This window comes from Mizuhopecten yessoensis, unplaced genomic scaffold (assembly GCF_002113885.1).
Source record: "Mizuhopecten yessoensis strain PY_sf001 unplaced genomic scaffold, ASM211388v2 scaffold716207, whole genome shotgun sequence".
Classification (NCBI taxonomy): domain Eukaryota; kingdom Metazoa; phylum Mollusca; class Bivalvia; order Pectinida; family Pectinidae; genus Mizuhopecten; species Mizuhopecten yessoensis.
The window spans coordinates 172,538-244,626 of NW_018480001.1; the positions used below are offsets into that span (position 1 = coordinate 172,538).

The window sequence follows — 72,089 nt, forward strand, 5'->3', positions numbered from 1 at the left end:
TCTTGTGAGCAAGTATTGATTGTTACGTCATTGGCGTGTGTGAGAAAAGAACGTCGTATTCTCAAAAATTGATGACGTTACTCTCACAAAACAATGACGTAACAATCAATACCTGCTCACAAGAGAAGATAACTCTGCAATACGCAAAGACGGAATAAAGTTATGAAAGTATGGTTCCTTTAACGACGTGCAATTAGATGCATCAGACAAACTGTTTTTGTGTATGGTGAACCTACAACTACAGCTTAGATTGGCATTTAAACAATGCTATACATGTACTAGACTGACTACATACCATGTGACAGTATATCTTAATGGTTCTTGCAATTACATATCTTATTTACCAGTTTCTGGGAGCACGTGGATTTGTGTCATGGTGGCTGCGTTCCCACTGATATTCCAACTTTTATCTTTCAATCTTGTATGTTGACGTCTTGGTAAATATTCCTCCATCTTTACATGTATATTTTACAATACGTGATTTGCTTTACTCCTAAACTATACACTTCGTTAAAAATATATTATCTGATAACGTCACTACATTACCGCTAGACATGCGAAGTAAGGTAAGTTCTATTTAGAAATTTAGTACGTCAGTGCATTGTTTCAAACAGAGTACGCATTTTATTCTATCAAATCGTCAGTTGTCATGCATTTTTAATTTTAAGGAAAATTGATATAAGATGTCTTTTAATGCTTTATATATATAAAACACTTCATAACGTCGCAAGGTTACAATGTTTACTTGAACAGAAAACTTAAAACGTTTTGAAAAAAGTGTAAAATAATTGCAAAACAGGGAAGCTGCTAATCCAACAGCAGGTAGAGTCATATACTCATACATGTATTAACCAGATAACTACTTTTGTCAGTCTTATCGACTATGCATATATTACATTTTTGTATGTAATACATGTATGAACTATGCCATACATATAGGATCTTACATGAGTTTCCATTTCATATGAGATTTTGGAACGAGTCCGAATTTTCCAATTTAGCGAGCCTCTGGCGAGCTTAAAAGATTTATTTGTGGCGAGTATCATAAATTACATATGAAATGAAAACAAATCACTATCAACAAATCGATAATAATAGTCTTTATTTCAACTTGATGACATATTGAGTCAAAGACTCGTCTTACATATGGTCAAGTATGATAACATGTCAACTATTTACAACAAAATTTAAATACAGATTAAGCAGCCACTTAGATAAGGACTAGTATGTAGATGCTGAAGGCCAAACACAGTATATGTTTTAGCTCACCATAAAGCAAATTCTTCCAAATCCGATTGCTTAGTGATTCTAAAGGTCGAAAGAATTTAAAACTCCATACCTAAAGTTTCACGGACAATAACATAAGGGTAAAATGCGCAATAAGCTTATTAGAACTACCCATACGATGATTGTTTGTTACCCTGTATCAGCCGTAAAGATACATGCGGTCAGAGACAGAATCATTGTTGTGTGTTCCAAAATCTCAAACTGCGACCTATGGACCCCGGTCCATTGGAAGGCTTTTGACCGCGTTGTTGAATAGCATACCATCTGCTTTTAGAAAGTCAAAGACCCTGGCCAAATTCAAGAAGGATTTAAAGGCCTAACTCTTCACGTCTGCATTTTAGGCTCTTTGCAGCCGTTATGTACATACCACCCTTTATTTATTCATGTATGTGCACATTCAGATGATTATCTTATCTTCTTGCTTAACCTATAATGGTGATGGTAAGCGATTTTTTTCAACAATTATAACTAATACTATTATCCATATGATGTAAAGCGCTTTAGAATAATTTTATAAAGTATATAGGGCGTTATATGAATGTTGTATATTATTATTATTATTTTCCAATATATGGATACTTTGCGGTGCTAATGTCGTATCCACTTTATAAAATATCTCAAACCCACAGATCAGTCACTTTCTAGAAGTTAACGACTCATGAAGCACGGTAAATAAAACGTCGTAAAAAATATATGTAAATACTTTGATATATTTAAGTTAATTCACACCTTCGGATCAAATAACAAAACTGAAAAATATTCTCATATAAAGAATTTGAAATAAATCAACTACATGTATATTATATGAGGTTAGCTCTATCGATCCGTCACAACATAGTTACCTCTGTCACGGTGGGATATAAGCTACCGATCAATTATCTTAGCTTACCAATCAGTTAACGTAAATTTAAGAATATGAATTTCACAACATTTCCGTAAATTAACACAAATCTTGTAAATGTGTCGTTTTGAAACCATCTGAATCCTAAATACATGAAGTTGCAATTATGAATTTGATATTTACTAGAAATCAAATTAAAAAAAACCCCACTTTAGCCTTGTGTAAACTTACCTTTCTTTGAAAAATTGTGGTCTGAAATTGGTATTTCTGATCAATGTTTATTACGTACTAACATATAGGAACGATAAACCAATCCTTTTTTATGTGACCGACATGTGTAGATGTCACTACGCTTTAGATTTAATTACAAAAAATGTCAGCTTGATCAATCATTTATTGAAATTTGTGTATTTAAATTATTTTAAATTAAAAGTGTGTTATTAAGTTATTTTGTACCCTGAGTTAGTAAGCTATGACTATCGATGGTAGGTAGGATGGAGCACTACGGCGTACAGCAATTTGTCTCACTCATCATCCGTCACTCAAACACTCACGACAAGTAAACTTGTCGTAAGAACATCTCTCATCATACTGTTGATCAGATTAAACAGATTACAATGTGACATGTTAGGACTATATGGCCTTTGACGTATGATGTATACATAATGTATACTAAAACAAAAAATAATCATGAGAGATTCGAGGAAGGAAGCTGCTTTATAAAATTCAGTTGGAGAAATCCAAACAAAGTAACCATTTGCTTGCACCACATGACCATATAGCTACGCTTTGTGTTACTTAAAGTCAAACGGATAATTTCTAAAAAATATTTTGATATTTTGAAATAAAGAGTATGGAGATATGTATTAGTTTCTGTAGATTGAAATTGTGACAATATTGAAGTTGTAAGCACGATGACATATCACACATGCCTTCGAAAGCTACAGCGATGATATTGCAATTTCGGGTATACAAACTGAAAGCATTCAATAGTGTGACTTGCTTGTCCTCGCTCAGTCATACTAAAGAAATGACCCTTTCTTTCTTTGTTGTGATTAGTGATTAGCTTCACGAAAAGACAGTAGGTACGGTGATGAAATGAGTCGATGCAAATCACAATATAAGCGTACACGAATTAACATAACTGCACGTACAAAACACATTAAATAAACACCCTATTAACATAATTATACAAACTTCATCGTATACCTATGCTCATAAATGCTTTTATTTTGCAAACGTTATTAGAACTGACGGATCCGATATTCTAAGCAAGAGAGAGAGAGAGAGAGAGAGAGAGAGAGAGAGAGAGATTTGAAAATCACATCAAGGACAGGATATCACCAAATAATGAGGACTTCTTGTCATTTTAAGAAAACGGAGTGACCAGACTAATGAAGATACAGAAACCAACATACATATTGAGGCAATGACCGTGTACAACACGGAACAGGTCGTCCAAGGAGAAACAACTTATTTGAAGGACTTTGTCCTGTATTATGCTTTCTGTTTATACCTAGTTTGAAAGCAAGTAGAAAAGTGTGAAAGGAGGCTTACAATCTTCAAAATGTACCCATAGGCTGATATCAAACCTAAGGTTTAAAAGTAGTTTTTTAAGAGTGTTATCTATTTTCTTGATCAAAAAAGATAAATGTTCAGTATTCCCACGACAAAACTGAGAGAATGAGTGCATTCCTGGTTGACAATATAGTTATTAACATCGGTGGCAATATTAACGAGAAAACTTTTGTCATTCCTGAAGCAAAAAAACTGTGCTCCTCTTCCTGCCGTCATTTTGTTTTCGTATGAGACTGACATTCTTTAAGAACTTATCAGGACTGGTAACACAGGCCTGGCCAAGTGTATTAATTTAACATTATGATATATCATCATGTAGTCTGTTTCAATAACAAGAACTTAACTTACCACGCCGATAGTATATATTCTCCTCTACTTGAATTCAAGAATACTACAATGCTTTTTACTTGAGACGCTTTCCTCGATCCTTTCTTACAACATGACCAACAGGGACAGCTTTCTACTAAACCGTACGTGAATGCTTTCATCCTTCATAGTAAGATCCCTGTCTACCAAACCTAAATGTTTAAGTGACACTGCTGGACTGGTATAACGAGCTTGCTCTGAATATCACGTTTTTGTGATATGTGTTGACAGACGAATACATTTACGATAATTAAAGTTATGTGTTGTCGACAAGCTCTGTGGTATCTACCATGATTACACTGGAAATATGTTATTTATTTGTATGATGACATAGTTTTGTTTTATGGAGTTTAACGACCTCGCCAAAGCAAAGGTCATATGAAGACGGGCGCCTATTGAGACACCAGCCGAAAAGACACGATTGAGAAGAAAGAATAGGTATGGTTTGGTTTGTTTGTGTTTTACGTCCTGTTAACAGCCATGATCATTTAAGGACGTGCCAGGTTTTGATGGTGGATGAAAGCCGGAGTTCCCAGAGAAATACCACCGACCTACAGCCAGTACCTGGCGACTGCCCCACGTAGACTTCGGACCCGCGACCCAGTGGTGGACAGCTATTGGTAGCTTAATGTCAAACGCCTTAACCGCGGCCCTAGTAGGAATAGAAGATAGATATACCCTTAGTAGTATTGGAATGGTGGTAGCAGTTCAGTTATGGTCTCCGCCATCTGGTATAAGCAGTCGATAGCTCTCGACTCAGTAGGAAGCCCGATATTAGTAACAGGCAGTGGGATACAACAGGCCTAGTATCTCCCTGAGCCTTCAGGGTGATTGTGTGATATGTCGAGGTTTATGACAATCCTCATTCGTGTCTCTTTATGTATTATTGCTTATACAGGGGTTCTCGCTATGAGCACATGCTATTGGTTTTTACGATAACATACGGACGGATACAGCAGGCCTATTCTTCCCCCGAACTTTCAGGTGGATTGTATGATATGAAGGTCGATTGTATGATATGAAGGTCGATTGTATGATATGAAGGTGGATTGTATGATATGAAGGTCGATTGTATGATATGAAGGTCGATTGTATGATATGAAGGTCGATTGTATGATATGAAGGTCGATTGTATGATATGAAGGTCGATTGTATGATATGAAGGTCGATTGTATGATATGAAGGTCGATTGTATGATATGAAGGTCGATTGTATGATATGAAGGTCGATTGTATGATATGAAGGTCGATTGTATGATATGAAGGTCGATTGTATGATATGAAGGTCGATTGTATGATATGAAGGTCGATTGTATGATATGAAGGTCGATTGTATGATATGAAGGTCGATTGTATGATATGAAGGTCGATTGTATGATATGAAGGTCGATTGTATGATATGAAGGTCGATTGTATGATATGAAGGTCGATTGTATGATATGAAGGTCGATTGTATGATATGAAGGTCGATTGTATGATATGAAGGTCGATTGTATGATATGAAGGTCGATTGTATGATATGAAGGTCGATTGTATGATATGAAGGTCGATTGTATGATATGAAGGTCGATTGTATGATATGAAGGTCGATTGTATGATATGAAGGTCGATTGTATGATATGAAGGTCGATTGTATGATATGAAGGTCGATTGTATGATATGAAGGTCGATTGTATGATATGAAGGTCGATTGTATGATATGAAGGTCGATTGTATGATATGAAGGTCGATTGTATGATATGAAGGTCGATTGTATGATATGAAGGTCGATTGTATGATATGAAGGTCGATTGTATGATATGAAGGTCGATTGTATGATATGAAGGTCGATTGTATGATATGAAGGTCGATTGTATGATATGAAGGTCGATTGTATGATATGAAGGTCGATTGTATGATATGAAGGTCGATTGTATGATATGAAGGTGGATTGTATGATATGAAGGTCGATGTTTATTATTAAGCTCATTAGTCTCTCTTTGTGTATTGCTGATACCCGGGGTCTGGATAGGGGCCCATGTCATTGGGGGGATTTAAAATGAGGATTTGTCGACAAAGCAAAATGAGGACCCTTCCTCAGCACATAACGCTATCCTCCTTGTATTTTTGTATAGAGTCTCCATGCAAGTCATCACTTTGTACATGTTTTGCCCTAGTCTTATTGATTTTGAGATGGATTGTCTCTTTTGATTACACTTCGGTCTTCTGTTGTTGTGTATTAACCTCTCTCCTTTATAATCTTTATACAGAGAATTCCCCAACGTCGGGACGTAGTGTATTTCCATTGTGTATATTACTCTTAATTTAGTATTAATTAGTATGACTTTTTTGCTTTGACAAAGGAAACAGTCGTTTTCGAAAGCTTTCAATTACTGTTTACGTTTAAAACGACCTTAGAATTTAGCATGAGTTTGTTACTTAAACAAAAAATCGAACACCATATGTAAATTCACATAAACTGATCATGTTTGGGAAGTATTTATATCGCCATAATACATAACACTGTATCATTATATATAACGTATTTAACGGAATCATTCAAATTTAATTTGAATAATCACTCAGGTGTGTCAGTTAACTGTGATATTTACTCAGCCATATCGCCTACCTGCTTTGTAATCGACTGATATGTCACATCGGATTCTTCACAAGTCATGACGTAAATTAGATTTAAAATGGGAACAATATGATTAAACTACTCGAAAATCATATTTCTACTGATACATCAACCATACTGTCACTTTAAAACAAAATATAGCCAGAGAATCACGTCACATTGGATGGTTAACCGTAAGCTTGAAACGCGCCCTGATACGTGTTCCTATCAAATACCAAAACTGATAATGTTAGCTTGCGGAAAGATTAAAAGCTTTACCATAGGTTCTCCTGTTAATCAATATTTTTTTCAGAACTTGTATCGATATTTATATCGATAAAAATATACCATATCATAATTAATACTCATAGATTTTTGTCTCTGTTAATCGTTTACAAATTATTCACTCTAAATATCAGAACATTTTTCTTTCCAATATTATCAAAAATTGGGCTGTTTCTAGATTGGATAGAGATATATTATATCGATATTATAACGAAATGTTTATTCAACTTTTCTATTTTTGTTTATCGTTTACAAATTATTCTGATCAAATACCAGAATATTTTTTTATTCAGAAAATATTCAAAGAGGGGAAATTTATATTCTCCATAAAATGTAGCATCAAGTTAATCGAAGTGTTTTTGTTTGTTTGTTTGTTTTTTTAACAGTCATTAAGGACGTGCCATGATTTAGTGGTGGGGAAAGCCGGAGTTCCCGGAGAAAAACCACCGCGAGCTCCGGGCGACTGCCCAAGGTAGGCCTCGAACCTGCGACCAGGTGGTGGGGGACAAGTGGTAGCACTTCGCCACCGAGGCCCCCTAAACGCAGTGACAACAAATCGTGATTAAAAACTCAAAATTGATATAGCTTAAGCAACACAAAGATTATATTTTCTACGAAGCCGCTTGTAAATGTATATGGAGAATGAAACCTGGTGCTCCAGGATTGCTTTAATAAATAATATTTCTCAAAACCCTTGTTTTTTTTCAGTAAAATCGTTGTATACAATTGTATTCTCCAGATTAACATTGGACACCGCTAGGCCGCCGCTCCTAAACAGTATACAGTTGTTTCATGCCTTATCAGTCTACAGTCAAAACTATTTTCCCGAGGAGTTGGGACCCACCAGATGAACTGTTTCCCGAGGCCGCAGACCGAGGGAAACAGTTCATTTGGTGGGTCCCAACTCCGAGGGAAAATGGTTTTGACTGTTGACTGATAAGGCATGAAACAACTGTTTTGTTACTTGACCAATGAAAAACCAAAAAGTTCTATGTCGAATGTGATGTTTAGATCTACCGACAGACAACCGTCAACAATCCAGTACCAAAAACGCTTGGTCATCGGGGTGCTTGTAATTATAGGTGCGTTCGATTACCTAACATGTGACCAGTCAACAGTTGCACGTGACCAGTCAACAGTTTCACGTGACCAGTCAACAGTTTCACGTGACCAGTCAACAGTTTTACGGTAGCACACATTAGCTATAGTTCGTTTGGTGAATTATCTGGGAAACAGTCGAAATTGATTAATGTGCATTTATATAGCGAGTCAGGTAACAATCAGAACTGTCTTCCGTGTGTCACGTACTGACATACTAACGTGCTATGCTCACAGAAAAAAAGGGGCCAACAAAATCGTAATTGCAACTCTGAGTCGATAAAACTAGGGCAAACAGTGAACACAGATTTATTAACACGGCGACCCTTGTAAAAGTACAAGGATAATACGACCAGGTATGTTGGAAGGACCCTGACATGAAAAGCTAGAGCAAATCCAAGTACATTTATCATCATTGTCTCTAGCAATCAGGCAGTGGACTGGTTATAACCACTTTTTTGTTAACTGTGTTTGTTTTGGAATTATCATTTAAAATATCTTTCAGCTAGAATACAGATATAACAAAGGAAATTTTAAAAGTCTATTCGACTGAGGACCTTAAAAACTGGAAGCAAAGTGAAATAGGATAAAAATATGATGACCTTGTGCTTAGCATCCAGTAGCTATGGTTTTTAATCGCAGAACATGCCTTTTGTTTTCAAATTCAATTATTTGTCCATGCGTATTTTTTCACGTTACTTTGCAAACATGACAGCCTGTTATATATTCTCAGAGTGGAGCGTTTTATCTAGCAGCCAGTTAACGTTATTGTAAATAACAGAAAAGGGGGGGGNAAATGGACATCATGTCTGACATTTATCAGATATAAATTAATAATTAACCACATGTGTTGATAAGGTATCCGGAAGTCAAGCTGTGAATATTAATCGTTTTACTGTTCTATTGGAAATCAGTGTGTGACCACAAACCATACTCAACACACCACACTCCTAGAACATCAAACGTTATCTATAAATAGTGTATAGGTAGTCAGTGCTGTGAAGGAAGTAATCATATTTTCAAAACTCTGTTTTACATTATCTTAAGTAACTAGACATTTGTGACAAACATTGATGTGATTGCTGTAAACTATTTTGATTGTAATAATATGTTTATACTTATGTTATATTCATAATACATTACCTGTGATGGCCTTACTGGTCAGTTGATACGTAGACCTCTGCACTTTACAGGTAAGGTAATAGGGTTTGCTGTCGGACATTGGAGGACAGACAGTCAGTGAGAGGGAGAGCAAGGTTTGTTTGTTTGTTAGAGGTTTAACGTCCTTGCAACGCCAAGTCAGCAATGGGGACTGTTGTCTAGGAGACACCGCCTGAAATATCTAGTATATAGATAGAAAGAAGACAGGAATTATAGGAAAGGAAAAAAGGTTTCAAGATCCCAAATGGATGCAGTAGATCTATTTTGTCTCTTCTCTGTCCCCTTCGTTAAAGACGCAGACGAACACCCCCGAGTCTGCAGAGGGGCCATATTTGTCGCCTTTTACGATAACATGCAGTTGGATAGAGCACATTAAGAGTTAATTTTAATTTTAAAAAATTTAAATTTAACAGAAATTTAAAATTCAAGCTGTTTTCTATTGTTCAGCCAAATATTATTTTATTTAATTTAACCACTGCATCAGTTTTAATCGCGAAACACAGTTCTACTCAAAGTGTGTTTGACTTCTCTCATCTATAAATGAAAATAAACGCCGTAACAAATGGGGTATACTAAGTGGGCGATCGTTTTGATGTTGTCCTAATTATTATGCAACGTTATTCCCGTTACGTCACTTAGGTGGGATATTTTACGGAAATTGTAAAGTGTAATGTGATTTTTTTCATTATGGATACCAACACAGAAGTGAAAAGAGTTTCATTCTATTCAGTAAAGACACATGCTTATACGAATTTTTAATTTTGACTGTTTTACAAGAAAACGTTCTTTCAGATTGGTAATTTTCTGTATATGATCATTTCGACAAAGACACATTACAAATATAATTTTATATTTCTCAAATATGTGATAATAGCCTGCTGTCAACATGATAGATTCATACGCAGTTTTGTGTCACCAACATCGCGCGTAACGTCATAACAACCCTTATCCATACACAACATAAATACAATGTTATTCAAACCTGAGTGTAATTTGAGACCCAGGGCCATCATAATGACCTAAACATAGCATTCCAACCAATCACTTTATTTTGGCAAGCAGATTACATTTGAACAGAGCAGCATCGAACAACAATATAACACACGCAAGAGAATACAACATAACCATTCCCATGTGATGCAATGATTGCAGGCGTTCAATGGTAGTCGTCACCTAGGTAACCAAAATAATGTGATAAGAGAACACTGATCGTGCTATTTAAAGTCTCCGAATTTGTGCTGCACTTGCACCATGGGGGCAACCAACCAACGAACGTAAGTGTTCTCTGCGTTGTAAGGTACGTGGAGTTATTCCCCTTGTCATATCAAATTAATATATAGTCGGAATGATCAAAAACAAATAGGATTTAACCATTCGTGATAATTTATGTTTCGCAAAAGTAAAGCATAGTTTATCTTAATTTTCACAAAAGAAAACAATGTCTAAAACTGATATTCATTTCAAAAGTAGCAAACCATCACTGTCTCACACTTACCATAGCACTGGCTTGTCTATCAAACCGACATATATGTCCTGCTAGCTCAAGTACTGACATGGCCAGTGGGGTTATTCCCCTTGTTTGTACTTCGATAGTGTGGCCTTACTAACAAAGCAATTAGGTTTCCGTTACATTTTCTGTGAGGTTACTTGTCTTCAAGCAATACAAATAACGTTATCATTTGTAACTTATAAACAGTATGGACAAGCTTATTTGGTCTTAGTACTGAATAGAACTTATTTCTATGCATTATGAGCATTACATGATGTTCCTGTTTTTTTTCGATATGAAATGACTCCTTTTCTGGGTAAAATTAATCAACCCGACAAGTGATTAAAAAGACAATACGTTGTTTTAAAGATTAGGTACGAGGTACATATTATTTATTTTTAATTTTCTTATCAGCACATATGTTGTTTTTAGAAATTAACAAATGTTGCTGCAAACACATATATGGCCAATTTTGCTGTTATATTTTTAATAGCCGTATCTAGATAACAAAAGCCACTCTAAAGCGCTTTACAGTAACATATCTAGAATGCTACAGCACAGATACCGCAACATCCACCCCATAATTTATACTCCACCTGGACTGTTGGAGTTGTGTGGGCAGGAGAAAAACACTTTCTCTTAATATCCATGCGTACGGCGACTTTGGGGATCGAGCCCCGACCGCCTGCGTGGAAGGCCGGAGTGTTAATCACTCGACCAATCCGCCCATAATATATCTTAACCAGTAACATACCAACATATTTTTCTAGGTAAGAAGACAGGTATTTATCTAGGTAAGAAGACAGGTGGTTTTGAAATTATGAAAAGGTTCTAAAGCAAACTCAAAATGTGTGTTAAAAGACTGTGCACAATATGGACAACACAATATCCTTTTGGCTTCCTTTTGTAATCCAACATATTCATTATTTCACCATATGATGCTTTGGCGTAAGCTTGTTTTTTTATATTGTTAGTTTTCCAGCGTTTTCATCAATTCAATAGTCCATATTTCATCATTTCAAGATTTTCCGTAAATTTATACTTATTTGAAACATGCTAGATTGAATTTAAAAAAAAAAAAATCTCAAAATATTAATCTCTTTGAATTGGTTGACGAAAAAACAAAATCTACGATCTAGAAAATGACGTCAGTTGTTCCAATCGTCAAATCTGGAAATGGATTCCAACAACCTGAACGTTTCCACATGGCATTGCTAATTAACCTGCAGAATGTGAAGTTAAAAGCCGCCCACTTGCTCATTTACATTCAAATAGCTCAATAACATACCACGCCATGTGTATCCGATGTTTGATACACTCAATCAATCATTCATAGATATTAAATCTGACCACGTGTCCGTCATCCGTTCCCCCGCACGTCTTATATGTCAGAGTTTGAAGTGAGAAGGCGTTATGTCAATTAACCCCTGTTTTACCTTAACACGTAAGTAAGTCATTTTGTAGATTAATACAGATAATATACTATAATGATATACAACATTTATATAGCGCCCTATATAATTTGTAAAATTACTCTATAGCGCTTTACAACATATGGATAATAGTATTAGTTATAATTGTTAACCAAAAAGGCTTACAATCAACATTATACATTAAGCAAGAAGATAATCATCTCAATGTGCACATAAATGAATATATAAGGGGTGGTATGTACATGCCGTCTGTGCAAAGAGTATACAATGCAGACGTGAAGAGGTGATTTTGATGTCCCTTTTGAATTTGGCCACGGTATTTGACTTTTTAATAGCAGATGTTGTTTTTTTATCTTGATTATATTTTCCGGAAAGTCATTGTAAGTTAAATTATGATTGCCATTACTTTTATTCACTTATTTTTTTTAATACTTAGGTAATTTCACCATAATATTCCTAGGGTATATGTTTTCTACTGTATGTATTTGTTAATGAATATGTAATATTTAGATTATACCAAAACCTTCCGGATTACATATTCCGGTACCAACCCTAATATCTATAGAATAGAGACAAGTCACTTGAGTTTCCTATTTTAAAGAATAAATGACAGTATAGTACAGGTACAATCACCTGTGTGTGTTTCGTTTTTCCTTAGAATAGTTTTTGTTTTTGCACATTTTGAACAGTTAACATAAATTGACAAACACAGATTGATTTATATACTAATTGTTTGTCAAATCTCCCTACACATCCATTAATATTTATCCGTCCAGAACGTTACTCTGTATGTATGTCTGTAAGTAAGAAAAGTATAACAAGGGAGGTAACACTGACAGTTGCATAACCGTACTACAGTGATGGTTTTTATTTTGTTTAATGTCCTATTAACAGCTAAGGTTATGTAGGACGTACCTACATGTGTGTTGTGTATGTGTACATGCGCGTGTGTCTGCTGGAGGCAGGGTGTGTTGGCGTACTTGACTCTTTGTGATAGCACGGACATCTGATGACGACTTTAAAGTGCTATCTCGCTGAAATATCATGCCGAAAGCACCTAGCAAAGCATTCCGCTTGGTCACATTATACTGACAACGGATGAACCATTTGTTGCCATTACCTTAAGTGCTGAACGTTAAGCAGGGAATAACAACTACCATTTTTAAGGAATTTGGTATGTCCCGACCTGGGAACCCATTGCCTTCCTCACCTTGGCGAATGTTCGACATTGAATGCAGACCCCAATACAGTAATAACACACAAGGGTTTATCGAAGCTTTCAAGACAACATAAACAAATGAGACATTGAAAAGTAGCCAGGAAATTGTGATCACCACAGTAACCAGGGGAACAGCATATCTTCATCAAAGGACTATCTGTAAGATTTCTACTTTTGTCTGCTTCAAACCAAGGACAATAGTGAATGGCAAACGAGCCCCGATACGTTCAAGAAATAGTTATTCTCCCACTTTTTACCTGTCTATGGAAAGACGGCTCCTACACGTTATCATTCTGAAAACGTCAGCATCGTGTCATCAGTTTAAGCAGCATATCCAGTCATCAAGTGTTTTGTCAAACAATGCACGTGTCTTTGAAAGTGGCGCTGCAAAACGTTCACATTATAACTTATTTTAACGGTTGGAAAATGTGATGGAAAATAATCAATAATTCAGATTAAAACAGATAATCCTAAGGACACGCATTTTGAAGTTTAGCACTCGGCGAAACCTTGGGTTGAGATCCCTCTGTCTGCATCAGGCATGAGTATCATAGAGTATTCAAGATGGCAGAAACTGGAATTCTATATTTAGACAAATAAAAGCAACAACTTTTCCCTCAGGGTAGATTGAACCTAGCGTAGTACAGTTTGGTCAACTATTTCCAGTAGATCATTATTCTTAGAACAGACCATTAATTTAGCAATATGTTAAATCAAACTGTATACAATACACAAAGATGTTCTATCGTTCTAAGAAGATTGTATAGCCAGATGATCATTTTTGGTATACTGTGTACAGTAGGAACATGACATGTCTTGAGTAACAATGATCGTGAAACAGATGTCGTCATATGTGTAAGACAGGGTCTTCAATACATTACGCTTACCTTAAATAAAGCTCAGTGGTCATAACATTTGGTTTGGTTTTATTTTGTTTAACGTCCTATTAACAGCTAAGGTCAATTAAGGACGTGTCTCCGTGTGTGTTGTGTATGCGTGCTTTATCTGTATGTGTGCTAGAGACAGGGTATGTTGGTGTACTTGCCTACTTGTGATAGAGCGGATCTGATGCCGATTTAAGAGTGCCATCTCACTGAAATCATTCCAATTAAAATCTATCTCTGGTAAATGGTGCAAACAACACATATCTGCGTGACGAATTATTTATAATGATTGCCAGTAACTATGATCGAAATTTGTATTTTGATAGATTATCTTACTTTTTAGTAACAGGCTTTACGGTAATTCAAATTTTGAATCTACAAAAAGGTACGATTTATTAAGGTAAATATGACGATGATTTGTAGTTTTCATCTATCAATATATAGATTTTTTTCTTTTTATTTATGAGGTCAACGTATATATATAACTATTATCAGCGTAATATGAACATCATCAAAGACACAATATTTGAAGTGGATGTATGGACATGGCTTTCTGAGCATGCCTAGTTCGGCTATAACCTAAGAGTACTAGTATTTGACACACCTGAACATAAACGTTAAGACATATGATGCAATTCGATAATTGATTATCCAATAGGTTTGATAAATATAATGAACATGTTTAAATAATTAAATGACATAAATAAATACGCAACGTATAACACTTTGATAAGATCATTCATGTTCTTCAGTTTCAAAAATCACGATAAAAAATAACAAATGTGGGCCGAATTTTTGTTAAACGAATAACTAATAACTATTGCAACCTCAAAGTTTTCCGGTTAATAGGCATGTACGATATTTCTGTCGGATGATAAGATAAATGCGATATATTTCATTCGTTGAAACATTTATGTCATAAATGAATAAGATTGCAATAATTATGTAAATTTGAAATCATGACGTCATATTCAACCCTATATAACAAATTATGTAAAACAATGGTAGCTACACATGGATTCTTTACCACGGGTATTTGTGGTCGAGTAGTTATCTGGTCCAGGTTGATAACTATAGAAAATAATGATATGTTGATGTATATATACATGATAATGAAGATATTGACATATATAGTAAATCATTACTCGTAATTGGAGATGGCATAGTCATCATAAGACATTTACCACTGTAGAAACATTTTGTTGAAAGATAATGATTTAATGTATTTCCTCCGTTTCAATTATAGAGCTTCACTTCTGTAACACTCGATTACCCTGGCATACACGTCAATGTTAAAGTCAATCAGATACAATTACCAGTTTATTGCTTCTGTGACATTGTAATATCAAATTATAAAATAAACTAAAACGTTAATTTCGATGACTGGTATATAAAAACATAACAAATCAGAAGCTATTGGGGAAAAAAGTTGCTCTTTTTGAAATAATTTATTCGGTTTTTAGCCCACCATCATGAGTTGGTGGGCAAATCAAATTGCCCTTCGTTCATTGTCCATCCGAACGTCCTTAAACAATTTTTGTTATCGCTAGTTCTGAAAAAAACCCGGTTTTGAATGTACTTTATCAAATTTCATACACACGTTTCCCATGATCCGCACGTGTAAATACAATAAACAACACATAAGAAAATAGTTTGAAAATGTTGCTCTTTGTGAAATCATTGGTTTGGTGTTTTTTTGCCTTTAGAGTCCTTCTGTTTCGTTTATGGCATTTTCCGTTGCACTTGTCAATGGTAATGTGTAATGACCCTGTCGTATAGGTTCTATCATATTTGATCATTAATGACAATCCTACCCGATTTATATGAAGTCCTAGTATAGACCATTGGAGAAGGAAGTGACACTATATTGTATTTCAGCACAATTCCCTTGGTATCGCTAGTAAGTAAAAAGGATTAGCTGCCATATTTTTAATAGTTAAGTTTCGTTTTACTATTCATGTCATGGGTTACAAAAGTAAATGATCAACATGAAAATATGCCTTCTTTATTGACAAAATTGTATTTACATTCTAAGCTTATGTTTCTTTAGAAAATACCACACCCAACTCTCTTCCATCAAGTTATCCCACATTCCTCAGAATTAATCATATATCATTGAACTTCGGTCTCAAGAGTGAGTGCAATAATTGGATACGTTCTGTAAACGGCTGGCCGTCTATCTTTCTATGAATATATATCAAAACAGCACAGATACCGGATTACGACCTCACAATTAAATGAACTAATTCACAGCATCCAACGACACCAATTCCGATTTTAATTTGAAGATAGGAGATATATTCTGTTAAAATCAAATGCGTAATTGTGCCCTTTCCAACAACTGCTACGCCTCGCCTGTTATATCATAATGGTCCTAGTCCTTGAGTGTAACTTACTATATACCTAACGTACCGCCTCACACTCACACGACACTACTGAAACCGTCATACTTAGAGTGGCTTTACCATTTAATATATTCCTACAATTACATAGCATTGTACCTGAACGGTGAAAACCACATTATTAATCACTTGCAGATTTTAGGATTTATATTTTTTACTTACACAACGATCTGCATACATGAAAAGTTGCAATGCCTGTTCCTCCCACGCGACGGGACAATGAACGATCCTATTCTACATATAGCTCTGCACAGAAATATGTATAGACATTTAGATTCAAGCTAGGCCTTTCATCAGAGACCGACTTGTCCTCACCTTTTTGTCTCATCCATATTTGACAACAGGAAGTTTGTTGAAAACTAATATTAGTTCAATAGAGTTCCCTGTAGGTGCATTGCTGTTAGACGTTTAGTTTTATATACTGAATTATCAAATAGTCTAGCGTTAAATTCAATAGAGAAATACATTAAATATGTAATTTATTATATCGCGTGATATTCTATGAACCAATTAGAATAAAATTTTCATAATCATAAGCCAATTTCTGCTTTGCAGATAGAGATATAAAAACCTAAATAGAATAAGTTTTAGAATTTCCACTTTGTTTTTCATTTCCAAAATAAAGTGCTATTAATCAGAGCGTCGTCAATCCAGAAGAATACAATAAAGTAAGTAATTTACCCCCATAACAGTTAGTAATACTTTTTAAAAGTTTTATGCAGAATGATAAATCTTATTTATAAAAATAAATATGTGAAAATTATCCATCTCTCAGTTAATGAATATTGGAGATATCATATGGGAGGGTCTTTAGTGTAATTTGGAAAAAGATGTTATTTTTAAAGTGAAAATATATTGATGCTTTGTCAAGGTAGTTAACATCTGTGATATTCCATTAACATCTGTGATATAAAGAGATCTTACTGATTGTACATATTCCATTAACATAATAGTGTGTTTTACAGAGTAATGAGTTACCTTATATAGAAACAGATAATATATCAGCAATAAGTCATATGTTTTCACACTTATATCACTTATCTTCACAGATCTGTCGATATGGCTTGATTAACATAGTTTTCTCTGAAAGGAGGTCAAGCTATTTTTGATATGAAACATCACGGCGATAGATGATTTTACCATTTCTGTTTGACACTTTTGTACTCCTCCTTTGATGTCTATATATATGTGATAAATATGTTGATTGCACATTATGCCTGATCACCACGTGTGCTCGTGTAATATTGTTCGTGGTAGGTTTATATATTAAACAATACTTTCCTTTCTGAAATATATGACATTAGTATCAATTTAGATTGGAAAAGATACGTTTTAAAGATAGCAAATACATTAAAATCTATGCAGTATTTAATTAGGGTTGTGGTTTCTATGTAACCATTCTTAGTGCAGTATACTGACAAGCAAACCATGTTATAGATATAAAATATCGGTTAAATAGAACTTGCGTGTAAGGTGATTAATGTCTTTCGTTTTCAATGAGTTGACGTCATCAATCAACGGTTGAGACTCCAGTAGCTATGTATGGAAAATCGATAAAATTTTACAGTTTCCGTTTTCACAATTTTTCATTTTTGTTTTTCTATTTTGCTTGGCGATAAATACCATGTGGACGATTAAATCACGTAGATCGTCAGCATACATTTTATGTTTTGCTTTTGAGAGACTGACCAATTAATATATACAATTATCTAAGCATTAACATCCAACACTAACCTTTATAGAAAATCTATTTTCACTAATTGATGTAAAAAGTCTCAAAGTAATGACAAGAGTTAAAATATTACCCTTTAACTACAAGTCGCCAACAAATGACATTTAATCATATAAATAATAACAATATTCACAACTTGTTAGTATTCTATCAATTTGTACAAAGCTATCTCTCAGTCTTTTACATTAAACAAAATATCTATTTTTGTTTTAGATAAAAGTGTAAGAATTCTAATTTATTTCCATTCCTTAATCTGTACAAATGTTATAGTTTCAAATCCGCCTATGTTAGTGCAGTTTTTGTATATCAATTGAATTGGCATTTAAAATAATTTGTTGATTTAAGTATAAGCATTATGTCATTTGATGCTTTTGCAATCTAAATTATGTTCATTGATCATTTTACATATATAATCTTTTATTGGCAATTAAACAATCCAACCAAATAGTTACCTTTTTTGAATCGATTAAATTAACCAAGAATGAATAAACTAGCAACAAAAAAGAAATCGACCTGTCATACACTATGAACGACCCTGATTGGCAAAGCCTTAATGAAGTTATGTAAGGACCCCCGAGTCCCAGAATTCCATGGCGCGTTGAGTTCGAATAATAGTCGTTCAGTAATATTAGTAATGTTATTATATAGTACCACGATAGATTCATAACAGAGTTTTTAATGGCTCTTTTGAACGTTAGGTGATATCAGGTTTATTGTGATTAAATATCACACTTAGGTCTAAAATTCAGAAGTGATAGTATAAGAAAATCATTCCATGTGGTTTGTTTGTTTCTGTTAGTTAAGTTGGTTTAGCGTCCCAATAACAGCTAAGAAAAACTGTAGGTGTTTCTATGTATGTAATGTTTGTGAAACATTATAATGCTTCCATATTGAAATACCAATCCGATCCTATTTTTTTTTAAATGATCTGTATTAAGAGATAAGTTGTCAAAATATTAGTCGCAACTAAATAAATAACATAATACATCAGTACAGGAATTCGAGGAGCCAGCGTTTCTAGGTAATAGGTTATAAATCAGTTTGAAGATATTTGAAAGATTTTTTTTTGCAGTAAATCTAATAGAGAACATCCATTTTCGAAAAAAAGATAACAAAAATAAAAAAATAATAATACGAACAAAAAATCGATGACACGTTGGAAAATGTAAACATAACAAATTGTCATAAAATAGCGTTTTGTACAGATAGGCGGCGCTGTTTTTAGGAGGAGTGGTACATTTGATCCTAGGGCGAACAAGATCGGGTCATTATCTAACTAATTAAGTGTGTTTCAGTGTCAATGTCATTTAAATCACATCACACACCACAGTCAGAAGATTCTATTGCTTTTAAATCTGACAGTTAGGAACGTATTACATATGCAAATTAGGCAATTACAAGAGAGATGTTGTCAGCAGATCAACAATCTTGATTGTATCAGTTAGACAGATTGACATGTCACGTGGTCTGTGCGCCGAGGGAGGATCACCGGACTGTCGCCTGGTAGTGTGTTTCCGTGTTTCGTGTGGAGCAAAACACAATAGTGAGAGCACTGCGGGAAATATATCGGTTAAGGATCACTGTCCAACTACATTGTGTTTTCTAAACACAGTAAAGTCCTCTTAACTTCCGCTTGGATATAACTGTAGCACAGTTGGATCGGGAAACTTCGTCGAACGCATGTCTCTATCGGTTAGAGTGATAGTTTAGCAGTCTGCAGTTCAGGGTTCGAATCCAAGTCTAGCACCGTGATGTCCTTTTATACACTCAGAACAGTGTTGTTAGCTATGTTTTATTTTATTTATCTTTAAGTTTTTCATACAAGTCCCGCGAAGTTTTTATTTTATTTTTAGAAACGACTTATCAAACCTTTATTAATATCTTTGGTGCGTGGATTCGTAAGTGAAATAATTTTTACAGGAACACCTTAATAATGTTCCTAAACTATATTCTGTGAAGGTGACTATATTATTACAGAAACATATACATTCCTCGATTGTGTACTTTTAAGCTATCAGATGTTAGAATCAACCCTACAGATCAGGGATTGAGTAAATTATAATATACTTGCTGTTTACCAGGTCGGGATATACCAAAGTCCTTAAGATGGTAGTTGTTATTCCCTGTATAATGTATAGCATTTAGGGTAATGGTAACAACTGGGACATCCGTTGTCAGTATAATGTGACCAGGCGGACTAGTATGCTTGTAGCTTTTGGCATGGTATTTCAGTGAGGTTGCTCTGCAAAATCGGCACCAAATCCAAGGAGGCAAATACATCAACATACCGTCCCCAGCAAACATACACTACACACATGGATACACGTATATAAATGACCTTAGCTGTTAATAGGACGTTAAACTAAATAAAAACGAACAAAACATGTGTATGCGGCAACAGGTATAAGGGATCTGCAATATCAATCAAATCTACCCTGAAATGTCAATGACTAGCCGCTGCATAATTATACTAGTATCTAAGTCGTCACAGGCTTATTTGCATCTGTCGAAGCCGGTCTATGTTTTAAACTCATTTTGACCGTAAGTCAACAATGACTTATTTTCCAGTCAATTTTATATCAAATAGCAAATATTATGTTCTGTGGGTTTTGAAATTTAGATAAAATCTTTTGTTAACAATTTCCTGTTACAATAAACTATGTGATATGTCCGTTTCTATATATCCTGTTAAATATGCAATTTAGTTTGTAATTTGTTTAACGTCCTATCAACAGCAAAGGTCATTTAAGGATGTGCCTCCATGTGTGTTTTGTATCCGTGTATGTGTTCTGGAGACAGGGTATGCTGGTGTATTTGTCTCCTTGTGATAGAGCGGATCTGATGCCGTCTTTATGTTGTCTTGGAGTGTAATTGTTAAAAAACACCAAATAAAATAAAACAAAAAACAACATACTTTAAATGTGTGTATTTGAAACAAACAACGAGACATATATACAAGAAAAGATGCAAAATAAATATTCTACTCAAAACTGTGGATTTCGTTATTTTTGTATGAACCCCTACTTGTGATGCGAGACAAGTGACAAATCATGCATTCTATACATATACCCGTACGTGGCTTGAATGACAACATTAAACCACTGTTATATAGCTACCGTACCGAGACTTCCCAGAAAGGCGTTTCCCTTGTGATAGCCATTTGCCTATTAAGATGCATTTTTCTATTGTTAACACGAAACTTACTTAGCAGACAGCATTATGATGTTATAGTTAGAAAACACCATTAGAAAAATGCTGAGTTATTGTTATAAAAATAGAAACACCTAGTCACTCTCATAAATCACCAAACTCCACCTGACTATGATCAAACCAACTTTTACCTTAAGTGTTATCCCTTGGACAGTCGTTTCAGAAGTCTTTTACCGTAGCACTTGAACTTTGTAAAAAAATATCATGGAATCAAAATAAATCCCATCATACTGAATATATTAAAATGCCACTGCAAATTACATCGTATAGAAATATCACTAACGTTATGCCACGGTTGGATAATATCTGATTCCATCTCTAAAAGGAAATCACCATACTGAATATTAGACATTCCACTACAAATCCATAATAAATTTCATAGAATTAATAATCTTGTCCATTTTTTACTCATGTTCTGAAAACCCCCCACCAGTGAGTCATTCCATCTAAAATGAATACAAACAACCGAATGAGTCTATGAAAAAATGTGACGATTTGACGCATGACTCACAGTTAATTAGAGTATTGATTTAACCTAGACAGGGTTGTGAAGAGTGGTGTTTGTTGATGTGTATATAATTTTTATTCAAAAAATTATTCCCTTCACGAAACCAGCATAAAAACAACGAAGGGCAACCTATGTAACGAGATGAGCGGGCCTTCCTGCTTAACACTGTTACACATACCTACTGATACACATACCTACTTGCTTTGGAGGATAAGTGTGCCTTACAATGTTACAGAAACGAAAGCTGATTGCCTGTTGTTCTATCTATAGAAAAATAATGACGTAGGTTTAGGTAACGTCTGCAAAGCAAAGTTTATCAATCTGCCTAATGTAGAAATCTATAGCTAAAAGCTTGTCTGAAACCTACAATCAAAGGTTCCTTAACTCTTGATCTGCTAGAACTACAAAAACACGCTTTTTTTGTCTGTCCTACCATTATGTAGAAACCGTAAAAAAAAGCTTCCTCGTCTAACATTCTCCAAACAAAAAAACCGACAAACGTTAAAGTAATTATCCTCTATATATTGTGACAGACAATTCCGTATAACGTGGGCAGTCTGTATTAGTATATTTGATAGAACTTCTAACGGAACGGTATTTCTTTAGCACAAATCTACAAGCATTTTGGCTTTCCCTATCAAACTGGTCTTAGCGGATTTAAACGACCATTTGGTACATCAACTAGCATTTTTAGACCGGAAAGAGATATATCGATCGGGTATCTCATTTGACTTACACTATATACATTATTTGCTACATTATTAGTTAAAATAGATGGCTGTTCAGTAGTCACTGTTTTACCCTGTTCGGTAGTCACTGTTTTACCCTGTCCAGTAGTCACTGTTTTACCCTGTTTGGTAGTCACTGTTTTACCCTTTCCGGTAGTCACTGTTTTACCCTGTCCGGTGGTCACTGTTTTACCCTGTTCGGTGGTCACTGTTTTACCCTGTCCGGTAGCAGTAGGCGCTTGCTGATTTTGTACAGCATTGCTCAACACCTCTAACATGTTTATTGTACCTGGCATCCTATTCACAACATCTTTTGTTCCCAATGGTTTTGATGTTATCACTGTTTTGGTATTCACGATAGTTTTGGACAATAGTGTCGTTACGTCTTTAGGTGTAGAAGCGGCATGTTCTATTCTTGATTTAGACACTGGCGAGGAATAGAATGCGGATAACACGACCGGTTGCGTTGTTGCCCGTTCTGGAGATGGTAGATCTAATCCAAAGGGATTGTTAAAATTGGACTGAACGATACTGGATTGTGCTTGATTCATGTCCCCACCAACAACGCCATAAGTATACGTATGTGGTTGCCCAAGTTGCGCTACGTTGGAGATGTGAGATTGTCCCGCGTTCACTGTGTTATTTCGGCCTCCTGACGTCATTACCGACACTGGTTCCGCGGAAGCGGCTAAATTCGTCAACTGCCCTTGATTGTTATTGTTCAAGGACTTTACAGGATTTAGACTATTTGAAATGAGTTTTTGAAGAAGATTATTTGAATTTGTTTGCCCCTTTTGTTGACTGAAGGACAGAAATTCCAGACCAGCGGGAACTTCAGGTACGACAGGGTCATTATGAGGTTGTAATTGCACAGCATAAGGCGACGCCGTTGTACCAACAATACCGGCCGCTAGAGCAGCAAACTCCCATGCCAGATAGCTGGGATCCTTCTTCCTATCAACCGGCCCACCGATCGAATTACTCGGTAGTTGGTTTTGAGTTGGACGTGCGGTATCGACTGGTGTTCCGGCTGTGCTAAGTTGATGTACAGTGACTCTTTGAGGTTTATGTTTACCTTCCATCACCTTAGCCTGTGTGCTACGAATTCGTGATCCACTACCTCCACTGTCAATGTTGGATTGCAATGCGTAAATCTCTCCTGCGTTGATAGTTTGATAAGACGTTCCACTAGGTTGAGATGGCGGTGAGTTGAACGTACTAGCCCCGTTGCCTCCCGATGATAATCCACGAGCTGACGTACCGATGAGTGGTGTTGCCCGTGTCACTGTAGTTGACGCTGGACCCGACGCACTTGCTATCGACGGCAAAGCCGTAGTAATTAATTTAAAAGTTCTGCCTGTTTTATCAGCATTTAACTGACGGTCGTGTAGTTGATCGTTTAAAGTTGTTTTTAGGTAAGAAGATATCGGATCAGCCGTTAACACAGTTGGCGCGATAACTGCTGCTTTGTTGAATATTGTTTGTTTGGTTGCTTCTACTGAGCTGAACACCATTGATGGTTGATTAGCTGATGCCAATCCAGCTTCTTTTTGTCCAAAGTTTTGTTGTTTAGATGTTACTCCTGAATTTGTACTGGACACGACGGAATGAGCAACGTTGTTTTGATGAGCTGATTTTGCTTTATTTACTTGGTTCGCTGAAATTGTTTGAGACGGCGCCTCCGTTGGTTGAAATAGAGCTACCTGGTTTGTAACTGTTTGTGTAGATGTATTGGAAACTGTTACCACTTCTTGAGGCGGAGCTGTATGCTTAAGCAGAGCTGGTTGTGCCGAAGCGCCGTTCTTTGACACAGTTGGTTGTTGATGCGGTGTTGCCTGTATTGTTTTAATTGATTTAGATTGAGATATCTGGTCAGCAATCGTTGATTGAGGCGGTGTTGTTTGACTGGATAAAGCACCTTGTTGATGTAGATTTACACGATTTCCAACGGTATGCTCAACTGGTGTAGCCATAGTTCCTGTAGATTGTCGGGGTTTAGCTGTGCGATCTACGACAGCTGGTTTTGGTGAAGTTGTCTGAGTGGCTGCAGCTTGTCGAGGTTGAGTTGCACCATGTCCTATAGTTGGCTGAGGGGATGTAGCCTGGTTGAGTCTAACTTGCTCAGGAGGTTGAACTGCGGGATGTCGTTGAATTACTTGAGGAGGTGTTGTTACGCTTGTCATTTCAGCTTGTTGAGATTGAACTGCCTGGGTCACTGCCTGGGTCACACTATTAGGTTGTGTCGGTACTGCCTGGGTAATTGGTGGAGATGTAACTGCCTGGTAAGCTTCAGCTGGTTTATGCGGAGCTTCCTGATAAACTACAGATATAGATGGTTTAGCCGTAATATGTTGAGGTTGTACTACTTGGCTTGCTAATACTTGTGAATACTTGGATGTCTGACTTGCAATAGTTGGCCGAGATTCGGCTGTCTGATTACCAGTGAGTTCTACCTGAGTCTCCGCCACAGAATGCCTAAGAGCATCTGTAAGGCTTTTTGTAAGTGTTCGCGATATCGATGATCGATCGGTTAAATTTGATTTTGATGATGATGTCTGACTAAACGTTCCTGCCATCCTCAACAATGAAGCAAGTATTTGAGATGCAATTTTGTCGACCGAATCAGGATGAACCATCTTTACAGGATTTGGAGAATTTTGTGTCATTTTGTTTTGTGGATTACTTTGACCGACCGCCGATGCCGTCACTGTGTTTGTCGGTAATGAAGCATTGTTAGTCGTCACTCTCGCAGAGACTGATTGTCTAGCTGTTATTTCATGTGGCGTTTCAGTGGCATTCGCGATAGTTCTTGTACCTATATGAAATGCTGTACCAGATGTTGGTTGAACAGGATCGGCATGCATTTGATATAAAACAGCATTCGTGGATGACACATTTGCACTCGTTGAACTGACATTTTGAACTGGATCACTCGTTTGAGAAGGTTCTTTATTTGTTGTAATCAATGATGGATTACTTCTTGATGGAGCCGCAACCACTGCAATTCGCGTATTAGCCGAAGCTGATGCCGTTGCATAACTTTTACTAGCTTGCAACATTGTCACTGCTAATGTTTTGCTAACAGGAGCCGACATTATTCCTTGAATTTTTATTGCTGGATCTGAAGCTGATGATGTAATACTACTTGTAGAAGCAGCAGTTGAAGGTGGTTCGCCACTTACCGAAACTGTAGATACAAATGGATTTGGACTTTTCAGAACTTTTGCCACTGCTGAAATTGTGCTCCCCTGAGCGTTGACAACTGTCGGAATATCACTTGCTCGAGCTTGAGCCACTGCTGCAATCGTGCTTACTTGAGCATCAAAAACAGCAGGACTAGACCTTGCCGGTTTTATACTAGTTAGAGCCTTTTTCAACAATGCATTTGCATTTGGTGGCGCTGAAGGTACTGCTAGATTTGTAATTGCCGGTGCTGAAGCCATCACAGGGCTTGAATGTATCTTTGCTGTAGCACGTTCTGGACTTATGCCTGTCAACCCTGAAGATACTGCTGGATTTGTACTTTTCTGAGATGAAGCGAACGCCAAGTTAGAAATTGCTGCAGCCGTAGCCCCTGCTATGGTTTTATCTGCCGGAGCTGAGCTAGCTGTTGGCTTCGTACTTGCCGGAGCTGAAGATTTAGCCGTATTTACATTTGCCGGAACGGTATACACTGGTTGAGTTACGCTTGAAGAAGCCGTTCCCACTGATGGAAATGTATTTAAAGGTATTTGAAGGAATGCAGAATTATTACTTGCTGGAACCGATACCATTGATGGACTTGTACTTGCTTGGGCCAAGGATTGAATACTGGTGGGGTCGGAAGGCGCGTTCGATTTACTACCCGCCGGAACTAAAGCTACTGATGGATTTGTTTTTCTCTGAGTCTTAGTCACTGCTGATATATTGCTTAATGCAGCTTTTGAAACTCCTGGAATAGTACTTGCTGGAGATTGCGCCACCACTACAATTGTGCTTATTGGAGCATTGAAGGCAGCTGGAATGACACTTGTTGTTTTCTGAGCTTTTGTTTGATTAGTACTTGCCGATGCCATTACCAATGAAAAGATTGTATTTGGTGGGGGTGAAGGTATCGTAGGGTTAGAATTTGCCTTAGCCATAGCCGCTGGTAGACGTCTGCCTGTCAAACCGGAAGTAGGCTCTGTTATGGTTTTATCTGCCGGAGCCGAGATTGATGTTGGCTTCGTACTTGCCTGAGGTGATGATTTAGTCGGATTTGAATTTGCCGGAGCCGTATACACTGTTTTAGTTATGCTAGACATAGCCATTCCCACTGATGGATTTCGCGTTCCAATTGTATTTACCACTGAATTTGTTCTCATGGAAGCGTTAAGGAATGTAGAATTATTGCTTGCTAGCACCGATAACGCTGAGGGATTGGTACTTGCTGAAGCCACTGATGAAATGCTTGTGGGATTGGAAGGCACGCTCGATTTACTACCTGCCGGTACTGAAGCTACTGATGAATTTAATTTTCCCGGAGCCTTAGTCACCGCTGATATATTGCTTGATGCAGCGTTTGCAACTGCTGGAATAGTACTTGCTGGAGATTTCGCCACTTCTGCAGTTGTGCTAATTGGAGCATTAAAGACAGCTGGAATGGCACTTGTCGATCCTTGAGATTTTGTTTGATTAGTACTTGCCGATGCTATTACCACTGCTGAATTTGGTGGGGGTGATGGTACTGCTGGAATTGTACTTGCCGATGCTGAAGTCACCAAAAGGTTTGAATTTGCCTTAGTCATAGCATCTGGTCGACTTGTGCCTGTGAAACCTGAAGCTGCTACTGGATTTGTTTTTGTCTGTGTTGAAGACACAGCAGGGTTAGAGCTTGCCGAAGCCGTTACGCCTGCCAAAGCTGAGCGTACTCTCTGATTTGCACTTGCCAGGAGTTTGCCTACTGCTTGAATCTTTCTTCCCAGACCCGGTGCCAACGCTGGATTTTTACCTAGCGGCACCATAGACATAGTAGGTTTACTACTTGTTGGGGCCATAACCGGCACTGGTTTTGTAGCCGTAGCTGAAGCTGGTTGTGGGTTTGGACTTGCCTGTACGGAAGATACTGCAGGCATTTCTTGATGTATACTTGAAGGGGCCTTTCCCACTGCTGGATTTGCACTTGCTGGGTTCTTAGCCATTGCTGGAGCATTAAATGATATCGCATTAGTACTTGCTGAACTTGCCGAAGCCGATTCCACTTGTGGATTTGTATTACCCGGAGCTGGTAACACTACGCGATGTGTACGTATGTTAGTCGAAGCCACCGATTGATTTGTACTTGACGGCACTGAGGGCACAGCTGGAGAAGATTTTACTGCAGTTGTAGCAAATGTTCGGTTTGTACTTGCAGAGGCTTTAACCACTAACGAAATTGTCTTTGACGGGGATGAGGCTACTGTTTGATTCGTACCAGACGGTGCCGTTGTCACTGCCGGATTTTGACTTGCCGAAGCTGAGGATATCACTGGATTAGTAATTCCTGCTGCTGTATCAACTGCTGGTTTTGCAGTTGCTTGAGCTGTGGCCGCTACTTTAGTTTTTCTTGCCGGAGATTTTGTTAAAACTGAAGCTACCGAAATTTTGCTAGCTATGGTGTTTAACACTCCTGGAATAGTTTCCGTTGTAGCTCTAGTCACTTCTGCATTAGTATTAACCGGGTGGTTAAAAAGTAATGAAGTAGTGGGTGTTGTTTGATTGATAGGTCCTTGTTCTTTTGAACTTCTTTGTGAAAAACTATTTGGTGCTTGATTGGCTGTAGTCGAAGCTTTCATTGTCGAAACATACTTCTGAGTAGTTGGTCTACTCGCAGAACCAGAAGTGATCTGACCGCTTGCAGTACCAGGTGGCAAAAACGCAAAACTAGTAGATGTGACGTCTTGGTGGTGTGATATTGGTGAAAGCTGATTAAATCCCGACACACTAGGAGGAGATTGTAGATATGAACCAAAGATTATGGATCGGTTGGTATTTGTTTGTGTATTGCTCTTGGTTGTCTTTGTGTTGTCCTTGGCTGTCTGTACTATTGATGAGACGGGATTTGTGTGTGTATTGCTCTTGGTTGTCTTTGTGTTGTCCTTGGCTGTCTGTCCTATTGATGAGACGGGATTTGTGTGTGTATTGCTCTTGGTTGGCTATGTGTTGTCCTTGGCTGCCTGTACTATTGATGAGACGAGATTTGTGTGTGTATTGCTCATGGTTGTCTTTGTGTTGTCCTTGGCTGTCTGTACTATTGATGAGACGGGTTTTGTGTGTGTAACCTGCTGACTGTTCGGTTTCAGGTTCGTGTTTGACGCAGGAGATAACACACCCGCATGACTACGTTGTAGACTAGGAAGTGAAGAAACAAGGCAGAATAAGTCACGTATTGGGCCCAAACAAAATTCAACAAAATATTTAACAACTAAACTTCATAAAAGACATTAATAATGACAGTTAAACTAACTAGATAGTTATAACAATGGGTTATGTCATAATAATAAACTGACTATGAACAACAATATAAATTCTCCCTGGGTAATTGTTGTATTTGAAATATTATAATGCTTCATACAAAGATACAGAAGTGACACGTAATCTTAGAGCCGAAACCATGCCTTATCATACCTTGTCCCTCTCCTTTCCGTTTGCTGGTTGTTTGTAGGAATACTATTTTGCTGAGTTCCAACATGTCCAGCTGGAGGAGAAGACCCTTGTTGAGACGAACCATGGTTGTTGTTAACAACGGGAGTATTTCTGGTATTTATGTTGGGTACAGTTCCCGTGTTAGCTGACGCTGAATGAATGTTCTGATGACCAGGGTGAGACGGTCGAGTTTGAGCAGAAGTTACATGGCTGTTTTGCTGACCATGACTAGATGACACAGTTTGAGTAGAAACCACAGGTCTGTTAATTTGACCACTCTGTGGTGTCCCGATTTGATTAGAAGCTACAGGGCTGTTCTGAGGACCATTTTGCGATTTTCCAATTTGCGTAGAAGCTATATGAGTAGACCGTTGACCCTGGTTGGACGTCCCAATTTGATTAGAAAATGCAGGGCTGTTCGGTTTACCATGTTGAGACGTCCCTATTGAAGTAGAAGCTATATGGCTAGTATGATGGCCATTTGGAGACGTCTGCGTCTGGGAAGAAGCTACGTGTCTGTTCCGTTGACTATTCTGGGATGTCCCCATTTGAGTAGAAGTCTTACGAATGTTCTGAGGATCATTTTGAGATGTCTGCGTTTTGGAAGTCGCTATATGGAGTATTAGAGTAGAAGCCACAGGACCGTTCTGTTGATTATTTTGAGATGTTGTAATTTGAGGAGGTGAAGCTACATGACTGTTGTGTAGACCATTCGATGAAGTTCCCGTTGACTGTTGACCCTGCTTATGTATCCCCAATTGAGCAGAAACGACGGGGTTGTTCTTTGGACTATTTTGAGACGTCACAGTTTGAGTAGAAATTACACGGTTGTTTTGTGGTCCATTTTGAGATGCCCCAATTTTTGTAGAAGTTGCAGCGCTATTATGTGGACCATTTTGAGGCGTTCCCGTTTGAGTAGAAGCGACAGGGCTGTCCTGTTGACTATTTTGAGATTTCCCCGTTTTGGTAGACGTTACATGGTTGGAATGGTGACCTTGCTGAAACGTCCCCAAATTAGTAGAAGATACAGGATTGTTTCGTTGGCGCTGAGGTGACGTACCCGTTTGAATAGAATGCATTTTGTGATGTGGACCATGTTGAATTGTTCTCGTTTGAGTTACCCGACGAGGATTGTTTCGTTGATTATGATGAGATGCTGTTGAAGGCGAGGAAATGCCTTGCTGTTGAAGCTTGCGGCCTGATTTTTGTATACCACGAGACACTTCACTTGCTGAACGACTATGCACAGCTGTGTTGCTTGTACCAGTGGTAACTGATTTTACTACGCCACTAGTCTGTGCAGTAACCCTGCCGGGCTGTGTAGATGTTGAAGCGCTAAGTGGGATGGTGTTACTGGTTTGATGCACTGTACCAGGTCGATCAGCTGCAATGAGAGTTTTCGGTACAGGCGGAATAATGCCTGCCTGACTAGCAGATACTTGACTGCGGTGTTGATTCAAAGCTAACGTATGACTCCTAGCTTGTTGAAGGTGATGATTCTGCGACGTCGTTGGATGTTGACCTGGAGATGTAGACGCCTGGCTACCTGGACCAGCTTTGCTCTGTCCACTTTGCGAAGTCTGAATTATATGCGTCTGTGCAGGGTTATTTGTCCCTATTGCATTGCTAGAGACCAGCGACGACATGGCTGATTTGCCGCTTGATAAATGGTTATTCGGCTGTGCGGCATTGGTGATCTGTTCCGTGGAAGCTCCTGACGAATGAACAGATGCCATGCCATGTTGTGTTATCTGTTGCTGTCCGATCGCATTCGATTGGTGTTTTGGTCGATTACTATTTCTATTTGATACAATTGGGGAAACCCACCCTATTGGGCTATTTTGATGTATATTTATCAAGTCTTGGGAACCCAAAATATTGCCTTGAGGTGATCCTGACCAGTGGTTCACATTTTGCACTGAACTTCCAGACAAGAGAATTTTCGAATTAGGACTGGCAAAACTGCTTGCTTGACTCGGATCAAATGATGGATGCTGACTAGATCCAGCTGTCTGGTCTACAGGAACTGAAGCAACATTGTTGTTCTGACTGGACTGGTGAATGGTCTTTTGATTGGTTCTTGGTACGGCTGCTGATTGCGGGGAATTCCGTAGCTGGTTTGAAAACTGACTACCGACAACTTGCCTGTGTTGAGTCGTAGACGGAACAACTTTCGCAACTCCAAATGATACAGTGCCTTGATTTTGTTGAGAGGTTTTTCCAGTTGTTGTTGAATGACCATTAGGCTTTAACAATTGATGATCACCAGTTCTAGCTTGGTTTCCGTTACTTTGGTGTCCACCAACAGCTTTATTAGAAGACATAGTGCTTTGAAGCGTGCCTTGGTTGTTTACACTTGCACGTGTGGATTGTCCAGATACTTTTTGACGAACTTGAATCGTAGAGTGCCCAGATATCTGTTTACTGGCTGGTCCTGATGTTGGCCCAGATACCTGATTGGTAGTTGAACCTATGGACGTTCCAATTATTTGTAAACCAATGCGGTTTGACGGCTGTCCAGATATTTGTTGAATATTTTTACCTTTGGATTGTCCTGACGTTTGATGCATATATTTAATATTACTCTGGCTCGGTATTTGTGGTCCAGATTGACTCATGGGAAGACCTTGACTTTGTTGTCCAGCTTGATCTTGGGACTGGCCTTGATTTTGTTGTCCAGATTGAGCAGTGGACTGGCCTTGATTTTGTTGTCCAGTTTGACCAATGGACTGGCCTGGATGGTGTTGTTTAGATTGACCCGCTGACTGCCCTTGAAATTGTTGTCGAGATTGACCCGACGACTGGCCTGAACTGTGTTGTCCGACTTGACCAAGAGTCTTTCCTTGTTTCCGTTGTCCGGATTGACCAGCTGGTTGACCTGGGTTTTGTTGCACGGCTTGAGCCGCAGACTTGCTTGGAAAATGTTGGCCGGCTTGACCGTTTGACTGCCCGGGTATGTTTTGTCCGGATTGAATTGTTTGCTGGCCTTTTGACTGTTGTCCAGATTGACTTTTGGACAGGCTTGGTATATGTTGCCCGGGGTGATTTGAGGATCTGCCAGAGAATGTTTGACCTATCTGACTCTGGGAACTCCGAGAAAGTTGATGACCTGCAACGGGCGTGATAATATTCGACGAACCTTGTTTTTGCTGAATGGTCAGTTGTGGCGACATTGCATTTCCTTTATTTCGTTGTTGGTCGACTTGAATCCCGACAGATGACGTATTTAGGATGTTCTTCTGGCTGGTTTGATGGTTTGTGGAAGATTGACTTCCCTGCGATTGGCTATGCACATTAGTTTGGTGACTACCCTGACTTGAGGACATCTGGCTTCCGATGGGATGTTCAAGTAGGCTATTCTGCTGGTTGGTTGGTTTGACAATCATTGAGCTTCCCTGATTGGAACGTTGTGAGGACATCGCAATCCCTTGGTGACCCTGTTGAGAAGCTTGATTTCCGTTTAATTGTGAATTCACATTATTCTGAAAATGATTGGACTGGCCCGAAATTGTATTTCCCTGGTTGCCTTGTTGCTGACTTTGACTTCCAGTTGACTGCTGGTACGGATTATTTTGTTGAATACTTGGTTTAACTAAAACTGCATTGCTTAGATTGATAAGCTGTGAAAACATTGTATTTGCTTGATTGCTTTGTTGGCTCGGTTGATGTCCATGTCGTTGCTGTGCATTTACGCTATTTTGTTGATTGTTTGGTTGAGTCAAATGATTACCTCCTTGATTATTATGTTGGCTAGCCTGACCTTGACCGCCAGCTGATAGCGTAAGTAGGTTATTTTGCGGATTGCTTGGTTGTGTCGACATTCTGTTTCTTGGATTGGCAGATTGTTGGCTAGGTATGCTACTGGTTGATTGCGCTTGGAGATGTTTCCGATGATTATTGTTCGTATGGGAAAGTTGTGAAAACATTGCATTTCCCTGATTACCTTGGCCACCTGTTGTTTGTGTATGAAGGCTGTTCTGCTGATTGCTTGGTTGGACAAACATTGTATTTCCTATATTGGTAGGGCGTTGACTAGCTTGATTTCCGGTTGATGGTGCATGTAGACTATTCTGCTGACCGCTAGGTAGGGCTTCAATAGTATTGCCATGATTGAACAGATGTACGGACATTGTATTTCCAGGCGCATTCAGAATATTATGTTGATTGTTTGATTGGGCTGAATTTGTATTTCCTTGATGAACTGGTTGTTTGACCTGACCTTGACCTCCATTAGGTTGTGTATTCAGAATAGTTTGCTGATTGCTCAGTTGATTACTTTGTTGGCTGATTTGAACGCCTATAGATGATGCTTTTGGGCTGGTCTTCTGATTCATCCGATGGTTTGTGGAGGTTTTAACTCCAGATGATTGCCCGTGGAAATTATTTAAATGCTTTGTCGGATTTGGAGATATAACATTCCCTTGACTACCCTTACTTGCGGACGTCAGGCTTCCAATGGGGTGAGCATGTAGATTAACATTGTGACTGCTGTGTTGTGCAGGTTTCATACTTTCTTGATGTCTTTGTTGGCTAACCAGACCTTGACCACCAGTTGATTGCGTATGCATGTTATTCTGCTGATTACTTGGTTGGGCCAACAGTGTATTTCTTTGATTCTTATGTTGTGACGAAATCGTATTTACAGAATGACCTTGCTGTCTTCCGATTGATTGTCCATGCTGGTTATTCTTCTGACTACTTGGTTGGACAGGCATTGTGTTAGCTTGAAGGGAAGGTTGGGAAGACACAGTATTTGCTTGATTTCTAGTTGGTTGCGAATGCCTATTATTTTGCTGATTTTGTGGCTGGGCTGTCATTGAATTTCCTGAATTTGTAGGTTGATGGCTAGCTTTATTTCCGGCTGATTTTGCATGCAAGTTATTTTGCTGGGCGCTGGATAGGACTGGCGTTGTGCTACCTTGCTTTAAAGGTTGAGAAGACATCGTATTTCCTTGGTTCACATGTTGGCTAGCTTGATTTCCGGTTGAGTGTGCATGCAGGTTATTCTGCTGACTGTTTGGTTGGGTCATAAATATATTTCCTCCATTAGTGAGCTGTGAAGGTATCGCATTGCCTTGATTGCTTTGACTCCCAGTTGTTTGTGTCTGAACATTATTCTGCTGACTCTTTGGTTGCGCCAGATTTGCGTTAAATTCATTGGATTGCTGTAAAGATATTGTGTTTCCTTGATTACTTTGTTGGCTAGCTTGATTTGTAGATGTTTGCGAATGTATATTATTGTGCACATTGTTTTGTTGGGCCAAATGTGTACCAGCTGGATGATTTTGCTGGCTAACTTGACGTTGACCTCCAGTTGATTGCGTGTTGATTTTTTTCTGATGACCGCTTGGTTGAGCCATAACTGTGTTAAATGTATTGGTAGATTGTGAAGATATTGCATTGGTGTGGTTGCCTTGTTGACTAGTTTGAATGCCAGTTGATTGCACAGGCAGATTATTTTGCTCATTGTAAAGTTTGGCAAAATGTGTACCTCCGCTTTGACTTTGTTGGCTAATTTGACCCTGATTTGCAGTTGATTGCGTTATTACATTACGTTGTTGATTAGTTGGTTGGGCCGACATTGTATTTCCGGGTGATTTCGAGTTCAAATTATTTTGCTGGATGCTGGGTTGGGAAGACATCGTGTTTCCATGGTTTACTTGTTGGCTAGCTTGATTTCTTGATGGTTGCGAATTCATATTGTTTTGGTGGTTGCCTCCTCGGGTTGACATTGTATTGCTTGGTTTGGTCATCATTGTATTTCCTCCATTGGTTAACTTTGAAGGTATCGCATTGCCGTGATTGCTTTGACTTCCAGTTGTTTTTGCCTGAGGATTATTCTGCTGACTGGTGGTTGATTGGGCCATAATTGTGTTAAGTTTATTGGATTGCTGTACAGATATTGTGTTTCCTTGATTTCCCTGTTGGCTAGCTTGATTTCCTGATTGTTGTGAACGCATATTGTTGTGCACATTGTTTTGTTGGGCCAAATGTGTACCACCTAAATTGTTTTGCTGGCTAACTTGACTTTGACCTCCAGTTGATTGCGTGTTAATTTTATTCTGATGACCGCTTGGTTGAGCCACGAATGTGTTAAATGTATTGGTAAACTGTGAAGATATTGCATTGGCTCGATTGCCTTGTTGACTAGTTTGAATGCCAGTTGATTGCACAGGTAGATTATTTTGCTGATTGTTAAGTTGGGCAAAATGTGTACCTCCGCTTTGACTTTGTTGGCTAATCTGACCTTGATTTGCAGATGATTGCATTTTAACATTACGTTGTTGATAAGTTGGTTGGGCCGACATTGTATTTCCGGGTGATTTCGCGTTCAAATTATTTTGCTGGATGCTGGGTTGGGAAGACATCGTGTTTCCATGGTTTACTTGTTGGCTAGCTTGATTTCTTGATGGTTGCGAATTCATATTGTTTTGGTGGTTGCCTCCTTGGAATGACATTGTATTGTCTGGTTGTGCCGACATTGTATTTCCGGGTGATTTCGCGTTCAAGTTATTTTGCTGGATGCTGGGATTGGCAAGCATTGTGTTTCCTCGATTGGAAGGTTGGGCAGACATCGTGTTTCCATGGTTTACTTGTTGGCTAGCTTGATTTCCGGTTGATTGTGTATGCACGTTTTTCTGCTGATTATTTGGTTTGGTCATCATTGTATTTCCTCCATTGGTTAACTTTGAAGGTATCGCATTGCCTTGATTGCTTTGACTCCCAGTTGTTTTTGCCTGAGGATTATTCTGCTGACTGTTTGTTTGGGCCAGAAGTGTGTTAAGTTGATTGGATTGCTGTAAAGATATTGTGTTTCCTTGATTTCCCTGTTGGCTAGCTTGATTTCCTGATGGTTGTGAACGCATATTGTTGTGCACATTGTTTTGTTGGACCAAATGTGTACCACCTGGATGATTTTGTTGGCTAACTTGACTTTGACCTCCAGTCGATTGCGTGTTGATTTTATTCTGATGACCGCTTGGTTGAGCCATAACTGTGTTAAATGTATTGGTAGACTGTGGAAATATTTCATTGGCTTGATTGCCTTGTTGACTAGTTTGAATGTCAGTTGATTGCGCAGGCAGATTATTTTGCTGATTGTTAAGTTTGGCAAAATTTGTACCTCCGCTATGACTTTGTTGGCTATTCTGACCTTGACCTGCGGTTGATTGCGTATTAACAGTAAGTTGCTGATTGGTTGTTTTGGCCAACATTATATTTCCTGTTAATTTCGCATGCAAGTTATTTTGCTGGACCGAAATTGTGTTTCCTTGATTGGAAAGTTGAGAAGACATCGTATTTACTTGTTGGCTTGCTTGATTTCTTGATGGTTGCGAATTCATATTATTTTGCCGGTTGCTTCCTACGGTTGACATTGTATTTCTTAAATTGGAATGGTTTACTTGTTGGCTAGCTTGATTTCCGGTTGATTGTGTATGCACGTTATTCTGCTGACTGCTTGGTTTGGTCATCTTTGTATTTCCTCCTTTGGTTAGCTGTGAATGTATCGCATTGCCTTGATTGCTTTGACTCCCAGTTGTTTGTGCCTGAAGATTATTCTGCTGACTGGTTGTTTGGGCCAGAATTGTGTTAAGTTGATTGGATTGCTGTAAAGATATTGTGTTTCCTTGATTTCCATGTTGGCTAGCTTGATTTGTAGATGTTTGCGAATGCATATTATTTTGCAAATTGTTTTGTTTGGCCAAATGTGTACCACCTGGAGGATTTTGTTTCTGATTGGTTGGTTGGGCCGACATTGTATTTCCGGCTAATTTCACGTTCAAGTTATTATGCTGGACCGACATTGTGTTACCGTTATTGGAAGGCGGGGAAGACATCGTATTTCCATGGTTTACTTGTTGGCTAGCTTGATTTCCGGTTGATGGTTGCAAATGCATATTATTTTGCTGGTTGACTCCTTGGGTCGACATTGTTTTTCTAAAATGTGTAGGTTGGTGGCTAGATTGATTTACGGTTGATTGTGTATTCAGGTTATTCTGCTGACCGCTTGGTTTGGTTATCATTGTATTTCCTCCTTTGGTTAGCTGTGAAGGTATCGCATTGCCTTGATTGCCTTGAATCCCAGTTGTTTGTGCCTGAACATTGTTCTGCTGACTGTTATGTTGGGCCATACTTGTGTTAATTTGATTGGAAGGTTTGGAAGACATCGTATTTCCGTGATTTAATCGTTGGCCAGCTTGTTTTCTAGATGTTTGCGAAGGCGTATTATTTTGCTGATTGTTTCTTTGGGCAAACTTTGTAGCTCCTTGATGGCTTTGTTGCCTAGTTTGACCTTGACCTCCAATTGATTGCGTGTTAAGGTTATTTGTTTGACTGCTTGGTTGAGCAGTTATTGTATTACCTGGATTGGTAGACTGTGAAGACATGACATTTGCCTGCTTTACTGGGGGTGATTGACGTCCGGTTGAATGTGCATTATTCTGAATCTGATGTGCTGGTATAGTATTTCCTTGATTACCTCGACCTCCAGATGATCTTGCATGAAGACTATTCTGCTGGTTTGTTGGATGAGCCATCATTGTATTTACCGAACTGGTAACTCGTTGTTGGGTAGGTATATTTCCAGTTGAGTGCGCATTCAGATTATTAGGGCGACCGTTCTGTTGGGCCAAGATTGTATTGCTCTGATTGTGAAGTTGTGACGCCATTGTGTTTCCTTGATTCCTTGGACCTCCACCTGATTGTGCATGAAGACTGTTCAGCTTACTGGTTGAATGAGTCGACATCGGGTTTTTCTGAATACCTGTTGGATCGGGGAAAACCTGATTTCCCGTTGAATGAGTGACTGTCTGTGCTGACTGTCCGCTAACACCTATAGTTGCTAACTTTCCATTTCCGACATGACCTTGTTGACTAGCGAAAACTTGCTTTTCAATTGTCGTCGATGTCGGTGTATTTCCGTGTTGGCCAGTTGAAGTCTGACTTCTAACTAATGGAATGTTTGGAGTTTGTTGCAGTGTTTGAGTTGAATGAATACTGGAAACTTGGTTTACAATGATTTGCGAATTTGGAGTATTAGGTTGGTTTTGATGTTGTGTTGATTGTATATGTCCTTGTTGATTTGTCATAGTCGCGTGTCTGATACCTGATGGAACATTATGACTATTTTGCTGTAATGTTTGGTTTTTGGGTTGTTGGCTAGAAGATGCTTGACTAACAGAGGATTGATGATGATGATTGATTTGGTGACGTGGCAGTTGAACATTTGGTTGGTTTATTTGTTGAGAAACGGGAGGATGCGTTTGAGCATTGGCTTGAACAGTTTTCCCTTGCTGACTTGCAGATGCCTGCACTCCGGATGACTGAGTGTTTGTATTTATCGGTTGGGAATGTTGCATTGACTGACTGTTAACATGATGTCTTGCTTGATTTACAGAGACTGGGCTTCCCAAAAGCGGAGCTTGATTGTTGTTCTGCTTCGTGATTTGGTTGGTTGGTTGTGCAGAATGTCCGATTGATTGTTGTCCGTTTTGAAATGTAGATGCTTGATTCCCAAATGACTGGCCTTGTTGACTATTTTGATTTACCGGTTGCCATTGATTGTTCATGAACATTTTAGTGCCTTGGGCCTGTTTAGAAACCTTCGCTCTAACAACATTTGAACCAGCTACCGCTACTGGATCGTTATTGATATTCCCTGTAACATGCTGGTTACCAGCAGCGTGGTTTCCGGCTGGAACAGACACCATGGAAGATGGGATTCCAATGATATTGTTTTTGCCAGATGTAAACGTTGAGTGACCGGAAGTTTGTGGACCACTTTGTTGAGATGCATGCTTTGCTGTAGATGAATGAATGCTCGAACCCTGGCTTGCCATTTGACTGGCCTGCTGTGGTACAATACTGTTTACTGTCTGGATGCCTGTGTGGTTTGGAGCAGGTTGTTGCTTTGTCGCAGAAGAACTGGTAGCTACCCGATGTGCCTTATTACTAGACTGCTGCTGCGCGATGCTGCCTCCGGTTGGATGTTGATGAATGTTTGCAGAGTGTCCTTGCTGTGAGTTGGGAGTGTTTATCTGGTTAAGATGATGAGATGCAGAAAATCTGCCTACATTGTTTTGTATATTTTGCTGTTGATTTTTCGGATGTTGGAACGGCATGTTGGGTAGTGCCATGTTTGGTAAGTTGACATTTGGACCAACACCGTGTAATGCTTGAGGCATTGCTATATGTTGACCAGACGCTGCTTGACTTGCTAAAACCGTCTTAGGCACTTGTACTGAAGGTTGAGCACTGTTTACAGATTGTGGCTGCAACAAAAATTGTTGATTGACACCAGATTGCCGGCTGGTTGACTGCGGTAAGGATTGTTGATTGACATTCAGGAGTCGATTATTTCCTGTAGTCTGGCTTCTAGTACGTGCGGGAGCATTCTTTGTTCCGGACGCAGTTTGACTCGCTAAAACCGTATTAAGCACTTCTACTGTAGGTTGAGCAGTGTTCATAGAATGTGTCTGTGGTGAAAATTGTTGACTACTGACAACAGTGTGACCGATTGGTGACTGTTGTACTGATTGTTGACTTCCGGTATTCGTCTTAACATTCGGGAGTTGAGTACCTCCTGTAGTCTGAGCTCCCACGGGTTGGTGAGCAATCTGTGTACTACTGGTCATTGGGTGACCTCCTGCCTTAGCTCGAGTTGCTTGCTGAATACCGGCATTTTGTGGATTTAATTGATGACCATTGGCGCGTTGAGTTTGTACGCTTTGAATACCTGCGTTTGTTTGAGATCCTGTTTGCTGCGAAGCAGGTGAATTTATTATCTGTTGTGAAGCAGTGTTCTGATTTCCGCTTCCAGTCAATTGACCTTGTGTTACCGACTGAGATCCTATGTTAGGCGATGTTCTATGTTGATTTCCGGTTGCCATGCTACCTGTCATTTGCTGTTGAGTGCCTGGCCGCGTTAAGGGAACAACTTGGCTAGTACCCGTATTGCCGAATGTAGTACCAGTACTGCTCTTTATTTGGCTGCCCACGTGAGTTGTAGATGATTGGTTATTGGTTGATCCTGTATTACTGCCAGTAGGTTGTTGATTCGTTTGCTGACCATTAAATGATGGAGACTTGTTTATGCTATTTGATGATGTTGGTTGTACATGTGCTAACAGAGCAGCACGGTTTTGATGGGTCAGTGATGCGAGAATAGCCTGCGTAATGTTATGAATGGCATGCATACCTAACACAGGCTGAACCGGAGGAGCCATCATTCGTGACAAGCCCATATGATGAGGGACATTGTGTTGGCCTGATGCTAGAAAAACATTCCTTGACGCTTGTCCTGGATGGTGTTGTATATAAGGCGCCATTTGGTGACCGACAGGTTGATTATTCGGTTGGTTGAAATTAATATGTAAATTAATGATAGGATGGGCTGGAGGTTTTGTATTCCCGACTGCTGTGTTGCCTCCAACAGCTATTGATGGTGCTGACAATGTAGGGCTACCAGTCGACGATATGATATGAACGCCAGGCATCGCCACCAACGGAGAGGAAGAATTAGAAACTGCGGAATTATTTAATAACTTGTTGCTTGCATGCCCTTGGATATTAATACTGCCTATTTTTGGAGCCGTTACAGCTTGCGGTACACCCGGTGGGGTTGTAACAAGGTGTGTCGGCGGTACGGTTGTTGTTGCAGCTTGTGGGGTGGCAGGTAACGGTATCGGGTTAATAACTGAGCTCCCATTGGCCGTATTCGCAGAAGAAGACGTGGAATTGAATTGCTTGCTAACAAGGTTTTCAATGCTAGTCACCGCCAGTGATGGACTTTCGCCATTGCTTTGCATGGCGTTTACTGCTTTGATTGGATGCGTGCCTACCTGCGCCATACCTGCCGTTGCCGCCGGCGGTTGTACAGCAATATTTTGGTTGGGTAAAGGAATGGTACTCGCTCTGGTTGTTGGGATATTAAGATTATTATTACTTGGTCCTATTCCGATATTGCTTTGAGGTGTATTAATTCCGCTAGTCATTTGTTGTGTTTGTGATTGGGGATGTTGATGACCGGAATGCCCGGTTTGCTGGCTAGAAGAGTGACCAATGATGCTAGCCACATGTCCTCCAGTCGCTACACTTCCGGTTTGTTGGCTAGAAGTGTGACCAATGATGCTAGCCACATGTCCTCCCGTCGCTGCACTTCCGGTTTGTGGGCTAGAAGAGTGACCAATGATGCTAGCCACATGTCCTCCAGTCGCTGCACTTCCGGTTTGTTCAGCCTTATTAGTGGTTAACCAGTGTTGTTTATTCGCAGGAGAAGAAACTCTGGAAGGAGCAATACGAAAAGCACTGTTACCTTGGGACATCGGATGATTCAGTGATTTTTCCCCAATAAAAGAGGGCGGGTTGTTTTGGTGGCTATTTATGAATGTTTCCTGATGAGTAGATAGTCGTTGTTCAATGGGCGCTACTGCTGCCATTCCTCTATCCATTGGATTCCTGTCCGAAACAGTCATCTTCATACGTAGAGTATTGGTGGATGGTCTTATTCGTACTGAAATGTGTTGATTTTCTAAGCCTTGTGCCATTGATGGAGATGATTGTACACCTGCGTATTGATCTACTGAACTTGTCGATAAACGACCAAATCTGGGTCCGTCGAAATGTGCCGGTCTGTTTCGCATTTGTAAGTGATTAATATGACCTGCTGAAATCGTACCAGGAGTTCGGGGTTCAAACGGCTCAGATCTTGTAGTTTGGGAATTCCCTGCTTGTCTCGTATTGCCTGCTTCTTTCAATACCTCTTTGGCATGGTGGGCCAATAACACCTCGGCGAACTCCCGGAACGATGTTGGACCAGACGAAGCTCCCTGAGTTGGCTGACTTCCAGATGTTAAATGGCTTATGTGACTTGAGGACACTTGACTTTGACCGCTAACTGGATGATGTTGTATAGCGTCCACCGTCATCGAAGGGTTAAAGGGTCCTTTGGACATTTTTGTTAGAACATCAAGATTTGAATTTCCTCCCACGGTAGCGGAGTTAGAAGGCCTCTGACCAGAAGAAATTGGTATACCGTTTTGTGTTTGCGGGTTCTGTTCAATGCTAGGAAAGTTAAATGATCTGTGATGTAAAGGGATCTGAGAATTATGATGAGCGCTGGTTACTTCAGTCGGATAATTAAACTGCCTATTTGGACTTGCTTTCTGGTTAATTCCGGGTTCCACTAACGAAATTAAACTTTCCTTTTTAACGAATGCCATCCCAGGTTCGGTATTACTAGGAGATACAGCTGCTAGAATTTTTTGGCGTTCTGTGGGAACTCGTATCTGTAGCAAGTTTATTTCTCTATTGGCGCCGGATTTTGTCGAAGAGGGCCCAGCCACTGACTGGGTTTGCCTCTTTTCTCTGTGTGTTTGGATGGTGCCATCCTCTCCATTTAGTGTACTTTCAATATCTGGAGTTGCTGCTCTGGCCTGGGTATTTACCTGAAATAACAGAAGCATAATTATACATGAGACAAAATGGTTTTTGCATTTGTTTAAATTACATGTTTCACCGATCAGATTCCCAAAGCCTTTGATAAAAAAGTAGAACTACATGCTTTATATACTGATTTTTCAAAGGCTTTTGAACAAGTACACCACAGATTATTATTGCATAAGTTAAAATTGTATGGTGCAGAAGGTAGCATTTTAGATTGGTTTTACTACTTATTTGAAACACATATTCAAGCGAGTTACTGTCAATCGGGCAACATCCGGTTGGTGTGATGTAACTTCCGGTGTGCCTCAAGGTTCGATACTTGGACCTAAACTTTTCCTTATTTTTATCAATGAACTGCCATCTATTGTGAAATTTTCTAAACTTCTTATGTTTGCCGACGACAGCAATTTTTTTAAGTGTGTAAGAACGTTGTCTGAGTGTGAGCAGCTACAGAGCGATATAGATAGAGTGTATGATTGGTGCACTGTGTGGAAAATGAAAGTGAATGCGAAGAAGTGCTGCCAGGTCATTTTAACAAACAAGAAAAAATGTATGAATTTTAATTACACTATGAACGGTGACAACCTGAAGAATGAATGTAAAGGATCTTGGTGTTTGGCTGACCTCTTCAATGAGTTTTAGTATCCACATTAGACGTACTGTTTCCAAATCAATGCGAATGCTCGGTTTTATAAAACGTACTTGTAAAAGTTTTAAGCAAGTACCTGTTTTAAGGTCTCTATATATAAGTCTTGTCAGGAGTCAGTTAGAATACTGTTGTCAGATCTGGTCTCCTTACCAAACATTTCGAATTCACCAGGTTGAAGTTGTCCAGCGTAAATTTTTGAATTTTTTATGTTTTAAGGCACACGTTGACCACAATTCCATGTCTTACGCTGACACTTTCTAGCCTCGAACATAGGCAGACATTTTTAGACTGTGTATTTCTTTACAAATGTGTTAATAGTGCTTTTGATTGTCCATATATAGTCAAGAAAATGTGTTTTTTAGTCCTTGGTCGTAATCTACGATCAATTCGTTTTAACCAGTTTTACTGCCAGAGAAGTAGAATAAACATAGTATAGTATTTTAAAAAGGATTCAATGTAATTTTTACTATCTTGATTTTGCACCAGACTGTGATATGTTTTGTTCCTCTATCGCCGAGTTCAAAGTACGGCTAAACAATATTTGCTATCGCTGATTCCTTTTGTTTTACATATGAGTATCTTTTAGTCTGTGTTACATGCATAACTGACTGTGATATTTTATACTTGTGTTGTAATGTTGTTATCCATTCTGTAAGTGGACCCTTGGGTCTGTTGAATTGGAAATAGATAAATAAATAAATAAATAAATATGAGTATCATCTTTATACTACTTTATACCACCTACCAGTAGCATGATACTTCATTATCACAGGTCGACAGTTTAAACTATTCGAAAAGAAGTTTACATCGACTTATGAGTCGAGTATGAATTTTCCAATTTTGGGAAAATAGAAGTTTGTTCGCGCTTTTAGTCGTCGTGAGCCGTACACAGTATCCACACAACGATGTACCGCGCAAGTAAAGAGTCCGTTACATAGAAAGCGTTACTATTTCATTTTAGAATATTTTATTGTATTGATCTTATGTACAAAAAGAATATTGCAACATACATAGTCTATATAAGCCCCCTCTTTACAGAAATAACAGTATATGCATTTCATTTGAACGGTAGTTTTGCATAGGTTTCTTTAAGTATTTGACTAAGAGATTATTTGATCTTTGATTTTGATTGGACAGAACATATCTCAATTATCATAATTCTTGTAAAAGATAATATGTCAATGCTATTACAGAATTTGATAAAAGCGTCTCCACACTATTTCTATTCATATATACGTCTTGTGATTGAAAACCATAAATAAAAGTTTGGGTATTGAGTTGAATAGCATCACTCATCGCTGACAGAGTGTTATGTGATATTTGTCTTTGGTCGGTATAAACAGGACAGTGCAGGATGACGTGATGCCGATCTTCTAAAGGTAAACTACAGGTACATGTATAATTAGGTGATGAAATAACACTATAATGTAACAACACCATTTCAAGCGTAAAAATGTGTACGAAGAAGACAATGTAACAAGAATATTATTTAAGAATATCTATATACACATTGTCCATGTTCATGGTATCAGCCGCGTACAACTTCTATTGGTGTACACATGCCACCGACCATGTAAAACTTCTATTGGTGTACACTTGCCACCGACCATGCAAAACTTCTATTGGTGTACACGTGCCACCGACCATGTAAAACTTCTATTGGTGTACACGTGCCACCGACCATGTAAAAATTCTATTGGTGTACACGTGCCACCGACCATATAAAACTTCTATTGGTGTACACGTGCCACCGACCATGTAAAAATTCTATTGGTGTACACGTGCCACCGACCATATAAAACTTCTATTGGTGTACACGTGCCACCCACCATGTTAAACTTCTATTGGTGTACATGTGCCACCGACCATGTATAACTTCTATTGGTGCACACGTGCCACCGACCATGTAAAACTTCTATTGGTGTACACGTGCCCCCCACCATGTTAAACTTCTGTTGGTGTACATGTGCCACCGCCCATGTAAAACTTCTATTTGTGTACATGTCCCACCGACCATGGAAAACTTATATTGATGTACATGTGCCACCGACCATGTATAACTTCTATTGGTGTACATGTCCCACCGACCATGTAAAACTTATATTGATGTACATGTCCCACCGACCATGTAAAACTTCTATTGGTGTACACGGGCCCCCGACCATGTAAAACTTCTCTTGGTGTACATGTGCCACCTACCATGTAAAACTTCTATTGATGTACATGTCCCACCGACCCTGTAAAACTTATATTGATGTACATGTGCCACCGCCCATGTAAAACCTCTATTGATGTACATGAGACACCGACCATGTACACGTGCCACCGACCAGGTAAAACTTCTATTGGTGTTCACGTGCCACCGCCCATGTAAAACCTCTATTGGTGCACATCTGCCACCGACCATGTAAAATCTCTATTGATGTACATGTGCCCCCGACCATGTAAAACTTCTCTTGGTGTACATGTGCCACCGTCCATGTAAAACTTCTATTGTTGTACAGGTGCCACTTACCATGTAAAACTTCTATTGGTTTTCACGTGCCACCGACCATGTAAGACTTCTATTGGTGTACATGCGCCACCGACCATGTAAAACCTCTATTGGTGCACATCTGCCACCGACCATGTAAAAATTCTATTGGTGTACACGTGCTCCCTACCATGTAAAACTTCTATTTGTGTACATGTGCCACCGACCATGTAAAACTTCTATTGGTGTACATGTGCCACTTACCATGTAAAACTTCTATTGGTGTACACGTGCCACCGACCATGTAAAACCTCTATTGATGTACATGTGCCACCGACCATGTAAAACTTCTATTGGTGTACACGTGCCACCGACCATGTAAAACTTCTATTGGTGTACATGTGCCACCGACCATGTAAAACTTCTATTGGTGTACATGTGCCACCGACCATGTAAAACTTCTATTGGTGTACATGTGCCACCGACCATGTAAAACTTCTATTGGTGCAACGTGCCACCAACCATGTAAAACTTCTATTGGTGTACATGTGCCACCGACCATGAAAAACTTCTATTGGTGTACACGTGCCACCGACCATGTAAAACTTCTATTAGTGTACACTTGCCACCGACCATGTAAAACTTCTATTGGTGTACATGTGCCACCGACCATGTAAAACTTATATTGGTGTACATGTGCCACCGACCATGTAAAACCTCTATTGGTGTACATGTGCCACCGACCATGTAAAACTTCTATTGGTGTACACTTGCCACCGACCATGTAAAACTTCTATTGGTGTACACGTGTCACCGACCATGTACAACTTCTATTGGTGTACATGTGCCACCGACCATTAATCATCGATGATCATTAAGTCTAGAAGACGGATGTAAGGTTTGGAATTTAGTTAACTTGTTTGAATGGAGAAATGTAGCAGTTAGTAGTATAAAGCTGACAAACTGTTTATCTCACAGTATTTTCAGCGTTAGTCGTTCAAAAAGTTTTTTCTCATCGCTCGCACGTGCATAAAATCTCGAATCTTCCTGCGATGGCCTTTCGATTTTATCCATGTCATCGCGATGAAAAAATGCTCTCATGACAAACCCTACAAACACAGGGTGATAATCTATATTTATCATATTATTGCATTAAATACAGAAATTCGATACTGAAATCAGTGCTTCAGACCACTTAATTAACCACGTAACATGGTATTCTTTCCAATTTACACACATATATATGTATATCAACTAGAGAAAGGCAAATCAATATATATATATATTCAAATAGAGATAATATAAAAATAACTAAAAGAGTAGATAAAATGAAAAATATTGATCTATATAAAAAATATTAAAAAAAATAATATATATTTTGCAAAAAGTAAATACCAGACGATGTAATGAACACTTGCTTATTAGTTTATAAACCATACATGTAGCAAAACTATATTTAAACTTTTTACGCTGGTAATATGTGAAGTACAAAGATTGCATGATGTATTTCCAAACGAACGCCTGAATTATTTTGTGATCGGTATTTTCGAAAAAGATTTGTTAGACGTTTGTTTATATTGAGCTTCGGAACGCACGAGTGAATATATACGTCCGCGCAATAAATGAGTGCTTTCTGATACGTTAGAAAAACACAAGTGTGTGGTCTTTGCTTTTATCACATACCTTCCGTATTTGGTAGAGATCGATAGAAAGATTTTATAAACTTTGATATTTTTTGCAAATACCGGGAACTTTTCAGTTCGGCATGACAAGGGGATTCCCATAAAATGTAGTTCCGGCTAATAGGTAAATACAACATTCCGTATTGCACTTGTGCAATACAGAACGTTGTATTTTATGGTCCGAAAATTGCTTGTATTACTATAACAAGATTCAACAGGTATGTGATAAATTGTCATAACTTCACACACATATAAGTTACAGCACACATGATGATACAAGATATTTGCGATATACATTATTTCACAACAGCATTTTAAACAATAAATGAATCGTTCAAGTGAGGTAAATGTCAAGGCGTAGAACTAGTACATATTATTTAATGATTATTTTAACAAACAAAAAACTTTGATTGAGGGCTATCTGTCCCTGGGTTTGGCTCTTGCTTTGTAGCTCAACTTAGATTAGTACAGCGTGTATATGATATGTATTTGTAATAGATAAGGTTATACATTTGTTTGAAGTTACGTTGGCATCTTCTCTATATTCTACCAATGTTTCAGAACATTTTGGATCTGGATTTCTAACTATTTTAGTTACTTTTTCAAGCTGTATATTGTGTACCTTGTCTTTCTGCATTTATAAACAGGTTTTGCAATTAAGTGCTTCATTTCCACGCATGTATTATGAATATACCTATCCATCATGATAGAGGAACTCAGAACACAAAAGATACGTTTCTATTATTGGTATCTGAAGACGGAAATCCTTATCAGGCCCTTTTGTAAACAGCAAAGAGGATTGGGGTATGACAACGGATGGTTCGTGGCATCATTCAAATGCGTTATCAATTAAAAAAAATGTGGTAACCAACACTACCTATTTATCAATGAACCACTGTGATTAATCAAGTATGACAGTTTAATGACAACACTCCATATGTTTTACCTACGATTTGAATTAATTGAAACGTGTTCCATAATTTTTTCATGTGCAATTAATTACAAAAAAAGTATATTTTGTTTATAATCCTGGATTTATATTTTCTATAGCTGGCGTCCTTTATTTCCTGTATTAAGCTTGGTATATGTCAGGTACAAATTCTGATTACGCCCTGACGTAAACAACCAATTGAGACATCTTTACCAGTTACATAGTTTAATGCTTAACTCATATACTTTAGTAATTGATACCATGCATAGAAAATAATGACTGAGGGCTTATCTGGACATTTTTGTATAGAACATCAAGATTTGAATTTCATCCCACTGTAGCGGAGTAAGAATGCCTCTGACCAGGTGATAGTTTTATCACCAATGAAAACCTTTCTTTAAATTTCACATACTATAAGTTCGGTAGTTAGTTGCTTAACGGCCAAGCATCGGTTAAGCCTTATCGTATCTGAAAACAATAGTTAAGCCTAGCATAGAATGACATAACAGTCAGCTTGACCACTGAAAACGTCCTTTAAATGCCACAAACCGTTAGTTATCTAGTAAGCTGCCTAACGACCCAGCAACGGTAACTGACGACCCAGCAACGGTAACTAACGACCCAGCAACGGTAACTGACGACCCAACAACGGTAACTAACGACCCAGCAACGGTAACTGACGACCCAGCAATGGTTAAGTCATAACTTGATAACAGTAATAAGGTTCACTTACAGAAACTAATACACAAAAGGACACTTGATGGTAAAATGCTAAAAGTCTTCATATATTTGAACAGAGCAAAATAGCTAGATATTAGTATAACAAGTATCGGAATAGTTCAATTTTAATTTGTTTCTTTAAAATATTTCATTCCTTAATTAAACAGAACCGAACATGCATTTCATATCAAGCACTTCACACTATTTGTCTCGAATCTCTATAAAATCGGCATATGCGATCAATATCTGATGCACCACAGTAGGGCTAATCCTCTCGCCAATGTAGATAATCATGAGTATAATATGTATGTCCCGCGCGAAGTGGTGAAAGGACCACCTCCTCTCTAAGGTTTTCCCTAATTGGGATTTTAACCCACAATGACTTGAATTGAACAAACTTATTTATTAATATTCTCTGACCATCTTTCTTGATAGGTTCATTAATTGGAACTGGTAATATCGGTTTGAAAAATCAGATTCTTTAGGTGCTTGGTTGGAGTTGTAGCTCTGTCTAAAGATTCGTTTCCACGAATTCCGGCATGAATTAGAATTCAACAGAATTCCGCTATGGAGTTTATATGAAAGATAAGCTGCTATGTGTGACTGATATAAAACTTCCAGGATTTTAACAAGAGGATACACAATATATTTTGACATACACAGAGGAAGGACTATGCTAATCAAATTTAGTTATATAGGCAAACTTAAAGATTTTAATGAATAAACTGCAGCATGCTATCCAAATTATTTCTTTACTGCTTTCTTTGTATCAACATTGTGACATGCAACCGTTATTTATCTATATTAACTGCGCATTTAATGAAAAGCTTTTTTTTTAAGTTGAAGAGATGTTTACGAAATAGCATATTTTATGATAGGTTTACAATCTTGATGTATTGTTTTCCTGACGGGTTTCAGATTTTGCAAATCATCAGTTTATGACATACAATTATTAATATATATATAATATATACATATATCTTATCATTACTTCCATTTAATATGATTTGTATAAACTGTTTATTACTGTAGAGGGCGCTCATAGGTTTCAATAATTATTCTGAAATGAACAATAAAATCAGTTAATTTTTCTCTTTGTCGGGATCTCTGCAATGACTTATTATTATTTTCAAACAGGTGCTTTCTGACTTTGTATTTGTCACGTTAAGTGTTTGTTTACTCTCCTGGTTGACCGTAACATGGTTTAAACTCGAACTTATTTTAAAACAGTCTACTTGAACTAATAACTTAAACTTATCTGTTTTGTTGAAACCAAAAGTTTTTGTAAGTTTGAAACATTATATTCAGAGGTGTTTCGGACAAATTTCCCCTTTTGGCTGAAGTATTGCATGTTATTATTATAGACGTGCAATAAACTATTAAAACGTTGCAAATTCACCAATTAAGACTACAAAAGATGATTTCCTGATAGTATTCCATACAAACCATGCTAGAATGTGTCATATGGATGGAACGGTTTAATTTTAATTGTTTAACGGTCCCCTCCCATTTAGCTTCATTTCTAAATGCTTTGGAACACTTAAGACAGACATTTTTTTTACCTTTGACTATTGAGTGTTACATAGGTGATATGATTGCATGGTGCAGTTAACAAACTATTTAGGTTTGTCCCGCATTCTACATCGGCGTAATCACTAGTAAAAAGGTGCATCTCTACTTTCTATTTCTTATGATTATCCTATGTTGTTGTTATTGATACACTACGCCATCTTATATTGAATCTATCTACTTCTTGGAAAAAAATAAAATAAAAATGTGAAAATACTACAAAAATGGTATTTAAATCATTACGAAAAACATTTTTAATATACAATTTTAATTCAAGTATTTGTGCGCTCATAATTGAGCGCGTTCAGTTGTTTTCTTAATACTTTTACAAAAGAAATGCATCAAGTGCATGAACAATATTAATCATCAAATAATTGCATAGAGAAAGCAATTCGTAGCACTGACAAACATATTTGTTACCAAGATGAGGGAAATCATTGGGCAAATATATTTCAATTTAACAGATGAGATGCGACTTGTAGCTATTCTTAACTTGTATAAAACAAAGTAATCAGAGATCGACGATCATATCTGAGATCACCACCAGGTTTTTCTATATCCCATATAAAAATACGGTGCAGCCTCAATTGCTTCTTTTCAATTTAGCTGCATAATAGAAATGCAGGTCAAGTGACTTGTTCTAATGATTATAATAATTCGAGGTTTTTCTAACCGCTTTATCACAACCTAGTTCGTAAGTCGTCTCAAAGCAGTTCACAAATTATTATCTGTTGTTATAGGGTCTTTGCAACCAGCCAATATCGTTCTCAACTCCCTTGGGAGCATACAGCAGGTGCTGCCATTTCGGTGCTCACAGCTAGCATTTAAGAATCCTAGCAATGACCAACCACGTACTGATTTACATCTGAGTAGACCGGAACAAGCGGAGTAAAGTATCTTGCTCAAGGATACAACACAGTGCCGTGACGTGACTCGAACACGTAACCCTTCGGTCACGAGCCCGGCGTCTACCACTAGACTACCGTGCCTCACATTATTCGACATGTTTTTTTTATGCAAGATAATAGATAAGTATATATGACAGTACTCTTATAGCAACACAATGTTTATTTTGTGAATTATTATTTGAGCAGAGCTTAATTTGTGAGCACCTTAAATAATTAGATATTATAACTGATCAAAGGAGTTCGTCATTGTTCGTCATTGCTCGTCTCCGGCTGAGTCATTCATACATTACCCATTATAAGTATGTATTGGCCAGTCTCTATGCAATGTATACCACGAACCAGGTACAGTTAAACACTTGTTATTAGATTGCATTCACGTTCAGCCAACACGATAGTTTTTTTTTATAATTTTCCATACCTGTAAAATTGTTCCTCTGTTCAAAAAGGTAAGATATACCATAGCCATTTTAATTTTCAAGTTGATGTATGTCTTTTATCTTTTACTTTATAAGATGTCATTTCCTTTAACATGTTATATCAACGTTTTATTGGTCCTGTGTACTCTTCCTGTGTGGATGGGCCGTCACAAATGTAATTATAATAATTAAAGATCAAGATCATAAAATGGTAAAGTGACAAAAGTACATTGCCAATCATAAAAGGAACTCATTATGCGACCCTATCTGTTCATGATTGATAACACCGTCTAAAGTACTTATTGTTTACTTTGAAACTTGCCATACCTCACAAATCCATAAACAAGTCCAAGATTATCAATTGTAGTCGGTCATATGTATTTGTTAATTAAGATTTGTTTTATTATTATTTTCCTAGTTATTTGAAGGGATGCAAATGTACTGTATATTCATATATTATTTGAAGATAGATTACAATGATGAAGAACAAATCATAAAAAACTAATTTTCCAAACCATATCGTTAGTGTCTTATCCAAATGTATATGCATGCACCAAATGCAGTTAATGATACAGTTTGATATCAAATTGGGTCAATAGCCGAACCTCACAACCAAACAAAATAATAATAAAAATAAAATGACATGAAAAATCTAAAACAAAATCTAATAATAGATGAAACAATAAGATAATATATAAGTGGAGCATGCTCCACCAGCAAATAAACATGCACAAACAAAATCCATTTTATAGGGTGATTAAAAATCATAAAGCAAGTAAAAACACAAGATGTAGGCAACATTGCACGAGAAAATGAATGATTTCTTACCGAAAACGAAACTGTCAGTGGTGTTATAAGAGCAATAAGGAAGCACGTGATGTTATTCCTGAAGCGCATCTTTCCTACTATTTTTTTAGTTTGTAGGTTAGTACCACTAGTGAACGATATCCATCCCTTTACGTGCCTTAATCAATATTGTCTTCTACAATACTGGATTAATGTATATATACGCCACTAAAGGGACCTCATTTAAATATGAATTTAATATCAATCAATCTTACTGAAGCGCTGAAGGTCGTGTATATATACTTATCTAAACATTTGATTGCAGTTGGTCTATACGTGAGGGGATGACAATGGATCTAGTTTGTTATCACATACGTCTATCATGCAGCCGTCAAACACGTTAATAAGGGTCACGGTCGGTTAATCGCAGCTGTTTTATATTAATTCGGAATAACTGTCATACGATTTAATTTGATTATTACAAGACTTCTTATTTCCAGTAATAGTGTTAGATTCCTTGTTTCCATGTTATATGAAAGAAAAATGAAATAAAAATAATAGCTTTCCATTTATTTTCATCGAGTGTTACTAACTGGATTATTTTAATGCAAATACATGTATTAACTTCAAATAAATATAATGATCACTTTTACCGAAGAATATATATACTTTACACAGTAAAACTATGCGATTAATATTAGAGTTGTTGCCCTTGATTTTTTGATTAAAACTAATGACACAAAAAAAGGTAATGAAATATATATATGCACATTACACAGTAAACAAATATGCGATTAATGTTGGAGTTGTCGCCGTTATTTTTTCTCGATTTGCACAATCTGTAACTTTCAAATTGGTTTTCAATTGATTAAAAAAAAAACTGTACTAAAACATGCGACGTTTGGGCGTGAAACTGTTTTGGAATGTAAAGAAAAAATGGTATCAGGTACTGAGCAATCACATAAAGGTTCTCAATTAAGAGTGGTAACATTTTGATAGAGAACATGTGATAGAGAGTAGTGTGGTTAAAGACGATGCCTGACGACTCGGGAATGCTTTGATGAACTCAACATACCGGTAGTGGTTATAAAAACACAAAATTGTGACCACCTCATACATATTCATTGAATTGGGTTTCACATAGACATAACTGTGTCGACCAAACAGGACACTTGTGGGAACGCACTTATTAAATATTTAATTATAAATGTAATCATGAATATTTAGGTCATGAATATGTAGATTATATTAATGTAGTTATGTTGATTAGTAGGCCACAGTCCATGCCAGTTAGTACTTCAGGTCACTGGTTTTTCTTTTATCGTTCTGACCTTAAACTATGTTTACTTTACTTTGTGGTTGTTGTTTTTGTAAAGCAGGAACTACAGGAACAAAGGAGACAGCACACTACTGTTATTGGACACCAAGGTTAAGGTCTTGATATTATCCGTACAATTTTCTGAAGCGTATTTTAAAGTCGCTATAGGGGAAACCCCGACTGCGTTATGTATTAGTCAACAGAAGGCAAATATGAAGATAATCAGAAGAGGTAAAGCATACACTGTAACACATGTTGACCACAGCAAAATAAAGATTTTAAATGAATTAAATAATTTCCTTAATTTAAATAATGTCCACATGTGCTTTTTGGGAATCTGCACATTTCGGATTCACATTTGGCTTCTATAATGTCTGGTATGGACAATTATCTGTCCATTTACATCTTAGTATGGTATTCGAGGAAATGTTCACCTAAGCAAGTTGTATTTCGTCAGTAAAATAATTCGATTCTGTCATCAAACAAACAGTACAGTTCATACTTCAAAGCAAGTTTCATTATACCGCCTTACGACTTTGAGCCCTTGTGCCATAGTTTCTAACCCGGTTTCTCAATATGAGGACATGCCATTATTTTGATAAATCCTAATTTACATTGTGGAGGTCGTCGATAAGCAGAAGCCAAATATCATTCAAGAACAAATGGTCATATTCTCCTAGCACTTTATGGTAATTTAGGGTTAGAATTTTAGTTTTGTATTCACCTCACTGCCATCTGAACTTTAACAAACAAAAGGAGAATACCGAAGTGTCAACAAACCCATAATTCGAATTACAAAGATAATCAGACCAGGTGTTCCAGAAAGCGGCTTCTGAGTCAACGGTGACACACACCAAGAAAACTCTAAGCTAAATCGAAATAGTGTCATGTCTCCAAACAAAGAAATAGCGAAAGTGACAACAACACCGCAAGGCACTCTAATGCTCAGAATAAAAATGACCTTTATAGCACTCTGTGCATTAATAATAACTAATGTCTGTATCATTATATTGTCAAATCCTCAACGACAAGTGGAATATTACACTATTACACTATTATTTACATTCATGGTAAATACAGGTCAGCGTACTATCTTAGTTGTCTTCCTGTGTACGTTATGTCATTTAGACATTTTTGAGGTTTTCAATGTTTTAAATGCAATCAAACAAACCTTCATTAATCACGTTGTTGACAAACCTTCATTTATAAATTTGTTTTACCAGGAAACTCGAGGTCAGCAAATGTCTTATTGCATGGCTACATTAATCCTGTAACTTCGATCAAATTCGTTTTATTTTTTGTTTGTAAACAATCCATTCCGAACGTTGATGCACCCTTCCCGTCAACTTGTTTATTTTGACATTCTACTTACCACTTTTTTATAACGTACATGCAAATGCAATTTTTAAGGATGCGAAAAGCCATCATATATAACAAAATATGGCTTTATTCAAAAGTGATCGGAGAATATTTTTCTCATAACCTCATAAACGATTTTCAGTGTCGATTTACATGTATATCGTTTATCTTTTATGCATGAATAAGTTACCCTACAGCTATTATTAAACATTATCTGTTAAGTGTTTTACAGTTATTGCTATTAATGATAGAGTACGTTATATATATAGTGTATATTTATAATACCACAAAACTTTGCAGAACATTTGTCTGCAATATATTATTTAATGCAATATGAAATACATTAATACGTTCATATACAACCTATCACCATCTTTTCCTCAATTTGATCCTTTATTACATCATATATATCATTATCTTCAATGAATGTATTGTTATGGCTTTCATTTCACTTACCTTATTACGTATATACACATCACATGATAAACGTTTCATTACGGTTTTACGTCTCCGCCATGTCATTTGATCGTACAACTCATGTATTTTATTAATCATGTTTTATTTGAACGCTCCGTTTCCTTCAAGCTTTCTCCGACTACGTCTATCGTATCACTCAGTTTATCAATTACTTATACAGTTCATGATAAACACACCACTGTTTCCTTTGAGATCTTTGATTCGGTCTGTCACTTGTTTACACGATACTCGAGAAGTATGTGTAGAATGTTACACCTATTTGATAATAACACTGTCGTTCTATGTCTAGAATCTGTAAGATATGACACCTTAGATGTAAACCAATTCAACCATATAAATATTCAATATACAAAAATACATATTTATAGGCCTATATTAATGCCCTCTTTTGTAATGGTTTAAATATGTATGTGGCTGTTCAGTAGAAAGCGTCTTTATCCGTAGGTTATATACAGAAACCAAGAGCCAATCAACTATTGGAATCATGTCGGTATACTTTTTATAGATAATGGAATCCGTCTGTAAGTCATGGACGTAGAAACAATAGGTAATGCCATTACATACATATATATATATATATATATATAGAGAGAGAAAAAATGAGATTAACGACCGACTAAAAAACTAGCTGCTTTCACCCTTCACATGGCTCTTCAGGTAATAACACTTAACCTAAAGAGCCCTGTGAAGGGTGAAAGCAGCTAGTTTTTTAGTCGGTCGTTAATCTTATTTTTTCTTTATTTACTTCCTTCACATGGACATTTACCCTTTTTATTATATATATATATATATATTCTTTTATTGACCCAATGACTAATCACATACACACACATAGTAAATCTCTGTCTGACATTACTGTAATACATAGTATGCATAGAGGAGTCGGTGTTCACTGAAAGATGTTTTGCAGACAAATAAGGAAATATGTTTAGGGTACAATGAAAGGTAATAGATCATCAACGTGCTCGGGTTTATTCTATTATTTGATTGGGTGTTGTGTCCTTGAAACTGATCATGTCAAATGAAAAAGTCACTCAATCAATAAAACCCCTAACATTGGGTAATAATAAAGGCATGTTTGTTCGTTAAATAATGTAGATCTTGTTTCCTCACTGCCATAGTCTTCAACAATCACATAACAATAACATCGTTATTACGCAACTGAATAGCGTGATAGTAACAACCTTTGTTGTGGTTTAAATTGAAAGTATTAGTTTTTGTAATGACAGGTTATTTATATATAATGTCAGTTTAATAAGGGTGTGTGAGTTCTGTTGCTGTTTATAATTAAAATTTGTCAATCACAGTCATATAAAATAACTCATCAAACGAAAATTGCCATTGGTTTAATTCATTGACTTTCAAAATTAAAACGTATTAAATACCAATCATGCACGTTAACATCATGTGTCAAGAGCGCATTAGCTGCTTACCATACATTATAGATTTACTTACCTTTCCATTAGTATCGATTTTGTATGCTTCCTTATCTCAGGCAGTAGACTGGTATGTTGATTTATTGCATTTATTATACTATAATAATATCACTTAATTTGATAGTAATGCGCTTTTGACACTTTAGTGTATAACCTAAGTTTCAGACTAGACTTCACTAATTGCTTTCCATCAGTAAGAAATTGTCCTGACGAAACAGAATTGAACTCTAACCATTTGTGTTATTGTGAACGGTGTCATTGTTTCGTCCTCGACGTCATTCTTTCCACAATTTGTATTTGAATAAATGTATCAGGTCATTATTTGTAGATATGTCTTCATATGACGTCTCTTATTGAACTCCCATACGCCGCGAAACTCTATTTTACCCGAAATAAAACCTTCGTGTAATATACCCACATGAGTATTGGATGGACACATTTTCGTGGTATTACCCATGTATCTACCCCCGTTCAAACTAACTGTTTAACACAGTCAACTTGATAGAATTTTTTATGAAAAGTACTAACGCCATTGCTGCGATTGATTGGACAAGTGCGTGGGATAATGTTAACTAATGCAAAGGTATCTATGCCCCTTCTCATATGAGAATTCGCTTTTATCATATGGCAAATTTCGTGAAATCGTGACTACTATTATTTTCAACATGGTGAAGTTGTTTTTTCTTTAGTGGTAGCATACAGCCCTCCCCTGCTTCTGTAGTGTACACGTACGCGTTGATTTGCTATTTAAAAACCTGTCTCAGGCATCAGAAGTTTTCGTGAAAGAAATTGTTCTGAATTTGTCAGATGAAGATACGACACAAATGGGTCTGCACATTTGGTGATAAATATAGTATACAAGCCAAACATGAATCACACTGAACCATACAGCTGATCTGTCCTTCTATGGCTCAGTCGAAAGCAAGTTCTAAGTATCAAGGATTTCATGTCAGAGTTTATTCTGTACTTTAAAGCCAGTACTAAGTGTGTGGACTATCATGTCACGGTTGAATTGCTATTACAAAGTCTGTTCCAACTACAAGGACGTTCATGATAGATGCATAAAGTTCACCAACAGACCATTCAATATTCAATTACTTTTCTATATGACAAGATCGAATAAGCTTAAAATAGTTTAGGGTTGTCGGTAGCTTATTCTCCAAACTAGACTATTTCAATCAATGACTAAATTTATTGTATCCTCACTTTTTGGTGACCGTTGTAGGTTCCAGGAGCAAACCGGAAACATTCAAGTCGTCGGGTGTCGCAGTGGATGACGACAGAAGGCAACCGGGGTTCGATTCCACAATCTAACGTGAAAAGGTATAGGGTCGCCTTCTCGACTACGTGGGTTTTATCCGGGTACGTCCCACACTAAGACACTGTATGCTTATATCCGGACTAACTACAGTGATGAATGAAAGTTCAAATAAGTTTATACCGTTTGTAACTCCAAGAGTAACCCATGTGTTACCGTTTGTTACTCCGAGATAAACCCAGGTTTTACCATTGTCACTCATAGAGTAACCAAGGTTTTACGGTTTGTCCCTCGTAGATTAACCCAGGTTTTACCCTTTGTCACTTCTAGATTAACCAGGTTTTACGGTTTGTCCCTCGTAGATTAACCCAGGTTTTAACCTTTGTCACTCCTAGATTAACCCAGGTTTTACCCTTTGTCACTCCTAGATTAACCCAGGTTTTACCGTTTGTCTCTCCTAGATTAACCCAGGTTTTACCGTTTGTTACTCCAAGAGTAACCCAGGTTTTACCGTTTGTCTCTCCTAGATTAAACCTGGTTTTACCGTTTGTCTCTCCTAGATTAACCCATGTTTTACCGTTTGTTACTCCAAGAGTAACCCAGGTTTTACCGTTTGTCTCTCCTAGATTAACACAGGTTTGACCGTCTGTCACTCCTAGATTAACCCAGGTGTTATCGTTTGTCACTCCTAGATTAACCCATGTTTTACTGTTTGTCCCTTCTAGATTAACCCAGATTTAACCGTTTGTCTCTCCTAGTTTAACCCAGATTTAACCGTTTGTCACTCCTAAATTTACCCAGGTTTTACCGTTTGTCCCTCTTAGATTAACCCAGGTTTAACCGTTTGTTCCTCCTAGATTAACCCAGGTTTTACTGTTTCTCACTCCTAGATTAACCCAGGTTTTACCGTTTGTCCCTCCTAGATTAACCCAGGTTTGACCGTTTGGCACTCCTAGATTAATCCAGGTTTTACCGTTTGTCCCTCCTAGATTAACCCAGATTTTACCGTTTGTCATTCCTATATCAACCCAGGTTTTACCGTCTGACATTCCTAGATTAACCCAGGTTTTACCGTTTCTCACTCCTAGATTTACCCCGGTTTTACCGTTTCTCATTCCAAGATTAACCCAGGTTTGACCATTTGTCTCTCCTAGATTAACCCAGGTTTTATCGTTTCTCATTCCTAGATTAACCCAGGTTTGACCGTTTGTTCATCCTAGATTAACCAGGTTTGACCGTTTCTCACTCCTAGATTTACCCAGGTATAACCGTTTCTCATTCCTATATTAACCCAGGTTTTACCGTTTGTCTCTCCTAGATTAACCCAGGTTTTACCGTTTGTCACTCCTAGATTAACCAAGGTTTTATCGTTTGTCACTACTAGATTAACTAAGGTTTTACCGTTTGTCACTCCTAGATTAACCAAGGTTTTACCGTTTGTCACTCCTAGATTAACCCAGGTTTTACCGTTTGTCACTCCTAGATTAACCAAGGTTTTATCGTTTGTCACTCCTAGATTAACCAAGGATTTATCGTTTGTCACTACTAGAGTAAATCATGTGTTTAGCTCCACTAGAGTCCCCACATGATTTACAGTTTATCTTTCTACAGTTTCCTCAAGTTTTACCGTTTAGCTCTCTAGAGTTTCTCGGTTTTCACTTTATGCTCTCTATGATTCCCTTGTGGTTATAACGTTAAGCACTCTTTAGGGCCCTCAGGTTTTACCGGTTTGTAAATTATTTCAAATAGCATCAATGACTTCAATACACGTGACAAAACAAAAGTCATTTTGAGATGTCTTTTTTTTTTTTTTTTTTAAATCCGATGGTTCAAATGAATAAAACCATCGATCTATCAATTTTAATACAAAACATTATTTTTTTTCTCACAACAATGAATATTGAATCATGGATAATGATATATCATGAAATCTGTCATTTAGTTCAGATTAATTGGCGGATTTGTAATCAATCTACGTCACACGCCACCACAAAGCATGGCACTACACACTGGCACACACTTGTACCACACACTAGCGCAATGAACTCACTGAGAAAAAAGGGAACACCAAAGTTTCAACAAATCTGTATTTTTAAGCAAAATCGATAAAAATAGAGCAACATATGAATAAAGGAATAACATACATGGATAATCTTGATAAAGGTGATGGGAAGTATGACCAAGCGTTCCGGAAGGGCAAGCGTCTACCCGTCCTTTTTAAATTCAAGGTCAAATGTATGGAATGTAACGTCCTCAAACGGAGAGTCGCGGTATTGGCAACAAGTCATCGAAAATCACTCAAGCACAAAATCAAATACACTCACAATGTGATAATATAGGCAACCATAAAACTTAACCATAAGGTTCATCAGCCTGCATTTCTAAAACACTATCTTGAAAGTTGGTCCGGTAGCAGTCGACACGTTTTAGTGAATTGAGGAACATTTGCATTGTTTTTGTGACCAAATACCTCTTTGTCTAATACTTATTATTTTGTTTCCAAGCAAGGCAGCAATACCTAAGATTCAATATTGTGAGGAGTTGTCGTCAAAGTGCGTTTTGTTCTGAACGCATGTATTTATCGAGACAGCCAATCAATGTGCTTAATTGTGTTCTAGAAACATTACCATACACTGTTGATTGCTTTTCTTTAATGGTATACTAATCAAACCTCAGAAAGCATTAGCTGAATTGCCGGGATTACATTGATCGCCCAAGGGTTAGTTTTCAGTCAACACACACCGGTTAGTTTTTAGTAATCACACACCGGTTAGTGTTCAGTCAACACACACCGGTTAGTTTTCAGTAATCACACACCGGTTCGTTTTCACTAATCACACACCGGATAGTTTTCAGTAATCACACACCGGTTAGTTTTCAATAATCACACACCGGTTAGGTTTCAGTAATCACACACCGGTCAGTTTTCAGTAACCACACCGGTTAGTTTTCAGTAATCACACCCCGGTTAGTTTTCAGTAATCACACAAGGGTTAGTTTTCAGTCAACACACACCGGTTAGTCTTTAGTAATCACACACCGGTTAGTGTTCAGTCAACACACTCCGGTTAGTTTTCAGTAATCACACACCGGATAGTTTTCAGTAATCACACACCGGTTAGTTGTCAGTAGTCACGCACGGGTTAGTTTTCAGTAATCACACACCGGTTATTTTTTAGTAATCACACACCGGTTAGTTTTGAGTAATCACACACCGGTTAGTTTTCAGTACTCACACACCGGTTAGTTTTCAGTAATCACACCCCGGTTAGTTTTCAGTAATCACACACCAGTTAGTGATCAGTAATCACACACCGGTTAGTTTTCAGTTATCACCCACCGGTTAGTGATCAGTAATCACACACCGGTTAGTTTTTAGGAATCACACACCGGTTAGTTTTCAGTAATCTCACACCGGTTAGTTTTCAGTAATCACACAAGGGTTAGTTTTCAGTCAACACACACCGGTTCGTTTTCAGTAATCACACACCGGTTAGTTTTTAGTAATTACACACCGGTTAGTTTTCAGTAATCACACCCCGGTTAGTGATCAGTAATCACACACCGGTTAGTTTTTAGGAATCACACACCGGTTAGTTTTCAGTAATCTCACACCGGTTAGTTTTCAGTAATCACACAAGGGTTAGTGTTCAGTAATCACACACCGGCTAGTTTTTAGTAATCACACACCGGTTAGTGTTCAGTCAACACACACCGGTTAGTTTTCAGTAATCCCACACCGGTTAGTTTTCAGTAATCACACAAGGGTTAGTTTTCAGTAAACACACACCGGTTAGTTTTCAGTAATCACACGCCGGTTAGTTTTCAGTAATCACACACCGGTAGTTTTTAGGAAATACACAAGGGTTAGTGTTCAGTAATCACAAACCGGTTAGTTTTCAATAATCACACACCGGTTAGGTTTCAGTAATCACACACCGGTCAGTTTTCAGTAACCACACCGGTTAGTTTTCAGCAATCACACACCGGTAAGTTTTCAGTCAATGCTGAAGATGACTCAAAATGAGGGCGATAATATATCTTTTTGCGAAACTGAGTATATTGCTTCAAATCCTGACTAAAATTAGAAAACCATATATATACATATCCATTCCTCAAATATATAGGTAAACCTAGTAAAGCTTGTCTTGTTGATGTAGATAGTATTAGTGATGAATAACATAATGATTACACAAGACATATAACTGTAGCTAGTGGCATAACTAACGTAGGAGACAGAGTAGTAAATTAATAAATCTCCAAGCAAAACTATGACAATGTGTATGTGTCCGAACACCAGACATATCTTTTTTACTGTCTCGTTCTAGAAACATTACCATACACTGTTGATTGCTTTTCTTTAATGGTATACTAATCAAACCTCAGAAAGCATTAGCTGAATTGCCGGGATTACATTGATCGCCCAAGGGTTAGTTTTCATTCAACACACACCGGTTAGTTTTTAGTAATCACATACCGGTTAGTTTTCAGTAATCACACACCGTTTAGTTTTCAATAATCACACACCGGTTAGTTTTCAGTAATAACACACCGGTTAGTTTTCAGTAATCACACTCCGGTTAGTTTTCAATAATCCCACACCGGTTAGTTTTCAGTAATCACACAAGGGTTAGTGTTCAGTCATCACACACCGGTTAGTTTTCAGTAATCAGACACCGGTTAGTTTTCAGTAATCACACACGGGTTAGTGTTCAGTAATCACACACCGGTTAGTTTTCAGTAATCACACACCGGTCAGTTTTCAGTAACCACACCGGTTAGTTTTCAGTAATCACACACCGGTAAGTTTTCAGTCAATGCTGAAGATGACTCAAAATGAGGGCGATAATATATCTTTTTGCGAAACTGAGTATATTGCTTCAAATCCTGACTAAAATTAGAAAACCATATATATACATATCCATTCCTCAAATATATAGGTAAACCTAGTAAAGCTTGTCTTGTTGATGTAGATAGTATTAGTGATGAATAACATAATGATTACACAAGACATATAACTGTAGCTAGTGGCATAACTAACGTAGGAGACAGAGTAGTAAATTAATAAATCTCCAAGCAAAACTATGACAATGTGTATGTGTCCGAACACCAGACATATCTTTTTTACTGTCTCACTAAAAGTGTAATTGTAGCTAGTGACATAACTAACGTAGGAGACAGAGTAGTTAAGTAATTAATCTCCAAGCAGAACTATGACAATGTGTATGTGTCCGAACACCAGACATATCTTTTTTACTGTCTCACTAAAAGTGTTATTGTAGCTAGTGGCATAACTAACGTAGGAGACAGAGTAGTTAAGTAATTAATCTCCAAGCAAAACTATGACAATGTGTCCGAACACAAGACATATCATATTTGTACCGTCTCACTGACAGTGTAACTGTAGCTAGTGACATAACTAACGTTAGAGACAGAGTAGTTAGTTAATTAATCTCCAAGCAAAACTATGACAATGTTTATGTGTCCGAACACCAGGCATATCATACTTGTACTGTCTCACTAAAAGTTTTACTATTGACATACCGCAAGAGACATAGTAGTTGATTAATTAATCTCCAAGCAAAACTAACAGTGATTACAATGTGTATGTGACCCGGTTTTATTAATGAGCACGACGTGATCCCAGAACCGTTTTCTGACTGACACCTGACAGGATGAACGTTCAAGGCCGCGTGGTCTAAATGACAGACCGCAAAACCTCTAACGAGATCCGGGATTCACGAGTGCTCCTGGTGAGTTGACGGACTCATGTGTCTATCAACACAACATCAAACTGGAACAATAAGTTAATATATTCTAATTTGAATAGTTCAAAGACTTCTTGGTACCGACAGGTTGAGGAATTTTAACCTTAAATAATATAACGCGTCTAAACCGACGACAAATCTCTTTCGAAATATTGGTAGAGTAGCTTTTCATTTATTTGTTATTACAACGCATGACGAATGGCAATATGCTTTCGCTGCAATCTCAAAAAGTTTCTATTTCGAATTCAAAAACTGAATCAAAATAACAAAAAAAATTCTTGCATCCTTTTGATAGCAACTATCGCGAATGTGTTGAAAATTAAAACAAAACAATTGTTGATAATTACAGAGGAAGTGAAGTAATACTTACAGTGTTTTTGAAACTATCACAAATGCATGTATCGCACGAACAAAAGGTTTGTACATCATATTTGATAATGACTACGGGTACAAATAATAATAATGATAATAATTCAAGGTTCTTATATACCGCTTTATCACAATCTAGTTCGTAGGTCGTCTTAAAGCGGTTCACAAATTATTATCTTTAGGTTTCACCAAATGTTATTGAATTTACAAAAGGATGAGACAACTGGCAGTGAAAATTATTGTCCGTGGTTATAGGGCCATTGCAACCAGCCAATATCTTTCTCAACTCCCTGAGGAGCATACAGCCGGTGCTGTCATTTCGGCGCTCACAGCTAACATTCTACAACTCTTTACAGCTGAGTAGACCGGAACAAGCGGAGTAAAGTATCTTGCTCAAGGTCACGAGTCTGGCGTCCTACCACTAGACTACCGGGTCGTACTTACATCTAGATGTATAAAACGCTTAATCATGTACATATTTATTTAAAACTTTTGGATACAAAGCATAATTCAATAAGAATTCAATGATGACATCCGTGCTTGAATATATTTCAACTACAAGGTTATAACCCACTTTAGAAACTGAAAGTTCGTCACCAGTTTCAACATCAAGGAGATTCAACAACCAGTAGTTTCAGTAAACAACAGTGTCATCCACCAGTAGTTTCAGTCAACAGCAGTGTCATCCACCAGTAGTTTCAGTCAACAGCAGTGTCATCCACCAGTAGTTACAGTCAACAGCAGTGTCATCCACCAGTAGTTACAGTCAACAGCAGTGTCATCCACCAGTAGTTTCAGTAAACAACAGTGTCATCCACCAGTAGTTTTAGTCAACAGCAGTGCCATCCACCAGTAGTTACAGTCAACAGCAGTGTCATCCACCAGTAGTTACAGTCAACAGCAGTGTCATCAACCAGTAGTCACAGTCAACAGCAGTGTCATCCACCAGTAGTTTCAACCAACAGCAGTGTCATCCACCAGTAGTTTCAGTCAACAACAGTGTCATCCACCAGTAGTTTCAACCAACAACAGTGTCATCCACCAGTAGTTTCAGTCAACAACAGTGTCATCCACCAGTAGTTTCAACCAACAGCAGTGTCATCCACCAGTAGTTTCAGTCAACAGCAGTGTCATCCACCAGAAGTCACATTCAACGGCAGTGTCATCCACCAGTGGTTTCAGTCAACAGCAGTGTCATCCACCAGTAGTTTCAGTCAACAGCAGTGTCATCCACGAGTAGTCACAGTCGGTGAAATTCGTTCGATCAAAAACGTAAAAAAACATCACGCGAGTTTGCAGCAGTACATAATTATGTGCACCGTAAATCACGAGTTTTGGATGAAAAATGGCGCGGATACGAAAGGAAAAATGGCGCGGATACGAATGACCTATATTTTTTACATGAGTAATTTGCACTTGAGTTTACTATGGTTTGATATTTGAAAGTGCGCTCGTATTAATTCGCAAAATTAACTTGATAATGTATTACGTAATTTAAGTTATCTATAACATTTAATCTATAATTAAAACTAACGTAGAAGCTAATAAGCGTTTGTGTCTTTTCCTCGGGGAAAACATAACAACAAAACATGTGGTTTTGCCTAGTGGTGTTTTAACTGAATGGTTTGCAAGTATCAAAAATATCTCTGCAGTAATAGGGTGGTGCATTCGGGCGTCAAAAGTCAAAAATTGTAAAACTTTCGGGAATTGCCGTCATAGTTTGAATTTAACGTCAAGCAATAGTTGGTTCATGATTCTCGAACTGTGTGATGGAAAGAACGTCGCAATTTCCTATTTGAAAATACTTTTAGAATATGGCATTGTCCTTTTCTGGTCACTATCATTACTAGTCGGCAATACTATACAATACACCTCGACAGCGTAAAACATAGAAAAAATGAAGCGTTCTATGCATAAAATGAAATTTTCAAATTTCTCTAACGTCAATATTCGACCAATCGAAAATATGAATGTAGAGAAGAACTGGTTTCTCGATTATTTCTGAATAAATAATATCTTACAAAAAACTGAACCATTATTGTTGAAAAGGCAAAGGAGGAGCATTCATGTTAATATTATGTTAATTTCAAAGAGTTATGTTAAAAAGAGGAGTACCGTTTAATTTCAAATTAGATAATAAGTAAAATGTGTTTATTATGAACCGTACAACTACAGAAACTAACAGTGATCCTCAATGTTAAGGCAAACTCCGGGGACTACAAAATCTTCCAACAGGATGTATTATCTTGTATCTTGAAAAAAATATTTTGTAATAAATACATAGCGTGGAATAGGCTTAATTTAATATAAAACTCAAGATACTTAAGGAATTTGAAACATTTAATCAAATAATAAGTTTCTACTATTCATACATATTAAACCCATTAGTCTCTGTTTTACAATTTATGCAACATATAATTTAAATGATAATCAATCGGTTTGTCAAAATTTCTTGTAAGTAATGACAATTACATAAATTTAAATTATATATATGATTCATCATTTTAAAACTAAATCATCGTTACAACATCCATCATTTAATTACAAAAAATGATCTATATTTTTAAATATTGTGGTTGTCATATATTGGTAACTGTTAGTTTTTAACAATGCATTAGACGCAAATACAACCAGTGGCATTGTGGCCTACAAAAATAGTAACACAATATCACATCATGGTTTTAATCTTGAAAACACTCTTGATTTATTGACAATAGGAAAAACATAAATGTGTTAACATAATCTTGTAGCAAATAAGAGTAGTTTGTGAGGTCGAATTCAATTGCGTTGAGCAATAAAGTGAACAATGACATTGGTGGTATTCGTGGTATAGGAGTTATGATTTAAACGCCATGATCATCATACACAAAACACTTTGTTATTTTTTTTTATTTTTTTTTTAAATTTTGATCTTTTAAACATGGGAGGCGACAGCAGAACCAGTGATTATATTATATATCCTATTCTAGGGGACGCTGATGACACTAACATTATCAGTGATTTTATTATAACATCTAAAAATAGTATTTTCAAGTAATACCAGAATAGTCCATCAATTGCCATTCCATCTATTACATGTCAATGTTATTTGTCTTTGATATTGACAATAATGTCGTTTCATATAGACAGAACCATTTACATATAGTGTACCGAATCTTGTTATGCAATCTTTTAGATATATTTAATAGGTTGTGCAAGTAAAATCACTTACGCTTCATCGAAAACGATACCGCTGTTCCCTTAACAGCTTAGATAAACAGAACTAAAGAGGGATTAAGCATAACTTTATGTCATAAATAGAAGATCTTGCATGAGTGTCCATGTCATATTGAATCTATTAAACGAGTTCAATAATTTGATATGACATAAGCCTTTAGGCGAGTGTCATATACAATTTTTGAACGAGTTAAAAAAAAACAATATGACATGGACACGAATGTACATTCTATTTATCACATAACATTCATATTTTGAAATTAAAAGCTGACTCTATATAGGTCAAAACTAACTAAAGTACTCCGTTTATAGTATTATCGTTTCAGGCAGTGCAAAGTAATTCAAGATTTTGTTTAAACAATGAACATTAAATGCAATGAAAATAATTATGTCAAAATAAACATTTAAATTCATTTGAACCAACAGTAATTGTATCTTGTGTTAGAATAAAAAAAAGTAGTACCTGTAGTGGCGTAGGGATATATTCTGACGGTTTTGACCAATTGCAGCTCCTTGTGTAATACCATGTTTATGACATGGCCGTATGACGTAGCAAAATGGGTCAGTTATGTGATACTATAGTTAACTGTTCTAATAATCACTTCATACGTTTTGCCTGTATTCTATACAATTGTCATTGCAGCTGCCGTTTTGATTTATGTATTATGTTTCAATAGCGATCGTTAAGCGAATTGCATTTTTTAAAATTCTTAAATTGCTATTTTGTAAATTTAAAAAAAAATAACACAAGAAACTAACAATTATTACTTCCAACTTATCTATCACAATTGTTAAAAATTATTTCGGAATGATCAATTGATTCTGTATGTATACCTGCCAAATATATCATCGATAATTAATCGAATTCAGACAATTTAAATATGAGTTATTATTCCTTTTTATGCTTGATTTACATGTGGTTTTAATGACAACATCAACATGTAGCCTTTTGAAGAGCGGCAGTTTATCCTGATATTATGCAGGATTAAATTGTACTTTGAATGCTGATTGATTGCCACCAATATGTTATGCGACACATTTATAATTACTCCAGAAAGCCATTTACTTGTACAGTATTTAAGGCAGGAGATGGTTAGTACATCAGCTGACATATATACTTAATGCATGCCTAATTTAATATCAAGTAAACGTACAGTTGTTCATTCTAAAACCACTCGTATCTAGTTTTTCCTGTCCTTATTTTGTCATCAGTATCATGGGTCGAAATTATGCATCTAATAGAATAACCTTCGCAGTTTATAGGGAGTTAAACCCTACAGAACGACAGGAATGATTCTTGGCTACGTTGCTGACTTTATCAGGTTACATGAGATATCATGTTACCACGAGCAGCCGCCCGATTAGTGCATTCACTCATGCGTGTATATATACGTTAATGAAAATTTCATGCAAGAAACCGACCTCCTGTTTGTTTGCTACATACAATCACTGTCTAGCACAGTTTATAATAAATCGTTCATATAATTAATGTCTATCAGTTTATAATGAATCGTTCATTGCGTCATTACCATACTCTACACTATTGCAGAACGATGTCGTTGATTCACAAAAAAGTGCGTTTTGTTTTTCCAATGGAATAAAAATAATGTTTAGTTTTACATTCATAAAAATATATGGGTTAGTCTTATGGGACAGAAAATAATTATATATTCAGGATACTAATGTTCGAACTAATTCGTTAATGCTTATAACAATGGATACATGTGTCATCACAGTTTCATTATCATTATTAAATTCGTAATGGTCCATCACCACAGATGATTTCATTAGGGCCAGGAGCAGGTAAAATAAAAATAAATAAACAATTACGCTATAAATGCTTCACGTTTAGCCGGGATTATCGAGGTAACAGTTCACTGTAAACATTAACACGTGGTGGGTGTAACTGTGTTCCGTCTTTATCTGGCATTTATTGGCTAGGGTGTTAAAATAGCTATTGTGGTAAAAGGGAACGTGTATAAAGGTTCCATACTCGATCAATATTCATTCTGTGCAGTTTGTTCTTGTATACATGGGTTGACAAGTGCAAGATATAGGGCGCATTGGCATTCATGTGAAGAAGATGCATAGGCACATATGGAGGGTCATAAAAGGGGATATAACGTCACGCTACCACAATTTATACAGTTTTAATAGTCTTTCGGTGTATACTTAAAAATAAAGATCTTATATCTGGAATGTTTCTTGATTTTTGACAAAGTTAGTTATTCTTAAGACACAAATTATCTGTTTAAAAAAACCTAAACTGGGATTGAGATATGGTCCGTTTTGAGGCCATGATTAGTACCTAAAGTGGTACAGTATATCACGGGGATTGCAACGTGTTGTTATTTCTACTAGTTGATGTGCCGATTGCAAAACAATATATTGCTTTTATAGATACCACACCGAACTACAATCGTGTATTAATACGTTTTATACTATTTAGTTATGAAGACCAGAAATCAACATTTAAACATGCCTATAGTTAACCCCTTCCAAATCCCCCAAAATGTTTTCGACGTACGTCGTTTTTTAATGGTTTTCTGTCATGATTGATTAGAAGTCATCATTTCCAATTATTATTTAACTGAAAACAGAACTATTGAGTTGAATGCTGTAAACATTTCTATTGAAAAATGACAGATAAACCATTAAATCTTCTCTGTATATTACATATGCTGTATATTTACACTGCATAGCGTGAACGCCAATAGTATGTGTGAGCGTTGGGTAAGAGCGTGGGAGTTGTGTGAGCGTTGGATAAGAGCGTGGGTGTTGTGTGAGCGTTGGGTTAGAGCGTGGGAGTTGGGCGAGCGTTGGGTAAGAGCCTGGGAGTTGTGTGAGCGGTGGGAAAGAGCGTGGGAGTTGTGGGGGCGTTGGGTAAGAGCTTGGGAGTTGTGTGAGCGTTGGGGAAGAGCATGGGAGTTGTGGGAGCGTTGGGGAAGAGCGTGGGAGTTGGGCGAGCGTTGGGTAAGAGGGTGGGAGTTGTGTGAGCGTTGGGTAAGAGCGTGGGAGTTGTTTGTGTGTGTGCAATATACTATGTATATGTACGGGAAAAAAATAGAAAAACAATTCTGTGTGTGTTGAAACATATGACTGTTGCATACAATATCAATTTTGAGGGAAACATGTATCTTGAGTTAATTATCAAGTTAATTTAATGTTTTGTGTGTGTCTGCTCATTTTCGAATGAGACGTCCGTGTGAGAAATAGGATGATTACATGTAATAGGTATGTTATTTAAGGATTGAATCTTGCTTTGGTCGATTTCAGGGGGTGATTTATTAAGCTGTCCTGAAACAAATTGAATGAACTGCGAAGCAGTTCATGTTGAATTTGTTTCAAGAGCAACTCAATTCATCACCCCATGAAATCGACCAAATCAAGATTTAGTCCTTATATTTCAATCAACGTGTGTTTTGTTTGGCAATAATTGGAACTTGTGAAGTCCATTAGGATAATTTGAGAAAGTCTACTCATTGATGTAATAATAAATAACATAGTCCATCATTGAATGACCATCATACAACATGATACAATTTCCTGACTCGTCATTGCGGAAGAATAATGTCTAGACGCGGTGCTCAGGCTCAGCTGCATGTCTAGGAAGTGGAGAGCCGCTAAATTTCGAGGTTCTACATATTTTGAATCTGAGCTGCAATTATTTAATGTTGAATTAGGCAGAAAACCAGATATGGCTTGAAAGGACGAAACAATTTGATATGACAGTTAGCTGTTTGACTACATTTCATATATGGCGGGTACATACGGATGTGTTATCCACTCTGTTTCGATTTGTACCGGGAGATGACACCGACACAAAAGGCAGAATGGGTAGCTGAAGATAGAA

At 37.5% G+C, this 72,089-nt stretch overlaps 2 protein-coding genes across 2 annotated transcripts; both read right to left on the minus strand.

The window, feature by feature from the left end:
- Positions 1 to 22,376: 22,376 nt before the first annotated feature.
- Positions 22,377 to 27,105, minus strand: LOC110442096 (mucin-19-like). The gene is made up of 2 exons (XM_021485533.1): positions 22,890 to 27,105; positions 22,377 to 22,387 (listed from the first exon to the last, which is right to left on the minus strand). The coding sequence occupies exons 1-2, from the start codon at positions 27,103 to 27,105 to the stop codon at positions 22,377 to 22,379; spliced, it is 4,227 nt and encodes a 1,408-aa protein (XP_021341208.1).
- Positions 27,106 to 27,322: 217 nt separating this feature from the next.
- Positions 27,323 to 31,782, minus strand: LOC110442097 (mucin-5AC-like). Its single transcript, XM_021485534.1, has 3 exons — positions 29,441 to 31,782; positions 27,493 to 28,756; positions 27,323 to 27,409 (listed from the first exon to the last, which is right to left on the minus strand). The coding sequence occupies exons 1-3, from the start codon at positions 31,780 to 31,782 to the stop codon at positions 27,323 to 27,325; spliced, it is 3,693 nt and encodes a 1,230-aa protein (XP_021341209.1).
- Between the last annotated feature and the right edge of the window lie 40,307 nt (positions 31,783 to 72,089).

Excerpts from the sequence above, each read along its gene's own strand:
- LOC110442096 (XM_021485533.1), bottom strand. The coding sequence starts at position 27,105 with ATGGCTATGTCTAGCATAACTAAAACAGTGTATACGGCTCCGGCAAAT.
- LOC110442097 (XM_021485534.1), bottom strand. The coding sequence starts at position 31,782 with ATGTCTTCTAATAAAGCTGTTGGTGGACACCAAAGTAACGGAAACCAA. Across the intron at positions 28,757-29,440 it reads ACGGAAAGGAGAGGGACAAG|TGTGTCGGGATTTAATCAGC; the intron begins GTATGATAAGGC and ends ATCTCCTCCTAG. Across the intron at positions 27,410-27,492 it reads CCCCACCAAATTCAGCAGTG|CACAACTGCAGAAGTGGCGA; the intron begins GTAATAGCATCG and ends TGCTCCAATTAG.